The sequence below is a fragment of the Stenella coeruleoalba genome (assembly GCF_951394435.1).
Source record: "Stenella coeruleoalba genome assembly, chromosome: 15".
NCBI classification, from domain to species: Eukaryota; Metazoa; Chordata; class Mammalia; order Artiodactyla; family Delphinidae; genus Stenella; species Stenella coeruleoalba.
The window spans coordinates 81353740-81422884 of NC_137161.1; the positions used below are offsets into that span (position 1 = coordinate 81353740).

The 69145-nt window shown below is 46.0% G+C and overlaps 4 protein-coding genes across 12 annotated transcripts; 2 read left to right on the top strand and 2 right to left on the bottom strand.

The window, feature by feature from the left end:
* The first annotated feature begins 11364 nt into the window (after positions 1-11364).
* PPP1R35 (protein phosphatase 1 regulatory subunit 35) lies at positions 11365-12632 on the top strand. The gene is made up of 4 exons (XM_079945199.1): positions 11365-11680; positions 11761-12013; positions 12091-12227; positions 12339-12632. Exons 1-4 carry the CDS (start codon positions 11438-11440, stop codon positions 12510-12512), a joined length of 807 nt encoding a protein of 268 aa, XP_079801325.1. The 5' UTR covers positions 11365-11437; the 3' UTR covers positions 12513-12632.
* Positions 12633-13068: 436 nt separating this feature from the next.
* On the bottom strand, positions 13069-18059 carry MEPCE (methylphosphate capping enzyme). Of its 2 annotated transcripts, none has more exons than XM_079945429.1 (4): positions 15738-18059; positions 14079-14297; positions 13777-13903; positions 13069-13502 (listed from the first exon to the last, which is right to left on the bottom strand). In XM_079945429.1, the coding sequence occupies exons 1-4, from the start codon at positions 17424-17426 to the stop codon at positions 13426-13428; spliced, it is 2112 nt and encodes a 703-aa protein (XP_079801555.1). In that variant the 5' UTR covers positions 17427-18059; the 3' UTR covers positions 13069-13425. The 2 variants fall into 2 exon arrangements, with proteins under 2 accessions (XP_079801555.1, XP_079801556.1); XM_079945430.1 differs by having other exon boundaries at positions 13069-13658.
* A 705-nt stretch (positions 18060-18764) lies between these two features.
* On the top strand, positions 18765-44535 carry ZCWPW1 (zinc finger CW-type and PWWP domain containing 1). Of its 8 annotated transcripts, none has more exons than XM_079944894.1 (18): positions 18765-18847; positions 21708-21814; positions 25528-25584; positions 26405-26658; positions 27145-27223; positions 28311-28428; positions 28725-28882; positions 29211-29333; positions 35059-35175; positions 35909-36029; positions 36653-36728; positions 37136-37240; positions 38159-38242; positions 38845-38911; positions 39324-39421; positions 42607-42667; positions 43365-43499; positions 44038-44535. In XM_079944894.1, the coding sequence occupies exons 3-18, from the start codon at positions 25560-25562 to the stop codon at positions 44376-44378; spliced, it is 1962 nt and encodes a 653-aa protein (XP_079801020.1). In that variant the 5' UTR covers positions 18765-18847; positions 21708-21814; positions 25528-25559; the 3' UTR covers positions 44379-44535. The 8 variants fall into 8 exon arrangements, with proteins under 8 accessions (XP_079801020.1, XP_079801018.1, XP_079801021.1 ...); XM_079944892.1 differs by lacking the exon at positions 18765-18847 and adding an exon at positions 19251-19390 and having other exon boundaries at positions 21705-21814; XM_079944895.1 differs by lacking the exon at positions 18765-18847 and adding an exon at positions 19251-19390 and having other exon boundaries at positions 21705-21814; positions 44059-44535.
* A 657-nt stretch (positions 44536-45192) lies between these two features.
* On the bottom strand, positions 45193-56312 carry LOC307198202 (paired immunoglobulin-like type 2 receptor alpha). The gene is made up of 7 exons (XM_079944952.1): positions 56201-56312; positions 55497-55886; positions 49217-49411; positions 46900-46930; positions 45848-45897; positions 45606-45637; positions 45193-45433 (listed from the first exon to the last, which is right to left on the bottom strand). The coding sequence occupies exons 1-7, from the start codon at positions 56253-56255 to the stop codon at positions 45311-45313; spliced, it is 876 nt and encodes a 291-aa protein (XP_079801078.1). The 5' UTR covers positions 56256-56312; the 3' UTR covers positions 45193-45310.
* Positions 56313-69145: the final 12833 nt, after the last annotated feature.

Consider the following 69145-nt stretch of genomic DNA (forward strand, 5'->3'; position numbering starts at 1 on the left):
GGCTCACCTGGGGGTGGGGATGAGGGGCGTGAAAGACCAGAAGGGCGATTGCATTTCTCCCCAAGTTGTGCAAACAGAACTTGCCTAAAGGCCTCCTTCATGCCACCTGCCCTGCTCTCAGGTTAGGAAGCACTAGGGATTGTGGGTAAGAGCCTGGGCAGTCACACCGACCTGGGTGTAGACCAACACCTCACCCATTACCAGCTGTGGTTCTTAAAGTGTGGACCAGGGGCCAGCAGCATCAGCATCTCCTGGGAGTTTATTAGAAACACAATTTCTAGGGCCCCACTCCAGACGTACTGAATTAGAAACTCTATGGTGGAGCCCAGCACTGTGTTCAACAAGATCTCCAGGAGATTCTGATGCGTGCTGGAGTTTGAGAGCCACTGTCTTAGACTCCTCAAAAATGTGCATGATAGCACCCACAGCAAACACACAGTGATTGGTAGGATTAAACAAAGCTGTGTCCACAGAGGACTTAACTGCAGCCCTAGATTTTCAGAGTAGGTGCTCAGTACATATTTGTGGGATGAATGAAAGAGCTTTACAATGAGTAATGGAATACAAGTGGTGTGGTTTTCATTCACTCAGCAAACGTTTACTGAGTGCTAGGTCCTCCCTGGGGCAGTTTTGAAGGTGATTCACTCCAGCCCAGTACACAGCTGAGAGAAGGTAAATTGATAGTCTCAATGCGGGGTGAGAAGTGCCCCAGCTGAGGGATGGTCAGATGTGCCGATGGAGCCCAAAGATGGAAGGAAGGAAACCATTGTTGACATAGGTGCTTTCACACATGCATTATCTTTTTAGATGTACGAGGAGAGCCTTAGAGTGTAGTCCCATTTCCTGTACCTACTTGCTGTGTGACTTTGAGCAAATCACTTGGCCTCTTTGTATGCGGATGTATTTCCCCATCTGCAAAATGGGGATGATAATACCACACAGGGTTTTGTTTCAAGCAGTTAGCATAACCCCTAGCATGTAGTGGGTTCTGAAAGATGTTAAATGTCTTCTTGTAATCCTCCCAGCAATCCTGTGATGCAGGTGTTCCATTTACTTTTTAAAGTCTCAAAGGAGCTAAATGTGCTAGAAACCTAGGCCAATGTCAGTTACTGCAATCTGGCCCAACTTCAGCATTGAGCTCCCTGGCAGCCACAGAAAAGGAGGAAAAGTGATGGTTACCTGGAGAGCTGCTTAATTTACATAACAAAAGGAGACCACCTGGCTCCTTGGGGGACCCTCAGCAGGGCTACTACCCCCAGGCTGGCTGTCTCACCTGCCCTCCCTCCTGCTCCAGTTCCCAGCTAGTGTGGTGGTTGGCTTGTGGGGAGCAGAGTTGTTTCAGTGAAGGCGCATGTGAGTCAGATTCAAGGGGAGGGAATGTACACTGCGCCTCTCAATGGAAGGAATGTCAAAGAATTTTGGGCCAATTAAAAAAAAAGTCATCATATTAGTCAAATCCTAAATTGTCAGAATCAGGGATAGTGTTTAAAACCTGAAAAGAATACTTTTTTCTCATTTGGCAAATATTTATCTTCTCTCTCTGTGGTGGGCCTGTGCTGGGCTCTGGGGAACATGGCCACCCTCTTGCCTGAGCATAAATGGCGGGTGGGGAGAGGAAGGCTGGGCACCACACAGAGGAGGGTGCCTTGGGCTCAGGCCCTGGCTCTGCACCTACCAGCTGCTGGCCCTGGGTCAGTTTTCTCATAGACTCTAAAATCCCCTCTGCATTGCAGGTCCTGGGAGAGGGCTCAGTCTGGGCCTGGGCACCTCTTGGGGGCAGCTTAGGGGAGATGGGGAGAGTGTGGAGGCAGAGACACAGGTTGAGATAAAGGGGAAGAGTTTGGGGAGCTGGGTCAGACTTTGACAAGGGAGGGTGGTGGTCTGTGGAGGCTGGGACCCCCTGTCCCAGTAGTTTTTGGGGAGGAGAGTCCTATTGCCCCACCCAAGCTTCCCATAGCCTCAGCAGCGGTGGACACCAGTGGGCTCTGGGCCAGGGTTCCTTCTCCACCATCTTGGAACCTCCTGCAGCCTCAGGACCAAGGCAGGACCTCAGAGCTTCAGTTCCCTCTCAGGCCTTCTCCCTTTTACCCCCGGCCCTGGTCCCTCCTCAAGTTTCTGCACAGCTGCCCAAGCTGAGGTTATTGCTGGGGAACGTGGCCCCTGCCTCTTAGTCACTTAATGATGTCCCAGCCCCCAATACCTTGTCTCTGCCCCCCTTGACCCCCCGTCTCTCCTCTTCGCCTAGAGCACCTCTCACCCCTACCTGGAAACTTTATGTTTCCCATCCCTCCCAGCATGCCCCCTCCTCTCCTTCCCCCGCCCCCCACCCTGTCTTTTCCTGTTGGGTTGACATTTGGCAGATGGTCCTGGGACCACGGCAGAGAGTGGAGTCAGAGGGACTCTGATCCTTCTCTTCCACCAGCCAGCCTTGGGCTGTGCAAAGACCTCACACCAGCATCTGCCTGTTTGACCTAGAGGTTCCCGCGGAATCACCCTTCACCCTAGGGATCCCCCAGCATATCCTGTGTGCCCTCCCTCATTGAGTAGCAGACTGCCCCCATCCCATTTTTTTGAGGTGCCGACTCTTAGCCAGGCAGAGATCTGTTAGGACCTGTATCCTAGGTTAAGGCCAGCAGTTTACCATGTGTCCCTCTGCATAGTTAAATTTCCCCTACCCATGGCCCCATCTTCCTGGTTTATGGCCATATGTTTTGTGGCTCTAACCCCACCCACCTTGCTCATGGCCTCTATCCCCTTTCTTGTAGCTCCAGTGGTTTTTGACCAGCCTCTCCCCAGGCTCTTTTAGGCCCTAACCAACGGGCATCAACTTCTGTTCCCTATGTTGACATCAAGGACATCCCCTCCCCAGCAAGCCCAGGCTCGCAATCTAATACTCTCCCCTTTGCCAAGCCCAACTCCACTGAATTCTCCATACCTCCAACCCTGAAAATCTGTTTCTCTCTGTTTTCCTAGTGTCATCCAATTTCCCCTTCTTCATTCTCTACCCCACCCAGACTGTGGACAGCTTCTTCCGAATGAGACCTTATTCCCTACCCTCAAATCTCCATCCCAGAAGCTGGTCTCATCCCATATCCCTGGAGACTCAGACATAAGGGGTGTCATCCTGGCCCTCCTGTTCCTTTCCCTGCTTCTGGAGGGGCCAGGCCGAGGGGCTCAGAGTCAGTGCGTTGGCGGGCAGCCGGACCTGTGCCCTCGCCTCCAGGTGTCGGTCTGTTCCTTCTGGGTTGGGAGAAAGGAGTGGAGGGCTCAGGCCCTCTGCTGGGGGGTGGTTTACCCTGCCAACTCCTGAGATTAGGTAGGATGGGCAAGTACACTGGGGCTGGGAGCCTGGACGTGTGTGTGGCTGAGGGGTGGGTTACAGCTGTTGAAGTGCAAGGTCAGCCACTCCCACCCTCCAGCATCCCCTGTGTGACAGAGACACAGTGAGGAGGTGTCTCTGGGTTGACCCCTCGGCAGCAGCCAGTTTGGGAGTGGGAGACGGGAAGTGAGGGGTCCCTGCACGTGGGGTTTGCAGAGGGTGGTGGTGGAGGGCTGCTGCCTCATCTCTTTGACGTGTCTGGGCCCTATTGGAGGGCGCTTTCCTGGATGGAACCATGGCTCTTCCCCTGCCTTCTCAGCTGGGGCGGGTCTTCCTAGCTGCCTGCTGCCATGGTCCCAGTCACACCACTGTGCTGGATGCATGCTGGTACTACTCAACAGCATGGTCCCTTGAAGGACCTCTGGCCCTGTCCTGTCTGCTGTCCCACCTTAGCCCACCAGTGTCTGGCCCAGCAGAACCTCAGGAATGACCCTGAATGACCCCTTCCAGCACCTAGCCTTGTCTGTCCCAAGCCAGGATCCGTGTCTGGGATTGCCTGTCCTAGATGACTAAAGGGAGCACCACTACCTGGTGAGTGTAACCGATCAAGACAAAACCCAAGAACCCGAAGCATGACCTCTTCCTGGGGGTCTTCTTGTGCTCCTTTCCCTCTTCCTTCAGCACTGTTTCTTCTCTCCTCTCCCACCCTCCCCAGGATGGGAAGTGATGCAGAGGTGGGACCTCCCCAGCCTGGAGAGTGGAGGGAGGGGCCAGTTGATGAGGGCTCGGGCAGGGCCCCCTCACTTGGCAATCTCAGTTAACGGGGTTCGGGGAAGCTTCTCTGTTCCTCCTCCCCTTTGCTTTGAGTAGGTGGGGTGTGTGTGTCAGTTCCTGGACCACATTTACAATCTCTCTCCTCACTCCCTCCTCCTGGGTTCCCCCTTCACACTTCTGCTGCCCCTAGTCAGGGCTTGGTTTTTCTGTGGTGTGTAACTGGAATCCATCTTTGCAGAAGAGGGTACAGCTCTAGAACATGCTGCCACGAGGGGACTCTGAAGTTCAGGATAGAGAAGGAATCTTCCTTGCTTATCAGTTCCGTCTTAAATGGGGGACTTTTTTTTTTTTAGAGAGGAAGAGCAACATCAAGTTGTATTAACATAAATATGTACATGATAATTAAAAAAAAAAAAAAGAGCACAAGCAATTCCAGCCAAAAAAATCCTAGGCAGAGTGGAGGTTGGACTGAGACCCCTCATTCCCTCACCTCCACTTACCCATCCTCATATTCATATTGTTTCTTTAAAGTTGTTCGGTGAACTTTACACTTCTTGGAGGCCCATAACATAAGCTAGCAAACAGAATGGCTTGGGGTTTTTTTGGCCCGTGCTGCATAGCTTGCGGGATTTTAGTTCCCCAACTAGGGATCAAACCCAGGACCCCGGCAATGAAAGCGCCAAGTCCTAACCACTGGACCGTCAGGGAATTCCCGGGAATGGCTTGTTTTAATCTCTGTATCCAGGCCTAAGAAGAGGTAGCGGCCAGATTTCTAAAAAATGTTTTATAGTTATTCTTTTTGCTTAAAAATCAATTATTTAATTAATTATTTTTAACGAAATACAGTTGATTTACAATGTTGTGTTAGTTTCAGGTATACAGAAAAGTGATTCACTTATACGTACATTCATTCTCTTTACATCCTCTTCAATTATAGGTTATTATAAGATACTGAGTATAGTTCCCTGTGCTATATAGGCTGTACAGTAGGTCCTTATTGGTTACCTATTTTGTACAGAGTAGTGTGTATATTTTAATCGCAAACTCTTAATTTATCCACCTCCCTTTCACCTTTGGTAACCATAGTTTGTTTCCTGTGTCTGTGAGTCTATTTCTGTTTTGTAAATAAGTTTATTTGTATCATTTTTATAGATTTCACATGTAAGGGATATCATATGATATTTGTCTTTCTCTGTCTAGCTTATTTCACTTAGTATGATAATCTCTAGGTCCATCCATGTTGCTGCAGATGGCATTATTTCATTCTTTTTTATGGCTGAGTAATATTCCATTGTGTGTGTGTGTGTGTGTGTGTGTGTGTGTGTGTGTGTGTATATATATATATATATATATATATATATATACACATACCACATCTTCTTTATCCATTCATCTGTTGATGGACACTTAGGTTGTTTCCATGTCTTGGCTGTTGTAAATATTACTGCTATGAACATTGGGGTGCATGAATCTTTTCGAATTATGGTCTTCTCCAGGTACATGCCCAGGAGTGGGATTGCTGGATTATATGGTAGCTCTATTTTTATTTTTCTAAGGAACCTCCATACTGTTCTCCATAGTGGCTGTATCAATTTACATTCCCACCAACAGTGTAGGAGGGTTCCTTTTTCTCCACACCCTCTCCAGCATTTACTGTTTGTAGACTTTTTTTTTTGTGGTACGCGGGCCTCTCACTGTTGTGGCCTCTCTTGTTGCAGAGCACAGGCTCTGGGCGCGCAGGCTCAGCGGCCATGGCTCACGGGCCCAGCCGCTCCGCGGCATGTGGGATCTTCCCGGAACGGGGCACGAACCCGTGTCCCCTGCATTGGCAGGTGGACTCTCAACCACTGCGCCACCAGGGAAGCCCTATTTGTAGACCTTTTTTTTTTTTTTTTTTTTGTAGACTTTTTGATGATGGCCATTCTGATTGATGTGAGGTGAAGTGGCTGGATTTTAAGACTGAGGAATTGAGTTTACTGAATTCATGGCTAGGGTTCCTGTAGGGCATTTATATCCATCGTCACAGCCCAGGCCTGAGGGTTGGGGGATAGGGTGCAGTTTCAAGTTTCAGCTCCAACACTTCCTGGGTGCCAAAGCTATCTCAGCCTCCTTTAAAAAAAATAAACCCAAAGTTTTTTTTTTTTTTCTAAATCATAGAAATGTTCTAATATATACAAAAGTAAAGAAAAATATTATGATAAACCCCCATGTACCCATCACCCAGCTTCAACAATCACCCACATTTGGCTAATCTTGTTTCCTCTATACACCCACCCTCACACACTGCCCTTCTTCCCAGCCCCAGCATTACTTTTAATTAAAATTTTTATTGAGATCACTGTAGATTCACATGCAGTTGTAAGAAATAATACAGAAACATCCCTCGTACACTTTCCACAGTTTTCCCCCATAGTAACTGCTATAGACTGAATAGTTGTGTCCCCTGAAAGTTTCTATAATGAAACCTAATCCCCAAAGTGTTGGTATTTGGATGTAGGGTCTTTGGGAGGTGATTAGGTGATTAGTGCCCTTACAAAAGAGACCCCAGAGAGCTCCCTTACCCCTCTCGCCATGTGAGGGCACAATGAGAAGATAGCCACCTGTGAACCAAGAAGTGGTTCCTCACCAGACATGGAATCTGCCAGGACCTTGATCTTGGACTTCCCAGCCTCCAGAACTGTGAGAAATCAAGTTCTGTTGTTTATAGCCACCCAGTCTGTGGTATTCTGTTAATAGCAGCATGAACTGACTAAAGCAGTAACATTTTGCAAAACTATACTATTCTGTGACAACCAGGATGTTGCCATTCACATAATACACCAATCTCATTAACATTTCCCAGTTTTGTACTCGTGTGTATGTGTGTGTGTGTGTGTATGTATTAAGTTCTAAATAGCTTTTAAAAATTTTTTTAAATTTAATTTTTTTTATATTGGGGTATAGTTGATTTACAATGTTGTCTTAGTTTCAGGTGTACAGCAAAGTGGTTCAGTTATACATATACATATACACATTCTTTTTCAGATTCTTTTCCCATATAGGTTATTACAGAATATTGAGTAGAGTTCCCTGTGCTATACAGTAGGTCCTTGTTGGTTATCTACCTTATATATAGTAGTGTGTATATGTTAATCCCAAGCTCCTAATTTATGCCCCCTCCACCTTTCCCCTTTGATAACCATACGTTTGTTTTTGAAGTCTGTGAGTCTGTTCCTGTTTTGTAAATAAGTTCATTTGTATTATCTTTTTAGATTCCACATTATAAGTGACATCATATGCTATTTGTCTTTCTCTGTTTGACTGACTTCACTTAATGTGATAATCTCTAGGTCCATCCATGTTGCTGCCGATGGCATTATTTCATTCTTTTTTTTATGGCTGAGTAGTATCCCATTGGATATATGTGCCACCTCTTCTTTATCCATTCCTCTGTCGATGGATATTTAGGTTGCTTCCATGTCTTGGCTATTGTAAATAGTGCTGCTATGAACATTGGGGTGCATGTATATTTTCAAACTATGGTTTTCTCCAGATATATGCCCAGGGGTGGGATTGCTGGATTATATGGTAGTTCTATTTTTATTTTTTTAAGGAACCTCCATACTATTCTCCATAGTGGTTGGACCAATTTTCATTCCCATCAAGAGTGTAGGAGGGTTCCCTTTTCTCCATACCCTCTCCAGCATTTATTGTTTGTAAACTTTTTGATGATGGCCATTCTGAGTAGTGTGAGGTGATACCTCATTGTAGTTTTGGTTTGAATTTCTCTAATAATTAGTGATGTTGAGCATCTTTTCATGTGCTTTTTGGAGCACTGTATATCTTCTTTGGAGAAATGTCTATTTAGATCTTCTGCCTTTTTTTGATTGGGTTGTTTTTTTTGATATTGAGCTGCACAAGCTGTTTGTGTATTTTGGAGATTAATCCCTTGTCGGTAGCATCGTTTGCAAATATTTTCTTCCATTCTGTGCATTGTCTTTTCATTTTGTTTATGGTTTCCTTTGCTGTGCAAAAGCTTTTAAGTTTAATTAGGTCCCATTTGTTTATTTTTGTTTTTATTTTCATTACTCTAGGAGGTGGATCCAAAAAGATATTGCTGTGATTTATGTCAAAGAGTGTTCTGCCTATGTTTTCCTCTAAGCGTTTTATAGTATCTGGTCTTACATTTAGGTCTTTAATCCATTTTGAGTTTATTTTTTTGTATGGTGTTAGGTAATGTTCTAATTTCATTCTTTTACATGTAGCTGCACAGTTTTCCCAGCACCCCTTATTGAAGAAACTGTCTTTTCTCCATTGTATATTCTTGCCTCCTTTGTCGTAGATTAATTCTATCCTGTTCCATTGATCTATATTTCTGTTCTTGTGCCAGTACCATACTGTTTTGATTACTGTAGTATAGTTTATAGTATATTTTGAAGTCAGGGAGCCTGATTCCTCCAGCTCCATTTTTCTTTCTCAGGATTGCTTTGGCTATTCAGGGTCTTTTTTGTTTCTATACAAATTAAATTTTTTTTTGTTCCAGTTCTGTGAAAAATGCCATTGGTAATTTGATAGGGATTGTATTGAATCTGTGGTTGCCTTGGGTAGTATAGTCATTTTGACAATATTGATTCTTCCAATCCAAGAACATGGTATATCTTTCCATCTGTTTGTGTCATCTTTGATTTCTTTCATCAGCATCTTATAGTTTTCAGAGTACAGGTCTTTTGCCTCCTCAGGTAGGTGTATTCCTAGGTATGTTGTTCTTTTTGATGTGATGGTAAATGGGCTTGTTTCCTTAATTTCTGTTTCAGATCTTTCGTTGAAGTTCTGTGTAGTTTTATCACCTGTGTAGGTCCCTGTATCCACCACAGTAAAGGAAATGAACAGTTCCAACACCAAAGAAAAACTCTGGGGTTACACCTTTTATGACCACACCCACCTCCTTCCCACCACCTGCGTCTCTTCCACTTCATCCCAAACACTTGGCAACCACGAAATCTGTCTTCCATTCCTAAATTTTTGTCATTTCCAAAATGTCATGTAAATGGAACCATATAGCATCTAATTTTTTTGAGTTGACTTTTTTTGCTCAGCATAATAACCTGGCAATTTATCCAAGTTGTTGCATGTTATCAATAGTGTGCACCTTTTGATTGCTGATTAGTACTCTATGGCACTAAGTGAACCATAGTTTAAGTCCTTACCTGTTGGAGGACACTGAGTTGTTTTCAGTTTTTGTCTATTATGAATAAAGCTGCTATGAACATTGGCGTGTAGGTTTTGAAATGCCCAGGGATATGAAATTAGCTACCACATTCTGGAGGCCAGGGGTGCTTACTGGGTCCATCATTGCTTCTAAGGGCTTTTCAGTAGACAGAATTAGTATATGCTTTTAAATTTAAACTAAAATATTCCATGGGTTCATAAGATACTTCCTAAATTCAAGAGTATAGGGAATTTGCATAACATCATTGATTTTATATTTGTATGTCTTTTCTCCTATGCCAAAATTCCAGTTCTGATAACATCAACATAATTATGTTCTATCCTACCCATTTTCACTTATTCCCAACAATATGACTACTGAATATAATTTAAGATTTTATGGCAGTTTAAAATTTTTTTAAACAGCAGTTAATTTTGTCTTTAGGGTAGATTTTTTGGATGTATAGCTAAATTACTGTGTTTTTCAAGTCATTCAGAAGAGTTCCCATCTGTGTAGTTAGTTAGTTCCCATCTGTGTAGTAAATATACATTTAGGTTCATTTGTTTCATCTTGCTTTCAACTTTTAGGGACTGATTTTTAAAAATTAATTTGTATCATATAATCATGTAAAACATATAAGTTTCCAAAGTCAAATACACAAAACAAAGTATACAGATGGTCCCTGACCTGTGACGGTTTGATTTACGATTTTTCAACTTTATGATGGTGTGAAAGCAATAAGCATTCAGTAGAAACCGTACTTCAAATTTTGAATTTTGATCTTTTTCCCGGGCTTGCAATATATGGTACCATACTGTCTTGTGATGCTGGGCAGAGGCAGTGAGTTGCAGCTTCCAGTCAACCTCGTGGTCATGAGCGTAAGCAACGTGATACACTTAAAACCATTCTGTACCCACTTTCAGGACAGTATTCAATACATTACATGAGATATTCAACACTTTATTATAAAATAGGCTTTGTGTTACATGATTCTGTCCAACTATATGCTAAATTAAGTGTTCTGAGCACATTTAAGGTAGGCTAGGCTAAGCTATGATGGTCAGTAGGTTAGGTGTATTAAATGCATTTTCGACTTAACGATATATTTCTCTCAACATAACCCCATCATAAGTGGTGGAAGATCTGCAGTAGAGGAAATGGGCATACTTATTCCTGACTTTAGCAGGAAAGCCTCTAGTTTCACCATTGAGATTCTCGAAAACTTTTTTTGTAAAATATGGGTAATGCCATCCATTCTATCTGATCTTCCACAGCATTTCTTGGAAGATAAAGTATGTGAAAACAAACTGAAAAAGTGACACAAAAACATGCCTGTTGACTGTTAACGCATTTTGGGAGAGCCTCAAAAGTCTTGAACCCAACTTAGTACATTTTACAGAAGAAGAAACAGAGGCTTACAGAACTGAGAGGGCCTACCCCAAGGAACATTAGGGAATGAGGCGAGAGCTCCCGTTTCCTGCCCTGCAGTCCGGGATAAATCCACGGAGCCTTTTTTTAAAAAACTGTACTTATATGCAGATATTTATTTTTTATATAGATGAATATTTTAGTGGATCTTCGAAGGGGAAAAAGTCACAAAAGGCCGCAAACTGAATGAGGCTGCTGTCGCCCAGGCAACCACGGTCACCTAGGAGGGAGCCCGGGGCTGGAGTCAGCGAGCCACGCCCTCATTCAAACTGGGGAGCTCCGGTCCGAGTTTGGGGGCGACGGAACACCCGGAGATGCTGTGGAGGCACGGAGTAGGGAGATCCAGTATGGGGACGCTGGACCGTTAATAGGGAGGACTGACACACTCTGGATTCCAGCGGAGGCCAGGTGGTGGCGATTGGATAGGGCAACGACGCTGTAGCGCAAGTTTCTAGATGAAAATGGTCCTAATGAGGACCCGTAGAGCTTCCAAGGGCTTCAGCTCTAAAACCCCGGCCTGGGGGCGGGGCAAGGCTTTGTGGGCGGAAGCTTTCCGGGAGGCGGGGAGCGGGGCAACGGAAATGACGCTTAGGCGCACCAATAGGGCGGGGCGGGCGCTAACGGTTTTGGGTAGCGCTGTCTTAGAAGGGCGGGGGAGAGGAGGTGGCGAGTCTGTGTTCCCTGACCCTTGGGCCCCAGCGACCCCGCACCCCTGCAGACACCCCAAGATGATGGGCTGTGAGGAGCCAGAGCTGGAGTCGGTGGAAGGGGGAGAGGCCGTGGCTGACCCAGGGCCACTCCCAGAACCCCGAGCCCCCGTGCCCGGAGCCCCCGTGCCGGAGCCCGGCCTGGACCTGAGCCTAAGTCTGAGCCCTCTGTCCGAGAGCCCCGGGCGCGGGCGGTCCAACTGCAGCCCGGGACGGCGGAAGGGGCGGGCGGACCGGCGGGGCGGGGCCCGCAAGGGGCGGCAGGTGAGCTGGGGGAAGGCCTGGCCGCCAGCCCGCCGACGACCCAGCGCCTACTTTTTCACCGCCCCGCTCTCTGCTTCCAGGTCCGCTTCCGCCTGGCGCCGCCCTCCCCGGTACGGTCCGAGCCGCCGCCGGCCGCCACCGCACCGAGCGAGAAGCTCGCGGCGCCGCAGGACCTGGGGACGCCCGCGCAGCAGAGCAGCCTGGCCCTGAGCTTCGAGTTGCAGGCCGCGCGGGCCGCAGCCGGGGGCCAGTTCGATGCCGCGAAGGCCGTGGAAGAACAGCTGAGAAAGTCGTTCCAGACCCGCTGCAGCCTGGAAGAGAGCGTGGCCGAGGGTGAGGGGGGCAGGCGGCCGGCCGGGCGCGGGAGCGGGGGTGCGAGGCGCCGCTCACTTCCGCTCCTGCGGTCTCAGGGCTGAACGTGCCGCGCTCCAAGCGGCTCTTCCGAGACCTGGTGAGCCTGCAGGTGCCCGAGGAACAGGTTCTGAACGCCGCGCTGAGGGAGAAACTGGCGCTTCTGCCGCCGCAGGCCCGAGCCCCGCCTCCAAAGGTGAGGGACCTGGGCTTGAGTCTCCCCTACCCCGTCCCCCCTCCTCCCCAACTGCCAGGGGTTCTGTCCCCTCCCCGAGGGTAACCTTGCTTTTTGCTCCAACTCCAACAGGAGCCATCTGGGCCAGGGCCAGACATGACCATTTTGTGTGATCCAGAAACATTATTTTATGAATCTCCACACCTGACCCTGGAAGGTCTGCCCCCTCTCCGGCTTCAACTCCGGCCCCGCCCTTCAGAGGATACCTTCCTTATGCATCGGACACTGAGGCGATGGGAAGCGTAGACTTGGGAGGCTCCCTGGATTGCTAGTTCATATCTTTTTGTTTTTAAACTATGAGAATAAAGTGGTTTTGCTAACAAATGGGACTCTTCTTGGGAGCCTTGAGATGGGGTCAAGCCTCAGGTTGGAAGCTGCCAGAAAGTCAAGGTTTTGGCCCTCCTTTAAAGGAACTTGGTAGTGATAAGAAATAGAGCAGGCAGGTGGTCTGGTCCTAAAAGTGCCTTTTTCTAGTTCCACTTCGACTTCACGGTTAACTTCCAAAGTTAGCTTTGTGCCCAAAGCTTACGTAAAAAAGTTTTGTCAGTGTTTCTTTGGGGGAGGATAGATTCTTCAGGTTTCACATCAAAGTTCACATACCCCTTTTTCCTGGCCTAGGGTTCTGTACACTTGGGTGTGGGTCTCGTTAGCATTCAACAGCCTTCCCAACCATTGAAAAACCTGCCCTCTTCCTTAAGACTATAGTTTGGGCAGAGAGGAAGCACAGGTTCTACCAGGAGGCACCGTGTCCCCCCCCCACCCCCCGCCCCCAACTAGAATGTGCTAGACAGGTGTGTGGGCCACTGCCCTAAACATCAAGTTTATTGTGCTGTTCTCACATTCCAAACCCAACCCCCTCTCCCAGTGAGGGACAGCAGAGGGAAGGATTTTCACAGTACCTGCATGCCTCCCCAGCAACGCCCCCCTTTTAACCCTCAGTCCATCTATCCGTGGTCCACTGAAACGCAGCTAGGGACAAGGGCCGAGGAGAAATGGGAACCTCTCCTTGGGAGAACAGGAGGAAGAGGCTAGAGAACTTGATACCCCCCAGCTCCCATGCCCTCGGAGAACAGAGGGCAGCAAACAGTCCATGCCATCCAGCCCAGTGGGCTAGGGGAGAGGAAGATGATGGTGACTCCAGCACAGCTGGGCTTGCTGCTTAGGTGCCAGAGGTGTAGGGAAGAGGCTGGGGCAGCAACACAGGAAAAGCTTTCTCTGCAGATCCAGGAGAGGAAACTATTTTTGGAGGCAGAAAGAAAAGACCTTGGGATACTTTCCTCTCCCCCCCCAGGTCCTCTGGAGCAGCGGGCAGCTTCACACTTTCTGTTCAGGGGGCCACTTAGTGGCTGGGGGAATGGGCCTTGTGGAACAGGTACACAGGACGCTGGAAGCCTGAGGGAAGAGTGTGCAATCAGGAGGGGTTTTGGCAGGACCTTAAGACTCCACAGGGTCTGCACCCTGCACCAGGACTGGCCTCCCTTCCTCCCCCAACAAAATAAGCCAGCCTTACCTCTGGAGGTGTTGTGGGGTGTGGCCACAAGCTCATAGCTGGAGAAGCCCACCTCTGGGGATGTCAGGTAGGAACTGAACTGCTCTGGCTTCAGCTGAATTCGATAGTAGTTCTTGTAGATTGCTTCCTAGGGAGGACGACAAGGGATCACTTTAGCTCGTTGCCTTCTCTGCTGGTGGAGGATGATGCCCACCCAGGGGGCCTTTTCACCTTGTTCAGAAAGTCCTCTTTCTGCTTCTTTGAGGCCTTCCTTGCCTCAACTAAAGGAAGGATAGGCCCAACTTCCAGAAACCCCAACTCACCGTGAGAGTCTTTCTCCTGCCGTAGGATGACCAAGGCTGGGGCTCCAGGACCAGGATGCCCCCAGGATGTAGGTGCCGGTAGATTCGACGAAACATGCGCTTCAGCCCCTCGTCTCCCCAGTTGAGATGCACCCACTTGGTGAGGCTGAGGCAGAGCACCACATCATACTCAGGTTTTTGGGCCTCCACCAGCTCATCTCGATCCAGCACATAGTTACCCTGAGAGCAAGAATTGGGGGTGAGGTCAACAGAGACATAAAAGAACCACTGCCCCCTCACAACCCACTCTGCAGCCTCACTTTAGTCCTTGGCCACAATCTGCTTTGACACTTCTCAAAATAACTCCCAAATGGTACCCTGTTTGAGTCTCATTTTCTTGCTTTCTATTGGTGGTAAGCCAATCAAACATAAAAAGGGAGCTTGGGTAACTTTATTTTTTTGCGGTACACGGGCCTCTCACTGTTGTGGCCTCTCCCGTTGCGGAGCACAGGCTCCGGACGCGCAGGCTCAGCGGCCATGGCTCACGGGCTCAGCCGCTCCGTGGCATGTGGGATCTTCCTGGACTGGGGCACAAACCCGTGTCCCCTGCATCGGCAGGCGGACTCTCAACCACTGCGCCACCAGGGAAGCCTGGTAACTTTAAATTGAGCAAATTATCCACGAGATCACCAAAGCTGGGGTCAAATTGCAGAGAAAGAATGGTGGGGTTCTCCCAAGACCCTGTCCACTACTTATTCCCACCCCACAGTCATTAAGCTGAGAGATTCAACGTTATGCAAAGGGCCCCAACCCAGGTTTGAAAGGGAGACCTGTGGGTTCCTTCCCTGTAGTTGGGACTGGCAAAGTTTCAGGCCTATTCTTTTTCTCCCAGAGAAATGAAGAACCCCATCCCACAGGAAACCTTTTCTAGATGATAAGCTCATTACCACCCTCTGCAAAGTCCATTCTTCTAGGTTGTAACCCAACACACTGCCAACTATTCCTGTAGCTGGCCTAACTGGAGCATTTTACGGGAATCCACCTGCAGTCAGGGGACAGACACTGAAGACATGGTACTCTCTCCTGCTTCCCCAAGGTACTCTTTCTGACACTTCCCCATCCCACCATCTTGGGTCAGTGTGGAGATGACCTTAGGCCAAGCCGCTTAGGTTCCTGGCCACTGACAATCAATTCTGCATCTAATGCAAACAAGGTCCCCATCAAAGGACAGAAACTGTAATTAGTCAGCCACTACCCTAATCCTCTCCCCCATCCCAAGACATTGCATGTCTGAAACCCACCCCTTCATGCACCTTCAGTAGGTTGGAGGACAAGTTTTCATCTGGACCACATCCTCTAACGGGGAAGGTGGACAAGTCTGGATTACAGTACTGGCCAAGAGCAGGGCAAGAGGAGTCTGCCCCAATTCTGGGGCTTGCAGTCATGAGAAAGGACTCCAAGTAGAGCCACCGCCACCGCCCCCCCGACCCAGGTTATAGGGGGGGAGACACACCCAGTGGAATCAATCGCAGATTCAGACCCTTCTCTGGAGGATTTGGTTTTCCTAGGGAGGGGTGCATGCACAGATACCCTCTGGGTTATAACCTTTCCCTGCCATGTTCCCATTTAACCTCATCTTCACTCCTGGTCCCTATCCCAAGAGCCTGTGAACCCTCTTACCGTGACGAAGACAACATTGTTGGGGAAGACGGATGTGTCTGCTCCATCCAAGGGCACTTGGGGTGCAGCAATGGGACCCCGGCTGGCCGTCAGTGAGGCCGGGAAGTAGCTTCTCTTTCGGACGGTTGTGGTCCCTTCCTCACTCTCTGCTCCTGGGGCCCCGTCAGAAGTCTGGGGTGGCAGACGCAGCTCTTCGGACAGGTAGTGTCGGATGTTTTGGCGGGCCGAATGGATGAGCTGGGCATCAATATCCAGGCCCACCATGCGGGACGGGCCCCACTTACAGGCAATGCTCAGGGTCAAATGGCCCACATTGCAGCCCAGATCTAGGACGTCCCGACCCCGAAACCACTCAGGCTTCAACACCCGAAGGCGCCCGTCCTCACAGGAAGGATTGCGGTACCCATAGTACTTGCAAAAATTCCCATACTGGAACTTGCACTGTTGCTTTTTGAAGCCCGCAGCAGGTAGTGGGTGGAGGTGGTGGCGGCCTCCCCCACTCCCTCGGCCCTTTTCCTTGGGACCCTGGCCTCCACCCCTAGCCCCTGCCTCTGACTTGCTGGAAGTCCTGCGACGTTTGCGATGTCGTGAGGAGGAAGACGAGGATGCAGAGGTAACTGAGGCAGCTGGAGGGGCTGAAAGGGAGCCTGAGGGACCCTGTAGGGCAGATGGAAGGGGAGACACGACCTCATCCCTGCAGTTGATGGCTGTGTTGAGTTCATAGGGTTCGGGGGCGTCCCGGTTCTGGCCTCTATGCTGCTGCTGCTGCTGCTGCTGCGGGGTGCCCTCCCCATGGAGTGAGGAAGTGAGGGGGACTGTGGGCAGCACGGAGTGGCTATCATTCCCTCCAGCTGCCTGCTGCTGCTGCTGCTGCTGCTGCTGGTGGTGCTGTCCCCGGTGTCTATGCCGCTTCCGACCAGTCTTGAGTGGCGAAGCAAGGACTACTTGGGCCTCATCAGTGCAAGTATTGAGACTGAGAGGGTCTGTAATATCTTTGGGGATGAGGATCTCCACTGGATCTCGCCCCTTGGCCGGAAGTGGGGATGACTTAGGGGTCTCCGCATTGAGTGCGCGGCTCACTTCCTCATCCAGGAGACTATTCAGGTTCAATGGATCAAAGATATTGCCCCCCAGGAGGAAGTTGGAGGGTAAGACAGAGTCACAGTCCGAATTGACCCGCCTGCGCCTCTTGAAGGCCGGATGTTTGAAGCCTCCACCACCTCCCCCTACATTACAGCTATTTCTCCTCTTGCCCCCACCTCCCCCAGGGGGCCGGTGGGGCTGATAGCCATTACGGGGTCGAGGAGGAGCAGGGGGGCCCAGTTCTGTTCCGCCCCCTCCCCGTCGCTCCTCCCCCACGTCCGGGGGAGCGGCTCTCCCGGGGGGATCCGACAAGCAGGCCTCCCCGTGCGACTGCGCCTGGGGGCCGCCCCCTCGTTGCTGCTGCGACTGACCGCCCCGAGGGGTGGGTGCAGCCCCGGGGCTTTCCTTGCCGGCCTCAGAAGCCGGGGATCCCGCCGAGTGTGCGCGCGGGCCCGGCCCACGCTGTGTTCCGCCGCGGAGCTCCCCGGAGGCTGCCTCTCGGTGCGGTTGCACAGTGGGGCCGCCCCCTCCGCCCGACTCATCTTTAAGCGGCGGCGGCGGGGCCGGCACCAGAAACGGCTCCTTCTCCGCCGCCATCTCGATCATTTCCTCCCCTTATTCCGTCCCAGTCGAGGGCAACCGGGGGGACAGGGGGCTTAACCCCCCTTCCTAAACCCCGCTCGCTTCCCCCCCTTTCGCGAGTGCGCGCGCAGTTCTGCTCTTCTCCCCTAGTCTCGCGCCCAAGCGCCTCCCCCGAAGCGCGCCCTACTCGCCCGCGAGACCAAAACAAGATGCCCGCGAGACCCGAACAACTCGAGGAATCAACCGCGCGTGCGCCGACCCCTTTCTCCACTACCACTACCGCTTCGCCGCGAGCGCGCACTGCTGGGGCGCGTTCCTCTCTCCCTGGAATCACGCATGCGCACTCCGACACCACCCTGGTTGCGCGCGCATCGGAGTACGAACCAACTTAACGGCTCCGGGAGTTTAAATATAGCCCCCTCAGCCCCCCCAAAAGCCCACCACCCCAAACTGACACCCTACTTCCCTTCGCAGCTATGTCCGTCCCTACTGATATCCTTTGTCTCTGCCGCGCGATCCCACCCACCGTAGGCGGGGGACGGGGAGCTGGTGTGAAAAGGTCTCCTTGACACCCGACCCTTGTTCCTGAGGAATGAGTCTCAGCGGTCTCCGCCCGGCTCTAAACCCAGCAACCTCCCTACCCCGCCTCCTTCCTCCCCCTAGTGGGCAGCGCCTGCGCACACCCTTTTGGGCTTGCGCGGGTAGATGCAGCACGTGCTGGAGATGACGCCCCGCCCTCCGTCCTAGGGGCGGGAACTGTTACGTTGCTTCCTCAGGTTTGGTACACGCATCATGCGTCAGCACGACTCGGAGGGGTGTGGCTAAGGAACGGGGCGGCCCTCATGAATTATTCATGACCTGGTTGCCCCCTGTGTCCACCTATTTAGAAGGGCTTCCGAGGGAGTGGAGGGGGTGAACCTAGAAGTAGGGGAGGGGAAGGAGCGGAGCGTACTGCCCGTCTTCCTACTAACTGTTCTCAGTATAATACGACAGGTCATTTTAACTCACCCCCTTGAAAATATTCTCTGCTGAACAGGAAAAAAAAAACTAAAACAGGCAATGTTGTCCAACTTCCTCTTCCCTCGAAATGGCCGAGTAGTTCTCTCGCTCCTCCGCCTTCCCCCAATCGCAATCACCTGGGGACACTACGCCCTCCTCTCCGCCTCCCCATCCACCGCCCGGACACCAACGCCTCCGCCCACCACCCGACGTCTGCGCACGAGCCCCCCAGCCCGCGGAGAGCGACCCCGACGCCCACCACAGCCACCAATAGCAGTACACCCACCACCACCGCCCCCTCGTACGCAGGCCTTCCCAAGCACACGTTGTGGCTTCGCGCCGCCTTATATAAAAACGAATGTGGGCGGAGAAGAGGCTTTGGCCTGCTTTGGGGACCCCCTGCCTCAGTCAATGGGGAAGAAGCTACTCGACGGCCTTTCCAGAGGGTGCTTTGTGGCTCGTTCTCTTTGCCAACAGCGCTTGGGGTGCGGGTCCTGTGGCTGAGAAGAGGGAGGAAGAGGGGAGAATGGGGTTAAGGATAGTCTCAAAATAAAATATCAAAATAAGGGCATGAAGGAGACTAAGAGGAAGAATGGGAATCAGGGCACGATTCCCAGAGGAAGGAAAAGGCAGTCTCGGGCACAGAGTAAAGTTAGTAAAAGGAATATGTGCATCTTGAACGATCAGGCGCTATTGCTGCCACCTAAAAAAAGTGAGGCCACCGAGGATTATGGGATTTGTAGTTTTACAGGGCGTTTTGTTGGAAGATGGCGGCAATAACTCAGCTGCGCAGACGCAGAAGCCGATTCCAGTTGCGCATGCGCCTTACCTCTGCGAGCAGGCCTCCGGTGGGGGTGGAGGTGGAGCTTGTGCGCGGCCTCGCGCCTTTCCCTGGTGGCGGGAAAACTGGCTCGAGGTTTGAGGGGCTTGGAGAATCTCTGCATTACCCAACTCTGCTCCTCGCCCTTAGGTTCTCATCTCTCCAGAAGGTAGTTCCGCTTGCAGCTGAAGGTGCTAGGCGTGGCCAATCCTGACACCTGTCGCCTGAGAAGTTTTCTCTTCAGGGTGCCGTCCAACTCTTAACCCCTGTCCTCAGAATCTCTAACCGCAAACTTACTCCCAACAAACAAACAAAAGTAACTCAATATCACGGCGGGCGACGACGGACCTGAGGGAGAATGCGGATCCTGGTGCTTCCGCGGGTTGCGGGTGGGAGCTGAGGGGAAATTCTCTCATGGCGGGGGAGTTGTTGATGGGGAAGAGACGCTAGAAAGCCACTCTTTTACCCTTTGAGGGGAGTCAAGGACTTTTGGCTCTGTGGTACCTCCGGTCTTAAATGTTGTGCTTAAGACGGAATTGGTGAGGGAAGAGAGAGGGAAAAATGTGGGTCCGTCAGAGTTCTTCCCTCTGGTTTATAAGGTGGAATCAGGCCTTTTATTGTTCCAAACGTCACCTTGGTGCTCTGTGAGTCAAAATGCTGCCGGAGTCTGGGAGTCCATGGGCATGACCCCTTTAAGCGAAAACAACACAAAAAGGCTAGTTTGAGGTCGGCAATAGTTTGGGGCCAGTATGCAAGCTTTCCGGGAGTTAGATAGCAAGGGTCTGAACCAGGATCAGGGTCCTAAAGAAAGAGTCTGCTTGGGTGATAAGTCCCCGTATCTCTGTGCTTCCTTGCACTCTCTGAACCGAGAAGCTTTAGTCACCATTAATTTATTTATAAGATTATGTAAAAGGTTTAGTTCAGGTAGTTATGACAGTAAATGTCTTGTTAGGTAGTCTGTTATGGGCAGTAAGCGTAGCGGGGATCATTTTTTCCTTCTGTCTTGTTAAAAGTTTTAAATCATGCTTGCTGAGTGCACATGAGAGAAAGAAGAAAGAGACAGGAAGGAAGGAAGAGAGAAAGAGAAAAAGAACTCTTACTGACGGAGGAATGATAATGAGCAGGGATCTACATACCGTTAGACATTAAGACAAAAATCAAACTCCAGCTTAAAGGATATTTAAAATATAGTCTTTATTTATTTATTTAAGAGTTATGTTTTATCTGGTGGCCATATGGAGGACTTCAAGCCTGGGAGGCAGCATCTCAAGTAACCCTGAGAAAACTGCTCCCAAAATATAGTCTTTATTTATTTAGTTTACAATATATATTTACTTATTTTTGTATGTGTCTATCTACTCCCACTAGAATGTCAGCTCAGTGAGAACAGAAACTCGATCTTTCTTGTTCTCTGCTCAAAATATAGTCTTTTTTTTTCTTCAAAATATAGTCTTTAAATACAGTTTTTTGAGGCTCACGGAGTCTGTGTTAGAGGACAATTCTAAAGGGTTTCTTTTGTTCTTTTAGACCAAGGATTCCAGGGACAATATAAAGAGGGAATAATTGGATACTTAAGAGGGGAGAAATTTGTGAACATATTCTAAATGGGGGAAAGGGAGAGGAGGATTAATGCTTTTTGAAAAATATTGACAAGACTGAATTTATTTAGCTAGATCAATTCTCAAACATTTTGGTCTCAGAATCCTTTTATACTCTTAAAAATTATGAAGGATTCCAAACATTGGTTTATATCTATTTATGGATCTATTGATACTAGTATATTAGAAATTAAACTGAGAAAAAAATTAAACATTTATTTATTAATTTTAAAATAACAATAATAAACCCATTACATAATGTTAACGTAGATAATATTTTAATGAAAATATATTTTCCTAAATGAAAGAAAATTTAGTATGAAGAATGGTGTTTTACATTTTTGCAAATCTCTTTCATGTCTGGCTGGATTTTCATCTGTTTCTGAATTCAATCTGTTATGATATCTTGTTTTGGTTGAAGAGTATGAGAAAACCCAGCCTAACACAGATAAGTAGTTGAAAAAGGGAGGGGGCCCTCAGGGGTCTTTAGATCGCACTTTGAGATCTGCTGAGCTAGGTGATTTCATTCTATAATCAGTGTCATGATTTTTAGTGTTCTAAATGAAAGAAAACTATTTTTTGGAATAGCTCATTCACCTTCCCTTGGTTCCCTTTATTATTTCTAAGTTATTTTCCCCTCCTTATTCACCCTTCTTTCTTATGTCAGTTCAATAGTTAGGATCTGGTTATGGAACTTTCACACTTAAAGCTTTATTGGATTTTTTTGTCTCTCTTTTTTCATCTAAGGTCAGAAAAAAGAAATTAAAACCTCAAATGTTATTCCTGGGTCTAGAGCCCCCAGTCATTTCCTAGCTGGCCAGGTGAAAGTTGGTGGTATTTTGTATATTTATTAACTTCCTTAAAATTGTTTTTCTCTCTCTGAAGTAGATTTCAACATTTGTTATTGTGGAAGAAAATACTTCGCCTGAAACAGAGGAGCAGAGACTTGACTTGTCAGACGGTGACTTCCAGATTTTCCCTTCTCTATTGATCAGGTTAGAGATTTTATTTAAAAGTAATGTTCTTCATCACACCCTCACTGTAGGTTAAGGAAAACCAGTATTCATTGCTGCTTGTATATTTACTACATCTTATTAACTCAACGATGATCCACAATGTTATCTAGTTGCTTGGGGCTCCAGTAACACACTTTTGCCTAGAGAGGTCAGTATAGGTTTAGATAATGATTTGAACCTAAATATTGGAAAAATTTTGCCTTTTTAGGTTGATTAAAATACTCTTTTTATTTTAAAAAATCACTTTGAAATGGTGGTATATGTATAAAATGCTAGAGTTACACAAGAGGGTACAGTAGAGAACTCATTTCCACCCCCAGCCACCCGTTTCCAGTCTGCTGAGACACTTTTGTCAGTTTCTTGTGTATTCTTCCAGAGATAGTTTACGGATACACAAGGATCTTATATAGAGGAACATTTAAAAAAATCAAATTTTGTCATCTCAGGTACACTAATTTTCATTTTGTTTTTCTCATTTAGTATAGTTTTATAATTCTGATTGTCTTCATAGGGACTTCTCAGGATCATTTTTGGAATTCTAGAGTCTGGGAGAAGATATGTTTGTCATTTATTATTATTATTCCTTTTGCAGCCTAATTTTATCCAGTTTCTAGCTTCTATTTAGGATTATCGTAAAGAAGGGACCAGTTTGCTGCAGTGATTCTCCCCCAATGTCCCACTTGCTTTTTTTCCAGTGTCAAATAAGTTTGGGAGTTGGTGGTGAAAAGTTAAGATGGAAACAATGATAAAATGTGCTCCTTAATATATAGGAAAAGTAGTTACTGCAGAATAGCACATATCAATTATTCGCATTTATGGAATGAAGAAAAGGAACAGAAAAATACCAAAAAAAAATTAAAAATACTTTATATTCAGCCATGCTGTGGCCACACTAAGTCAAGTCTCCAGTACCTTTTGAATTCATCTTGGGATCTGGAGGGAGGAATTCTACACCCTGAACAACTGAGTGTTTAGCTTGGACATTTGAGGGTTGTAAAATTTTCAGCCCCTTTAGAGGGAAGACTGTATGAACCCAAAGATCCATTTTATGCTGCTTTTGGATCTCTTTATAGTGGGAGATGGCAGAGTAGGAAGATTGAGTTTCAGGTCCAGGGCCTTCAAAGCACTCAAAACCAACAGCCAGAAATAAGATCACTGAGAAGAACAGACATGTTATTAGAATTCGGAAGCCAAAACCTGGGTTCATCTTGACTCTACCATGTATTAACACTGAGGTTTTGGGCAAACCACAGCTGGGTAGAAATAATATTAATGGTGGAAAGTGAAAACTGGAAAAATGTACAAGTTCTTGGAACATCACAAGATGAGTCTTGGCACTGTGCTGGGTCACAAATGACTTATAGCTGTGTAGAGATGTTAACCTCTTCAGCCTTTAGTGTGGCTGGAGGCCCCCCACTCCCATCCCTCAGTTGTATATGGATGTGGGCAGCCTGGTCCTTTTACCCTAGAGTACCTAGAAATATTTTCTGTGTTTCAATGTGTACTTTTAATGTATGCTTTACATGTGTGCTGTGATATTAAGGTTATTGTGAAGCACTGAACTACTGAACTAGACGATTGGGATGTAGTGTAGCACAATTCATAACGCAAACTTATAAATCAGACAGATTCTAATCCTGATTTTTACCACTTTATCGATTACTTAATGTCTCTAAATCCCTCTAAGCCTCAATTTCCCCAAATGTAAAATGGTATCAATCTCACAGATTTATTGGGAGAATTAAATGAGATGACATATTCAAAGATTATAGTGAGTGCTCAATAAGTGTTACTCATTATTATTAGTCACAACTTTGGTAGAAATAATGAAGCATGCTGATATAGAACATCTGTGTTCTACATCTGTAGAACATCTGTGAGTAGATAGCTACAGATAAACTATGGATATAGAGTGAATATGCTAGATTCTTTTTACTAGCTTCTCTGGGGACCTCTGCTGATTACTAAATATTTCTGAGCCATGAATAGAAATTGCGAGAATCCAGCACATTCGGAAATTTATTAGACTAGAAGATTTAGGTAAAGGGAAGATATACATTATAGTGATGTTAATAAAGGGGGTTCTCTATGCATAGGGATGTCTGAATTAGGTAGGAGAATTTATAGGTTATTTGTCTTTTAAGTATTCAGGAGAACCTTGTGAAATGAGGTTATCCCTCTGAAGAAAACTCTCACTGTTTAACTCCCAGGACTGTCCACACCCTACTACCACTACTCTGCTACTATTTATACTTCTGGCTGTTAAAAACGTGTCTTGCTTTAATAAGAGGCACCAAATGGGGTTGCTTATGCTAAGCCCCAAGTCACTAAACCAAGACAACTTAATTACAATGTTAGGTCTCCCAGAAATGGAATCTTAAACCAGTCAGTCAGGAATTGCCTGATCATCACTAGTTGGGTAATCTGCCTGATAGACTCCAGTAGTCCCTTAAAGGAAAGTAACCTTGTATGACCAACCTGCTTTTTTTTTTTTTTTTTTTTTTTTGCCTAGTATTACTTCCTTCTTCCTGCTCCCTTCTGCCTGTAAAAGTCTTTAATTTTGCATAGCTCCTTGGAGCTCCTGTCTATCTGGTAGATTGGATGCTGCCCAATTCGTGAATTGTTGAATAAAGCCAATAAGATCCTCAAAATTTACTCAGTTGAATTTTTTTTAATTTATTTTTTTTTTGGTTGCGTTGGGTCTTTATCACTGCACGCGGGCTTTCTCTAGTTGTGGTGAGCGGGGGCTACTCTTTGTTGCGGTGTGCGGGCTTCTCACTGCAGTGGCTTCTCTTGTTGCCAAGCACGGGCTCTAGGTGGGCGGACTCAGTAGTTGTGGCATGCAGGCTCTAGAGCACAGGCTCAGTAGTTGTGGTTCACGGGCTTAGTTGCTCCGCAGCATGTGGGATCTTCCCTCACCAGGGCTTGAACCCGTTTCCCCTGCATTAGCAGGCAGGTTCTTAACCACTGTACCACCAGGGAAGCCCCTGAATTTTGTTTTTTAACACATCACTGCCACTATCATTTCTACCTACTTACAAGTGCCTGCCTCATGTTGCACATGGTTCTAGGCACTTAAAACACTAAGGATTGTTGCTGATCTTTAAAACAGCAACTTTTATTATCCTCCAGCATGTAATTGGCACTGCTGAGGAGTAGAATTGTAATCAAGAAGGTAGAAAATGTAGTTCAAGTGTCCCAGGCAAAGAGACCCTGAACCCAAGAAGACAGGTAGAGGAGAAAGTTTAAAATCATGTTCGATCAGGGCTTCCCTGGTGGCGCAGTGGTTGAGAGTCCGCCTGCCGATGCAGGGGACATGGGTTCGTGCCCCGGTCTGGGGGGATCCCACATGCGGCAGAGCGGCTGGGCCTGTGAGCCATGGCCGCTGAGCCTGCGCGTCTGGAGCCTGTGCTCCGCAACGGGAGAGGCCACAATGGTGAGAGGCCCACGTACCGCAAAAAAAAAAAAAAAAAAAAAATCATGTTCGATCAGCACTGTATAGCACAGGGAACTATATTCAGTATCCTGTGATAAACCATAATGATGAAGAATATGAAAAAGAATATATATAAGTTTAACTGAATCACTTTGCTGTGCAGCAGAAATTAACAACATTGTAAATCAACTAGGCTTCAATAAAATTTGAAAAATCATGTTCAGAGTAATAGCAGTTCATTTCTTTTTTCTAACAGAGGCATAAAGAAAAGTGTAGCTTCTGAGCTGAATGATGACAACCTTGCAGAGTAAAGGTGAGTCAAGAGTCACTTTCCTCTTCTTTCTCAGCCGTTGGTCATCTGGACATCTTTCCCCCCAAAGGGAAGCTCAATTCACATGTATTTCCTGTCCACTTTGTTAAAGTTACTACTTTTCTAGACACTTTGAGTGAAATACATTTGACTTAGAAACAGTCTTATTCAAGAAATGTATGAACTCGTAGGGAGAGAAGAGACATTTAGATATTTAAAACATAAATTTGAATGTGGTAAATGCCACAGGACAGGTACAAAGTATTATGGAAGCTCAGAAGAAAGATACATTACTTATACCTGGGAGGATCAGTACAATTTTCATTGCATCGTTTGTAGATTTTGACTAGGTTTTTAAAAATTTCTCTAATTTCCCCTAAAATTTTGTGAAAAGTTAAAACAAGCAAATTAAAAAAAAAAATTCACATTTGAATAATTCAGCTTCCTGCATACTTATATTTATCACCTTTGACTTACTCAGTGGTTCTTAAACCTGGTAGTGCATCAGAATCATCTAGATAGCCTCAGAAAATTACAGATTCTTGGGCCTCACTTCAAACTACTTCATCAGAATCTTAGGGCAGGGATGAGAGGGTGGGGGGCTGGGAGGGTTGGGGAAGGAAGGCCTAGGAATCTGTTAAATAATAATTTATTTTTTTTCATATTATAATATTTCATTATAATATTAATATTTCATATTATAATATTATTAATATTTCATATCCAGATAATTCTGATATGGTCAATCAATGGTAGTGTTTGGCAATTTCTGTGTTAGATTCTATATTTCATAAATTCCATTTGATGATCAAATTTCTTTCAGAATGCGGGAAGGGACCAAAGAAAACCTTTGCCCCACCTGCACAAAAACTGCATAGCCTGATGCCCTATAACCTTAACTCATCGAAGGAGGAGATCCTGGGAATCAGTTCCCCAGAGGCAGAGACCAGGCCAAGCCTGCTAAAGGCCAGGTTAGAGAAGAAGAAGGAGAAAACAACCAAAGAGAATGGTACAAGCAGTGGCCAGGAGATAAAAGGAAAGGCTCAAGACAGCAAGAAAGCAGAGAAGAAAGAAAAGGTAAAAATCACAATGATGGGCTCTAGTGGGACAGTTTCTCCTAGTCACCCAGCCTGGGCAAACAGGATCTTTTCATTTCAGAAGACATTTAAATATTTATAACATAAATTTGAATGTAGTAAATCCCACAGGGAAAATTCATCCTGTAGTTTCCATTTTTGATTTCTTTTTGGGGCTTCTATTTTCTTCTCTAAGAGGTAAAAAGTGTTTTGATGAAAGCGTTTAGCAGGGCATACTGGGCAGGGAGGGGCTGAGGTGGGATGGAGGTGAGAGTAGAAGTAGACAGAAATTTTATAAACTTTTTCCTTTTCTTTGACTCCTTTACTCCCAGGAGATCTGGGATAGAATTTATGGAATCCTTAGGTTGACTTTATGCTCTCAGTCTTGTGAACTTACTGCCTTATCTAAAGGAGGCTTCCTTGACTAGTCACAGAGGAGGACTGGGGAAAGATGAGCAGTTTTTCTCCCCTACCCTTCTCTCTGCAGGGAAAATCAACTCTTACAAATGCAGAATTTGAGGAGATTGTCCAGATTGTGCTACAGAAGTCCCTCCAGGAGTGCTTGGGTATGGCTTATAGTGAGAGTAAAAGAGTTTCAGTTTGGCAAAGAAATTGTTATCTGAGGGGTAGAATAAGTCGATAGCTTCTCTCCTTCCCTCCATCTTTCTAAGTAAAGAAATATTAGATGAGACTTTGAAATATTTTTAAATACTTCATCTTCTATCAACAGGACTATAGCTAAACCACCTTAGACAGAGGGTACAGACTTTTAGAAAAATAGATTACATTGACTTCAGAATATAAAAATAGTCTCATCTAGATTTTTAAAATGTAATTTAAATTTATTTCTATATGTTTACAATATTCATAGAAAAGATAACTTATTTTTCCCAGATTTGAAGAACTTAGTCTCCATCTCCATCTACCATTGTATATTTCTGTTTCTAATACTGCTTTAACATGTGCTCAGGAATTTGATTTTAGAATAAGGAACTCTATAGCATAGGTCGTGAGGCCTTCTCCATAAGGTCATGAGGCTAAGGACAGTGGTTTGACATTTTCAGCTATTCTTAGGTATACTTCCATTCCTAGAGAAAGTTTGAGGAGCAAATGATATAAAACATGGTACATAAAATTTCTGTTATGTACACAAAATAAAGTTAACATTACCTGGCTATCCTAGAATAGGCAAATCAATCTGGAAAGGCTTGCAGAAGGATATAGATTTGTAGTTTTTCCTGAGAATTAAAAAACTTGAAAGTTGGAACTTCCCTGGTAGCACAGTGGTTGAGACTCCACGCTCCCAATGCAGGGGGCCCGGGTTCAATCCCTGGTTGGGGAACTAAATCCCACATGCATGCCGCAACTAAGAGTTTGCATGCCACAACTAAGGAGCCGGTAAGCTGCAACTAAGTAGACTGTGAGCCACAGCTGAGGACCCCGCCTGCTGCAACTAAGACCTGGCACAACTAAATAAATAAATATTAAAAAAAAAACAAAAAACTTGTAAGTTCTATGGTGTGGCAAAAGTCCAAAGGTAAGCTCTTCCAGGAAACTGATGGGAGATATTTTAATGAAAGTTTACAGTTTGGAAATAATGGAGTAGCTGTTTTCTTTAATTGCTTCTCTGCTTATAGTATTTTGTTTTGGGAGGGATGGAATCTAGCCTCGATTTTGCAGAGACTTCCTGTGCCCAGCCTACAAGATGTACCCAGTTAGACAAGGAACCAGGAATTGCTTCTTCTACTACTGATAATAATAGTGCTGATGGGTAAGTTTATCCCAGTGAGGCGAGTTGATCACAGGGTAGACTTAATATTGATAAATGGTTATCCATCTATCTATCTATGTAGTCATTTTTCATATCTCTATAGCTTTCTCTCATCTCAGGAAAGATACTTGAGTTGAGTTGGGAAAAATAGGCCAGTAGATGGATAAAATGACCTCAGGAGGCCATAGAGAGCTTACAATTCTTCTGTCCTCCTAACTTTTATCCTTGGGTTTTTTCAAAAGAGGGGTACTACAAATTGCCCCTTTATACCTTTTAATTAAAAATCTTATTTGCAGAGAGAGGGTAGTGGTACCGCATATTCTAGAGATTTCAGCCTCTCAGGAAGGTGGAGTAATCCCTGAGATAAAGACATCTAAGCCAGGCCAGCCAGATCCTGCACCCTCTGAGAAGAAATTCAATAAACTCTCCTTAAGCAAAAGAAAGAAGGCCGCTCGTAAGTATAGTCAGATACATTTTGACACCTGGCTCAAGTACTTACTCCATGAAATTAGGGAATTGGACAGTGGGCATACTGAGAATTTTCAGCCCAAGACTTGAAACTATTGAGCTATGATTCTTCTTCCTTCTTTAACTGGCCTCTACTATCTACAGAGATTCTCTTCTTCATCTCCCTACCCTACAATGTTTTCTTATTTTTTTTCTTTTTTTTTTTTTTGCGGTACGCGGGCCTCTCTCTGTTGTGGCCTCTCCTGTTGCGGAGCACAGGCTCCGGACGCGCAGGCTTAGCGGCATGGCTCATGTGTTTTCTTGTATCTTCCCAGAAAATGAGAAAATGGAGAAAGCCCAAAGTGGACATGAGCACAGGCAGAAAGATCAACTGAAGAAAACAGTTCAGGATCATTCTCAGATCAGGGACCAACAAAAAGGAGAGGGAAGTGGTTTTGGTGAGTTCAGCCATGGTTTGAAAAACCTACCTTGGGCTTGAAAATTGGAGGTGGAGGAGAGAGGTAAGGGTTAGGATGTTAGAGGAAATTCTGCAAAGACTATAATTTATCCCTCACAGCTGCTTGTTAGAGGATATGGTGCTGAGGAAGAGAGAGAACTATTTCATTCATTCAGTTATTAAGTCATATAATCCACAGGTGTTTGGTGCTTGCTAAATTCTAGGCATTTTAGGAGGTACTGAGTAAATGCAGAGGAAACAAATAAAAGCCTGTCGCGCGTGAGAGAAGCTTGTGAGGAAGGCCAACAAGAAAGCTACAAATTGGGAGTAGTCCTGGGAAAGTTTCCAAGAAAAAGATATCACTTGAGCCAGATCTTGAAGTATAATTTAGTCAGAGGAACTAAGGTGGGAATGGGGGTCAGAGTGATAATTATTGGCAGAGTAATGGAGGAGGGCTAATGTTTGTAGCTTTTGGGTATTTTGGGGAGTAGGAGGTTGTAGGGGTGGGGGAGATAAGGTTAGAGGCAAGTAAGCCCCAGATCTTAAAGGACCTTACAAGTCAGGCTAAGGAAGTTGGATTTTATTTTTAAAGTAAAGAGGAACGATTGACATTAAGTAGGCAAAACTTGATAAGATTTGCATTTTAGAAAGCTTGCTCTGACACTAGCATGGAAGATGGATTGGCAGGAGAAAGACTAGACCCATAGAAATAATTATCCAGGCAAGGAAGACAGACAATAGCAGTGAAGAGGAAGAGATAAAATTGAGATCTTTAGGACGCAAGATCAATATGATACGATTGCTGCTGGGTATGAGAGCTGAAGAAGAGTGAGGCCTCTAGGATGGTCCTGTTTTCCGGCATGAGTGACTGAGTGGATGAAGAATCATGATCTGAAGTGGAAAATATAGAAGAAAGAGCAAGTTGAAGATGATGGATTGAGCTTTGCCTGAGTTAGGGGGTCTGTGATGAGATTTAGAGCTCAAGAAAGGGGTCTGGGCTCTCGGAGATACAGATTCGGGAGTCATCTGCATCAATAGGAATAGATGAAATTTTCCAAGAAGAGGGTGTAGAGTGAAAAGGGAATATTGGATAAAAACCCTGGGGGAGCATAATGTTTAGGGTTGAGCAGAGGAAGAGGTACCCAGGGAGAAAGCTAAGAAGAACTAAGAGAAAGCTCAGAAAGGTAGGAGGAAAACTAGGAGAGTGTGGTATCACAGATTCCAGGGGAGGAGAGAATGTCAGGAAAGAGGGAGTGTTTAGCCATGTTAAATGCTACTACAGAGATAACAAAAAGAATAAAGATTTGAAAATCAACAGATATCACAATTAGGAAATCATTAGGGTTGATTAGAGCAACCATAGGGGTTGGTGAGGGTGAATGGCAGGTTATTGTTGGTTGAAGAATAGATACTTTTTTCAATTAGTTTAGATGTGAAAACTAGGAGGGAAAAAATAGTAAATAAAGGGGAGTGGGTATAAAGTAGATGGAAGATTTTTCTTTCTTTTTTTTTTTAGCTTTCTTTTAAAAGAAAGACACTTGACCTCTTTATTGTCAGCATATTTATATGCTGAGAGAAAATTGTTTATAGAGAGGGAGAGATTAAAGAAGAGAATGAGAAGAGAATCAGAGGGTTTATTTTGAGTCAGAAAGGACCCAGCCTTTCAGATTGGATGGAGGGAAATAAGGATGCATATAGATTTATTTATTCTTTTAACAATAGTTTTTAATGCCTTATATTATATGCCAGGCATTGTGCTGGGTACTAGAAATATATTAGTGAACAAAATAGATAATCCTTGCTGTCATAGAATTTACAGTTTTAGTGTGCTAGATAGATAACAAACAAATACATTGTGTGAAATAACCTTGGTAATATTGGGAAATTTTAGTATGATAAATAAAATAGATCATACAATATATTAGTATGTTTAAAATTTTGAAAATAAGTAGACTTAATCTGGGGGAAAACAGGCTTGCACCAAAAAAGAAAAAAACCAAAAACGCTAAGATTAAGGAACAGTGGACTAAACAATTAGCTGGTGTCTAATACGCATGCGTATATATATATATATATATATATATATAAAATTTGGATTATAGAAGAATAATATGGTTTGTACATACTGGAAAGAAAACTCTAGGAAGACTATGCAGGTACGAAACAAGGTAGTCTAGGGCAGTAAACCACTCCTCGTGTTGTAATGAGATGGCAATCAGTATAAAGAGCTGGAGGTATAAGTCTAATTTGGGTAGTCGGGTGGTCTGGGTAGTAGTGTTCCATCTGTAACTCTCAGTATTAAGACGAGGGATAGATTTTAGACTGGGAGATGGAAATTCACTCCTTTGGCAGTGCTCGTGAGTTGAATTGTGGTTGTAGTGACTGTGTAAGCCTCTTCCTATTAATGAACCACTCTTCCTGTTTTTCACAGTTGCCAAGGAGAGGTGGGTGCTCCTGGAGCAGGAAGTAGAAAGGGAGTATCCAGTAAATAAAATTTGCATTAAGTTCTGTGAAGGGAAGGAAAAGAATGTCATGAGAGGAAATGGTGGAGACCTAATTAAGATTGGGTCAGCTAGAGAAAGCATTTGTAAGGAAATAACATTTAAGCTGAAACCTGGAGCAAGACTAGAAGTTAGCAAAGTGAAGCGTAGGAGACAGTTTTAGGTAAAGTGGAGATTGTCTTACTCCAGATACTAAAAGAAAGCTGGTATAATTGGGATTCAGAGAGCAAGGGAAGCAAGGCTGGAAAGTGACTCTGGATAAATGTAAGGAGGTAGGCAGTGGCTAGATCAAAGACCATGTTACAAAGTGAGAATTTTATCTTAAGTGTAGTGGGAAGCCCCTGGTGGGTTTTAACCAGGGAAGTGACATCATCAAATTGATGTTTTAAAAGTACCCCTTTGGTGATTAATTGGAGAATGGAGTATGGGGAGACAAGAGTAGACCAGCTAGGAAGTTAGCGCTAGGATTAGATATTTTGGTGGCTTGGATTAGGATGATGAAGGAGACAAGAAGTGAATGGTTTTAAGATATATTTTAGAGGTAAAATTTTCAGAACTTGGTAATGAGCTGGATATTGGGAGGTGAGAGAGAGGAGAGGGTTTGTCAAAGATGATTGGCTTCTGGCTTGAGCAGTTATGTGAAAGGAGGTGGGAAAAGACAGTTCTGTAGGATAAGATCAAGCATTTGGGTTTGGGCCCATTAGGTTTGAGATCGTTGTGAGACATCCAGATAGAGATACCAAAGAGCAAGATGGCTATAGGAACCGGGAGCTCAGAACGGAGGCTGTTAACGTACTTCTGTGTGTTGTCAGGTGTGAAAGTGGATTTCAAAGCTGAGGGAATGGATGAGCCGGCCTCAGGAGAAAGTGCAGCGTGGGGAGTGAAGACCCATGATTAGGCTTTGGAACTCCAACTCAGGGATTTAGAGATTGGACAGAGAGCGAGGAGAATTCAGTAAAAGAGACTGAGGAGGGAGTTACCAGAAAGATGGGATGGGGAAACGGGAGAATGAGGGATCACAGAACCCAAGAAAGCTAGTGTTTCAAGAATGAGCAGTCAACTGAAATGCTCTTGACCTGTGTCTATGACATCAGCCTTCATTATCACGGAGGCACATCGTGAGCCTCAAACACTGTTTTCAAACACCTCTTCTTTCTAAGTTGCTTAAGAGGAAACTTTAAGGAACTGTATGTCTTTAAAAACTGTCATTGGAAAGTTCATCCTAAACCATAAATACCTAGTTTTATAGCATTAGGATGATTTTCCCCCACTCATTTCCTCTTTAATATTCATTATTTTTACAACCACCGTTTATTTGATTGATCTCTGTTCACTTTTATGGTCCCTGGCCCTTTCCCCCACTCTTTTCTTCTAGTCTTTCCAGGTCACCTCTGTAAACATCCAAAACTATCATTGGAAACTGTCTCTTCAGACTAATATATCATTCTCAACCAGTACTTTATTCTTCAAAATAAAGTAATTGAGAAGGTGATCCATAATATGAGATATTGTGAAGGGACCCAAATGTAAGCCAACTGCTTTTCTGAGGGATGATTTTGGTGGGATGGAGGGCACCCTTATGTTTCGGCATTCAAGGTAAAATTTGACAGTGGGAGAGTGAACTAACTAGAGAAACATATTGGTTGATATTGTTAGCTGTGAATATATAGTATACCTAGGTGGCTGGTCAGTGATTTTTCTCTAGCAATGCTCAGTCAAATGAGTATAGGCACAGAAAAAGGAGAGTGGGTTCATTCAGAATTGCGTTTGCTAGCTGGGCGGGAGGAAGGACAGAGGGAAAGGGAGTTGTTGATGTCTGCAAGAGAATCTAAGGAAATCAAACCTGCATAAGTACAGAGTGAAGAAAAACAATTAATCTTAATTGCTACTAGATTGAGAGAAAGGTAGGGACCAGTGGATTGGAGATCTAGATAAACTGAAAGTTGCCACAGGGGTCTTGGAGCAAGTAAGGTGGAAGAATGGGGCATTTTTATCAGAGAGGGGTTTAGATAAGTGGTTCAGGGGAGTGTGCGGTCCCTGCAGATGGCTGGGTGTGGCATGCAGGGTGGGAGTGGGTTCCTGAGGTGAGGGGGTGACCGAGGTGTCATGGAGGAGAACATACGGGGTGCCTTGTGAGTTTACTCCTGTGGCTGTAGTGGTCATCTACGAGGGCAGGAGGTGGAGAGAAGACTGAACCAGATGCCAGCATCGTGACAAGGGTGATGAGAGGGCAGTGTAGTCCCATGGCATAGACCTCGAGGGAGGAAGGGTTTTATAGGAGGGAGGATAGTAATGGTCTGCAAGTGTCAATGGGGAGCAAGGATGATGCTGACCCCACTTTCTGGCGTGGGGTGTGTGAGAAGGACAGGCTCTTCTTAAAGGGCTTCAGCGGTGGGGTGGGGTCGGGTTGGGGCAGTGTCATTAGCGCATCACCAGATTTCAGAAAGGAGGCAGAATTTCAGAGAAGAGATTGAAGACATGTGGACTTTTGTTGCTTTTGTTTGGAATCCCAAAGACTATAGTGGAAGAGTTTGGGAGGGAGAGAGGAGAGGCTGTGTGGGACATTGGGTCAACTTAGAAGATGTGGGGGTAGAGAAAGGTGGGGATGAGAGTTTGGAAGGTAGTAGATAAAAGGAGTGTTTGGCCATTGAGCACAGCCTGAAGTAAACAGTTTGAGAAACGATAGGCTTAAACCTGTCTTTTGGAGAGGGGTGAACTCAGGACTGTTGGTCCCAAAGGCTGCAACTTGGTGATTTGGTGTCAGGTTAATTTGTTGAGGTTGAAACAGGAACTCCAGATGCTGTGCACAAAAGAAGTGCTGGTTAGTCCTTCAGAAGAACTTTTTAGTAGTGACATGCCCTCAGAGAAATGAGGCACTAGCCAGAAATATGCCAGACAACCTTTTTAAGAACTGTCAATACGGGAAACACTCCTTTCTGCCTTGGGGGAGGAGAGATGATAGCATGGTATAGGAGAAAGATTGAGATGTGAGACCTGGGCTCTAAGTTCAGCTTTGCCACCAATTTAGACTGATCTTTAGCAGTCAGTTATCTCCTCTGAGCTTTTGGTTTTACCATTTATAAATTAGGGATTGGATGAGTTGATCTCTAAGGCTTTGTGATTCTGGCAGAGGTGGTGGTGGCAGGGAGTATATTGATTTTAATTAAATTGAAGAAGGAAGAACATATTTTTGAGTCTCTTATATCAGGCTTTTTCCTGTGACAGGTCAATGTCTAGTCTGGGTCCAGTGTTCCTCTCCAAACTGTGAGAAATGGAGGCGGCTACGTGGGAACATTGACCCCTCAGTCCTCCCAGATAATTGGTCCTGTGACCAGAATACAGGTAGAATGGAGTGGAAATTTTTTTTTCAGTTTTTATTGTTCGTCCCTTTCTTTCCCTGCTTCCATCCTTTAGATTAAATATGACAAAAGTATATTTAGGACTCCAGGGGTCCTTGTAGTTAGTGTTTGGGGAGAGGGAGGGATCTTGCTGTCATGACAAGATGAATCTGGCATAAAGGGCTAGAGGAAGACACCCTGAAGAGCTATGTTGTGAGGAGAGTCCTGGAATCTAAACATATGTTCTGAGTGAATTCCATCTTCTTCAGCATTGGTTTGAGCCTGTCAATCTGATTAGATTGTTGGTATTGGGTTGGCAAATAGGAAGGGATATGGGATGTATGGGGAAAAGCCAGTGAGAGAGATTCAGTGTCTTAGAATTCTAGAATGTTTGAAACTACTTGAAAGAGATTAGGAAGCTCTAGTCTAGCCCAACTATTTTACAGATGAGAAAACAGAATATCAGAGAAATTACCTTCATGATGTTACACTGATGGAAGCAGGGTCAGACTCGTGGGATGTAGGTAGAAGTTTGGAGTCTCTTTCTACAGAGCATAACGAGGCAACTCTCCTACTTCTCCAGGCTCTGGCTGCATTTCCTTCATGGGTCTCCCAGGTGTCCTTTTGGTCCTACCTGCTGCATATACCAATTTCTTCTTGTCCTCTCCTCTGCCCTCATCCAGATTTTCACCTTATGAGGCTCTTTCCGTCCCTTCATTCCTCCTCTCCTTTGGCAGATTTGGAGTATAATCACTGTGATATCCCTGAGGAGACCTGGACAGGGCATGAGAATGAAGTGGCCTATGCCTCCTACATCCCAGGATCCATCATCTGGGCCAAGCAATACGGTTACCCCTGGTAGGGCGCTATGGCAGAGTCAGAGCATCCTTCATGAACTTGGGAGTGGTAGATTCAAGCAGGGAGGGAGGAAATGGAAGGGATTTATAATGGAAATGGTACCTGCCTTAGAAAGAGCATGGGTGAGGGAGAATATAAAGTGCTAAGCTTGGAGGCTTTGAAAGAACCTGTTTTCTAGAGGTTTCACGATGGAGGTGGTATCTCCCTGGAAAAAAGGGTTGGACAGTTCTACCCTGGATGGGTAGAAAGAGAAGAGTGGCTCTAAGATATTTTTTTAGACATTGGAAAATGAGAGATATACAAAGTAAAGAGAACAAGGAAGGGTGGAATAGCTTCTTTTTTGGAGATGTCCCTAGTCAAAAGATTTTTTTCTCAGGGTTGCCAGAAGGCCTAGAAGGATAAGGTATTTTTACTAGAAAGATTCTGAGCTTCTTTGTACATTGATGAAAGTCACTTCAATCATTTGGTAGTGACCACTGTGGAGGGTTGACAGAGGGGTCTATTTTGGGGGTCCTTTATTTGCGAAACATATTGCCCTTTTATGTACATGTATATTGATGAGTTTGTGTTCTGTTCACCTAACCCCTTCTCTTCCATCCCCTACACCCATCTGTCTTCTCCAGGTGGCCAGGCATGGTAGAATCTGATCCTGACCTGGGGGAATATTTTCTTTTTGCATCTCATCTTGATTCCCTGCCGGTGAGTTCTCCTGATTCAGGGTGGGTAGGTGCTCAGGCCAAAGTAATGAACAAATCCATCCTAACAGATGTAAATAGTTAGAAATATAGACATAGCCAGCAGACACAAGCAGAAACAGATTCTTAGCTAGAGTGACAAAAAGATATAGAAACAAATTTGTATCTAATTAAAATTTATTCATTACTAGGACATTCATGTTTTGATAAATATGCTTTGGTTAGGACTCCTGAGGTCAGGATGGAAGAACAATGGAATGAGGTGGGATATGTGGGTCAGGTTTAAAGGAACAGAGAAGGCCCAGCCCCTCCTTCCTTGTAAATCCTCAGTTCTTCTCCTGCCTTTTCTGGCTAGAGGGCCAAAGCAAGAAGAAGGACAAGAGTCTATAACAGAACCATCTTTTATTACAGTCCAAGTACCATGTGACATTTTTTGGAGAAACAGTCTCTCGTGCTTGGATCCCAGTCAACATGCTAAAGAACTTCCAGGAGCTATCCCTGGAGTTAGCTGCAGTGGTGAGCAACCCTCAGGGGTCAGTTGTGATATAGGGAACTTGAAAAACTAAATCTTCTCTTTATTAAACCTGATTTCTCCCAGGGGAAGCTGTGTGAGGAGAAAGTACATATCTGACCAAGTATGCAAGGGTGAGGTTATTCATGAGGTACACTTCTTTCTACCAGGATTGCAGCAGGATAATGATTTTTCCTAGTCTCTTTCCCTGTCTGCAGATAGAGGGCCTTCCTAAAGACCATGGTTTTCTACAGTTTAGCCAAAGCAGGTGTGATAGAAATGAAGGCACAGATTAACTTGGGGTTTCTCAGTCTTGACACTTGACATTTTGGGCCAGATAATTTTTTGTTGTGAGGGGATTCCTAGGCATTGTAGGAGGTTTAGCAGCATCCTACTGGCATCTAGCCAGTAGGACCCCTAACCCTAGCTGTGACAACCAAAAAATTGTCTCTAGACATTGCCAAATCTATTATGGGGGGGGAATCTCCCCTGGTTGAGAACCACTGAATTAACTAAATAATATTTCTTCCCTATAATCAGTTTGGGCTTGATGAGCCTTGCAAATGAGCAGAGGTTTAGGAGCTCAGGGACCTTAGAAAATCAGGCAGTGAGTACTAAATCAAGCAGCTGGATCTAAAGAAACTTGTGAGAAGCTTAGAAGTACAGTCATCCGAACTCCTTTAATTTTGCCTTTACAAATTTCCATGGGCTTTACTTTGGAGAGGACACCAAAATGTTGGTTGAAAATTTTGCTAGGAATTGATGAAAGGTTTGTTTGGGTATAAGACGGGATTGTGTCTCTGAGCTCAAAAGATTAAGAATAGGAGTATCATATCAATACCAGAAACTGGAAATAAATGTAAAGGTAATGTCTGGTGAGTAGCAGTTTGTTGGAGTTACTTTTCTGAAATCTTTCATTTCAGAAAAAGTGCAAGAATAAGGACTTCAGCCAGAAACTGGGGGCAGCCCTGATGATGGCTCAAGAGGCAGAGCAGATCAGTATTCAGGTGGGAAAGTTTAGATCACATACCTGCTTCTCTTTGGAACTTGGGACACAAAGCAAGTTATGCATTTCCTACTGTGGAAAACCGGCTGTCCTTCCCCATTACACAGTCTTAGTCCTAGAACTAGTCTTTTCTTCCCAGGCCAGCTTCCCTTGATGCCTTAAATCATCCATTCTTTTCCCTACCCTTGGACAAATGGGATCTTTTCTCAGTCCAAACAGGGACTGTTAGTAGGGGGAATCCCACCAACCTATTTAACTTCGAGTCTCAGGTGTATGTACCTTATCTTCTCTCTTATGTGGAGTCAGTTTTTACCCTCAGATTCTGCTTTTGGGTGTGGTAGAGAATGACAGTGAATTTCCCCTTCCCAGTTATTAACTGAATTATAAACAAACTGGAAAAAGAAGTTATAATAATATTGTATATTATAATATTATAACATTATAATAGTTAAGCTCTACAAAATCTAGATAGAAAGTATGAAATTTCAAGTGAAAATGGTATGGAATATTAATACAAATTCTATAACTAAAAACCTTGAAGACAGGACAAAAATAGCCCCTGGGAGAGTAGTAGATGATGCTTTTGTTTCTTGGTTCCCTCAGGAGCGGGTTAACCTGTTTGGTTTCTGGAGCCGATACAGTGGATCTGACTACAGTGGGGAAGGAAAAGGTAGGATAAGTAGGAGGTTAAAGACTAGAGAGAGAGGGAAGGGATTCCTTCATGAGGGCAGCAACTGAAGCTTTTATTTTATATCCAATATCATCAACCTAGTTCTGGATTCTACAATAGGAGGCTCTTCATGAATGCCATTGACCAAGTGTCCAGGATGGATGGATGCACAGATGGGTAGAGAGAGGAATGGAGAAAAAAAGGGAGTAGGGAGGGAGGGTGCATGTTGAATAGTGACAGGACTTTGAAAAGGGTGGAACCATGATAATCTAGGATCAGATTTCGTGGAGAAAATGTGACTTGGACCTGAAAGGCAGAATTAGAAGACTGATTCTCTGGGATCAGCTCCACTAACTCATCACCTATTTTATCGGATAAATTATTTAGCCTTTCCTTCCTATTCCTGTTCTAGATGTAATGCTCTCTGGGGCTAACAGCTTAGATTCCTGCTTGGAGAAAGAAGAGGAAGAGTCAGAGTTGGAGGAAGAGGAGGAAGAGCAACAAAAAAAAGTAAGATTGATCTTGGGGATTCCTTTTAGGAGATTGCTGTAGGCCATCTGGTTAGCATGGATTTATATTTTCTAAGGAACAGTCCTGTCCCTGCATCAGAGTAGCCCTGACTGGCTGACTGGTTTTATCTCTTAGGGGGTCTTCAGGGAAGGAGAGTCTCCTCTTTCCTCAGTTATTCTCTCTAATATCTCATATCTATAGGAACTTATCTTTTTTTTTTTTTTTTTTTTGTGGTACATGGGCCTCTCACTGTTGTGGCCTCTCCCGTTGCGGAGCACAGGCTCCGGACGCGCAGGCTCAGTGGTCATGGCTCACGGGCCTAGCCACTTCGCGGCATGTGGGATCTTCCCAGACCGGGGCATGAACCCATGTCCCCTGCATCGGCAGGCGGACTCTCAACCACTGGGCCACCAGGGAAGCCCACTCCTGCTTTCTTTTGATTAGTGTTAGCGTGGTATATTTTTCTGCATCCATTTACTTTTACAATCTATATGTGTCTTTATATTTAAAGTGGGGTTCTTGTAGGCAATATATAGTTGGGTCTTGTTTTTTGATCCATTCAGACAATCTGTGTCTTTTAATTGGTCATTTTAGACAGTCATTTAGACTGTTGATGTTCAAAGTAATTATTAATACAGTTGTATTATTATCTACAATATTTGTTACTGTTTTCTATTTGTTGCCCTTGTTCTTTCTTCCTACTTTTGTCTTCCATTCTTTTTCTGCCTTTTGTGGTTTTGATTGAGCTTTTATATGATTCCATTTTCTCCCCTTCCTTAGCATATCAGGTAAGATTTTTTTTTTCCTTTGGCTTCTTTCAGGACTTTAATTTTCTGTAGTTTGAAAATAATATGCCTTGGTGTGACTGTTTGGCATTTATCCTTCTCGGTGTTCTCTGAGCTTCCTGGATCTGTGGTTTGGTGTCTGACATTAATTTGGGAAATTCTCAGTCATTATTGTTTTCAATATTTCTCTTTTTCTTATTCTTCTGGTATTCCCATTACACATATCTATACATTCTGTAGTCATCCTACAATCTTTGGATATTGCATTCTTTTTTCCAGTCTTTGTTCTCTTTGATTTTCAGTTTTGAAGGTTTCTTTTGAGATATCCTCAAGTTCAGAGATTCTTTCCTCAGCTGTGACCAGTCTACCAATAAGCTCATCAAAAGCATTCTTCATTTTAGTTACAGTGTTTTTGATCCTCAGCATTTCTTTTTGATTCTTTCTTAGGATTTCCATTTCTTTGCTGACATTGCTCATCTGTTCTTGAATGCTGTCTACTTTAGCCTTCAGAGCCCTGTGCATATTAATCATATTTGCTTTAAATTTCCAAAATGATAATTCTCTAGCATGTTTGGTTTTGATACTTTTTTTAAATTAATTTATTTATTTTTGGCTGCGTTGAGTCTTCATTGCTGCACGCGGGCTTTCTCTAGTTGCAGGGAGCGGGGGCTACTCTTTGTTGCAGTGCGCAGGCTTCTCATTGCAGTGGCTTCTCTTGTTGTGGAGCATGGGCTTCAGTAGTTGTGGCACGTGGGCTCAGTAGTTGTGGCTTATGGGCTGTAGAGCGGAGGCTCAGTAGTTGTGGCTCACGGGCTTAGTTGCTCCGTAGCATGTGGGATCTTCCCGGACCAGGGCTCGAACCCGTGTCCCCTGCATTGACAGGCGGATTCTTAACCACTGTGCCACCAAGGAAGTCCCTGGTTTTGATACTTGCTCTGTCTCTTCAGGTTGTGTTTTTGCCATTTGATATGCCTTGTAGTTTTTTTCTTGATTGCCAAACATGATGTGCTGTAAGTATATCTTTAGTAATGTGGTGGTAAGGTGTCAGGGGAGGGGAAGTGTTCTATATCCTGTGATTGGGTCTAAGTCTATTAATGAACTTATGCCTCTGGACTGTAAACTTCACAGTGTTTCTTAGTTTTTTCCCACCCCCTTAGGTGGGGCAGGGTGATTAGAGTGGGCTGAAGTTGGGTGTTTCCCTATCCCCAGGACAGTTAGGCTCTGTTAACACCCTAGTAGGTTAGGCTCTGGTTAACTGGTTTCTCCTGAGGGTAGGTTTTGTTAAGAAGAACAGAATGCTCTGGTATATTTCAAAATGGTTCTTTCCCCCTCTCCCTGCTGGAAGCATGAAGGAGTTTTTCTCTGATATTTTCTGTGAGAATCTGGTTGAGCTCCTGGAAGGAAAACTCACAAAAAGTCTGGAAGTTCCCCATGACTGGGTATCCCTGGAGTTTTTAACTCTCAGACTTGTCCACACTGAGCAATTCCTTTATTACTGTTGAGGTTTTCCTATCCTGACACTAGTTCTCTTGGTGGTTTCTCTTTGTGAGTGTATGTTCTGATACGCATGACTCCCTGTATTTGCCTGTGTATCTTCAGTTTTGAGGGCAGAGGTTTTCCCTGTGTCCTCACTGTTCTTATGGATCTAAGAAGAGTTATTGGTATTTCAGTCTGTTCAGCTTTTTAGTTGTTGTTAGAACACAGTTACAGCTTCCAAGCTCCTTGTGTGTAGATCTGGAAACTAGAAGCTCTGAAGTGTATATTTTTCACTTTCTCTTTTAATTTTTAATTTACCAGTTTTTATCATGTTTGTGGCCTAACTTTATTTCCTTCTGTTGTGCATAAAGCCTTGCATTGACTAATAACAAATAGAATGGGAAGGATGAACATTTTTATCTTTGTTGTCATTTACTTATTTATTTTTAAACATTAAAAAAATTATTTATATATTTTTGGCTGCGTTGGGTCTTTGTTGCTGTGTGGGGGCTTCTCTAGTTGCAGTGAGGGGGGCTACTCTTCATTGCGGTGCATGGGCTTCTCATTGCAGTGGCTTCTCTTGTTTCGGAGCACAGGCTCTAGGCGCATGGGCTTCAGTAGTTGTGGCATGTGGGTTTTAGAGCACAGGCTCAGTAGTTGTGGCACACGGGCTTAGCTGCTCCGCAGCATGTGGGATCTTCTTGGACCAGGGCTTGAACCTGTGACCCCTGTATTGGCAGGTGGATTCTTAACCACTGCACCACCAGGGAAGTGCTGTCATTGATTTAAATTGTATCAGACTCACAGAACCTAATTTGAGCTCCCTTAAGTGCACTCATCATTTCTGTAGCGTCCCACTCTATTAAATCACAATTATGTGACTTCATTTATATTTTCTTATTTTTCTCTCCTTATTTTTCTCAGGATCCAACTTTGCCTGGTCCCAAGCCAGCCAAAATTCAGACAAAAAAACCCAAGGCAAGAGGTAAGCAAGTCAGCTGGAAATCAGACATGTGCTACAGTTAAGGCAAGGCAGAAGCAGAGAGTGGGAGGGTCTGCATGTGGCTGGGCCTTACTGATGTCTCAGCTCCAGAACCTGAGAAAATGAGCAAGACTCATGCTAGGGGCTTCCCTGGTGGCGCAGTGGTTGAGAGTCCACCTGCCGATGCAGGGGACACGGGTTTGTGCCCCGGTCCGGGAAGATCCCACATGCTGTGGAGCGGCTGGGCCTGTGAGCCATGGCCGCTGAGCCTGCGTGTCCGGAGCCTGTGCCCCGCAACGGGAGAGGTCACAACAGTGAGAGGCCCGCGTACCGAGAAAAAAAAAAAAAGAAAAAAAGACTCATGCTAATGTTGTCAGGGAAGCTGTAGCCTTCTCACTTCTGTGAGTTGAATTACAAAATCTTAGGTTAAAGGTGGAATGAATGTTTTAAATTCTTAGCCAAGAAGGATGACTTCTTGGAGGAGGCGGGTTCTGAGGTGAACTATAAAGAGAAGACCCGGGGGGAAGAAAAAGGAAATATTTGGGGAAAAGAAAGGAACCACGAGGACTCACTAGATTGAAAATGAGCAGAAGATGCAAGGCGGAGGACAAATGTGGGGAGTCTATGGACCCTAGGCATGCTGTCACTCAGTGAGAAATAAACCAATGTCCTTCACGGTTGGGGGTTGGGGGTGATGCAGGTGGAGCACATGGACGAGATGGAACCCCGCAAAGGAAGACAATGAAGAGATCTCTGGGAAATGAATCTGCAGCTCCATCTTTACCCATCATGGGAAGGAAAAAAGGGCATGGGAATTCAGAACCTGAGCAGCCAGGTAAGGCTCAAGACTTGGGGAGAACTGTGGGGAAATGAGGTTCATGTCTGCATTTTCCCTCCTTTGATCATTTTTTAATAATTTCACAGCTTTTCATTACTTAAAAAAAAAAAGTTTGGCCAAAAGGGTGTCATCCAAATTGTAGAACACAGCACACACTGTAGAAACATTTAGTGGTTATTATTCGATTTGATTCAAGAACATTCAGGGATAGGAGAATGGTAAGGAGGTGGGAATTAACATTTATGGATATTTCCATGGGCTGGCTAGATAGATACTTCTATACTTGTTCCCTTTAATTCTTTCAGTATCTCTATGGCTGGATATTTGCCATTTTACAGATAAGGAGACTGAGGTTTAAAGGGTTTAAAGTTTGCTCAAGACCCATGTCTAGCCTGTGGATCCAAGTCTTTCTGACTCCAAACCCCATTTTCTTTCTTTTAAGAAAGGTCATCTTTTCCAGAGATTGTTTTGGTAATAGAAATTTAGGAGTTTGACTTGTATAAGGTGAGGACAGATGACCCAATAAGTCTCTCAGTTTTATCACTTTTTCATTTAGGCCCTAAGAAAAAATTTAAAGCTCCCCAAAGCAAGGCCCCAGTAAGCAGCTCATCTGAGGAAAAAGAAGCTAGAATAGTGCCAGAGGTCCTGACCCCACCAGCTCCTCCCGGGGCCTGTCCCGTGCTGGGGAAAAAAGGGCCTGCACCCCAGGAGCCATGGCCTCAGGAAGCTGGAAGTGTCCTCTCTGATGATGGAGCCTCCAGTGACCTGGACCTGGACCAACTCATGGAGGATGTTGGAGAAGAGCTGGAGCAGAGGGAGGAGCCACAGCACAGAGACGACGCAGGGGAGCTCGCCGTGACCTTCTGTGAGGAATAGCTGTGGGCTCGCACCTCCTGCCTGCTCTCTCATCCCTTCTGTGGGAGCAGGAGGCAGAGCCTCTCAGAGGATCCCTGAGAAGCTGATAAATGTTGGGGTTGTTCATTGGCTGTGAGGTTGGTTGGCTAAGGTCAGAGTTGTGCAGTTTATGTTAATAAACCAGGTTACTGGTTTAGTTGGTTTGGTTCGTCTCAACCACTTGCTTTCTTTTGGCTTCTCTCCCTCCTCCTCCGTGTCACTGTGGCACGTCATGCTTTCTGGTGGGAGGCCTGTCAGTATAGGGATCTGGGAAGGCGATGACACCCGAGTCCTAGGAGAAGGACACTGAGAAGGGCAGGTCTGGGTTCAAATCCTGCCTCAGCCACTTACTAGCTACATGGCCTTAGGAAAAACACTGTACCATTCTGGGTCTTGTTATCCTGCCTCAGATGGTACATCCAGTGCCATATAGGGTTGTTGATGATGCTGAAATGAAGTAAACCACTAACACAATGCATGCTAATTATTATCATGAGGGAAGTAGAATGGTTAAATTAGGAGACAGACCTTGGGTTCCAGACTGACTACCAGTGTTTGGGGATTTACTGGTCCCTGGCCTGAGGCAGTCACTGAACAAAAGTACTAGGGGAGGGATCTTGGGTGTGAGCTATCTATTATGGTTCCTTTATGGCAAGAAGGACAGAAGTTGAAGGTGATGTCAGCTTTCTCCTTAGATGCATTCAGGCAGATTGTACAGGGACTTTTATTTTTGTGGTCAAGGGCTAGGAAGTTGAAGAGGGAACTGGAGCAGGTGGCTGTGTGTCTCTCAGGTCCTTGGTGGCCTTCAACACCTGCTGGCTTCTGAGTTGTCTGTGTCTGTCCAGGGTGATTATGAGAAACTGAGATCCCTGTGTGCAGCTGACTCTGAGCAGGTCCTCACTCAGTCTCACTCCTCAGGCCTTTATGACAGAGTATAGGGTCTCTTCCTGGGGGCCCTCTTGGGGAGGCGGGTGGGGAGGCGCTGCTGGTGAGGTCAAGCTGGAGAGGGTGAGGGAGGCATACCAGATGCCGTCATCCTGGGGGAGAATGGAAAGGGGAAGGGGTTAGGCAGCAGAGGGGGAGCTGTCCCATCTTAGAGCCGCAATCCCACAGCTGATGCCCTGCCAAAACCACAGTCCCTCTGTTCTTCCACCCCACCTTCTCCAAACGTTCCTTTAATTCTTTCAGGCCCTAATCTGAGCTGCTTACCTTGGTGTCCAGCTTGGGGCCTGTATGTTGTCCTAGAAAAAATCAAGATGTGCCAGGGTTAGGTGGCCTGGCAGCAAGGGGGCTCCAGTGGTGAGGTCATCTTTAGGTCAGGAACAGGGTCTGGGAGAGGGTGGGTGAGGCGGGGGAGAGAGGAGGATGCTGAGGGCACGTGTGTAGGGAGGGGGTGTGCGGGGGGAAGGACGGCCCAGGTGGAGAGCGGGGATGATGGCGGCAGGACCTACCTTTATTCCCAATGTTCTCATATTTCTCCTCTGGGTTTTGGAAGGATCCCCTGTGTGGGAACAGGAAGGGGGCGATGTGTCAGGGGCTGGGCAGAAAAGAGTTACCACCTGCATCGGGCTGGTTCTCTTGGTGAGGGCTCTGTGACCTGCCTGGACACACTCGGAAGATGAAGGCAGAGGTCTGAGGCTCTCAGAAGGAGGCCGCCTGGACGGGGTTGAGGGGTCATTTGCGGTGTAGCCCTGTCCCTGAGTGCTGACTGAGGTGGATTGTTCTGGAGAAGCGGCTTTACTGCAGGGGCACAGGGAGGAGAAGCAGGAGGGGGAACTTCTGTTCTCTCTGCCGCAGCGCCTCAGTTAAAACTGGAGCCTCAGTTAAAACCAGGAAGCTAATCTCAGGTTCCCTGGCCATCGCCATGGGGAGGGGTCTGAGGAGGGCAGCTATCAAGAGTCAGGAGGGAGAGAAAAGAGGGAGGGGCTGAGAGAAGGAAAAGCCTGGAAGTGGAAGGAAAGATGGAGAAAGGAAAGAGGTGGGCCATGAGGAGGGTAAGAGCTCAGGAAAGGAAGAGGAGCTGGGGCCCGAGGAGAGGGAGCCAGGCTGGAAGCCAGGAGGGAAGTTGATCTGAGTAAAGACAGAGGGCAGAGCAGCTGGAGGTCCCGCGTCACAGGGGAAAAGGACAGATCGGATGAGGGGCAAGAAAGAGGACAGAACGTGGAGGTGGTAGGTGTGTTCAGGAAGGATGAGGTGGAGAGAAACCAGGATGAACGGAGGAAAAGGCTGAGAACTGGGGATGGAGGAAAGGGGCAGCCAGAGAAAGACAAAGGGAGATGTTCTGGGAAAGAATCAGAGAAAGTGCTGGTCCACTGTTCTCGATTTTTTAAAGAGCTGGAGCCTCCGGAAGTGAAGAGTCTGGCCTGTTAGGGGACTTGGGAGGGTGTGGATGGAGAGTCCAGGAGGGGAGGGGCTGTGAAAGGCTCCCTAGTGCTGTTCTCAGAAAGAAACTTCCTGCTTCACAAAACAGCACCCCCTCCCGCCTTGGAGGAGAAGCGCTCACCTGGCTGGGGTTCTGGCTTTAGTCTGCAGACCTGTAGGGGGACCAACAGTGTGTCAATGTGTCATTCATGGAGGCCTGTCTCCTGCCTGCCTTCTCTGCCCCGCCCCACTCTGAGCTAATCCTTGGAGAGACCAGAGCAGCGAAGCGGCTCGGCTGAAACCTGCCTGGGAGGGCCTGGGACTCTGAGCCTGCACCCAGCAGGCACCCTGAGGCTGCCCACACCGATCCTGCCTTGTCCTCAACACCCATCAGGAGAGCAGCTCTTCCCTGCACCCTGCGCCCCTTCACCTTCTGAACACATTGGACTTGCCCACTTCCCCCAACTCCAGTGACCTCTGCTCCACTCAGCCACACCCTGGGCCTTTTTTTTTTTTTAAATCACTCGAGCTGAGACCCCTGACCTAGTAAATGCTAGTATCATAGTTATGCTACTGTCTTTCCTTCCAGCTCTCTTTTGTCATTATCCCTCTGTACCTGTGCTTAACCTCACTAACTCTTGTCTCTTGATGATCCACTTTCTTTCAGGTTATCCAGGCTCCCTGCTGAGTCCTCTACTCTCCATCTGTGCCCTCTTACTCGCTCCTTGACCTCCTGTGTTCCCCTGTCCTTCTGCCACACTTGCTGACACATCTTCAATCCTGGATGTGTCCTAAAGCAGGGAATGCTATTTGCTTATCCCAATATCCATTTGATTCTTCTTATTCAGTTACAGAATCTTGATTTTATTTGGAGTGTGCCCCCCTACAGATAGATGTGGGACCTATGACTAAGGGGAAGTTGTAGGTAGGACTTTCAGGAAAGCTCTTTAAAGGGAGGACAGAAAGCTGGGTCATAGTCTTTTTGTCCTTTCCTCCTACATCCTGTTTCCTGTTTAGATTCACAAATCATGCCTGGAGTCCTAGCAGCCATCTTGCACCATAAAGCACCCTTCAGGATAGAAGTCAGTATCCAGGACAGTGAGCAGGAAGTTAGGAGCCTGAGTGCTTAAGGACGGTGTTGTCTGCTTTCTGGCTCCAGATCCTTTTAGATGAGGAAAAAAGAAACCCTCTGTGTTACTTAACCCACTGTTACTTCTGTTCTCTGTTGCTAGCAGCTGAACACAACTTTTTTTCTTTGGCTGTGGCACGGCTTGTGGGATCTTAGTTCCCCAACCAGGGATCGAGCCCAGGCCCTCGGCAGTGAAAGTACAGGGTCCAACCACTGGACCGCCAGGGAATTCCCTGAACACAACTTTTAATCAGCAATTCCTAAAGATTTCTAAACCTGCATGGTTGAATACTGCTGAAAAAAAACAGTCATGTGCAATGATGCTTTATGGCTTCTCATCTGAGTTGATCCTCAAATACCATCTTGCATTTCCTCAGTGACTATGTCACATTTTCTCTACATCTTGAACGTTCATCCTCACTCTCAGGACACAACCACTGTGGTTTTTGCTCTGCAGAGCTAAAATAACAATTTTAGACTGACCCCAGCCTGGCCCACCTCTGGCCCTTCCACTGCAGACACTGTATCTGCAAGGCCAAGCTGAGGTTGCCACTTTGCTTTATCACATTGCTGCTGGGATTAGAGGCTCTGGGGTGTGATTTCCAAGGTCTTCTTCTCTCATCTCCTGCCTCCTCCACAGCTGTGAGCTACTTAGAGTTCCCAGCATGGTTTCCTTCCCCTGGAAGGACAGTGACCTCTACAGCACCCTCACCACCTGGCTAATTCTTTTTCATTCTTTGAGACTTTTTGCAGGTGTCACTTCCTCTGGGAAGTCCTCCTTGATTACCCCTCCTTCCTCCCAACCTACCATAGCTATTTGCAAATGAGGCCATTAGCCCTTGAGGCATATCCCCCAGTTATATCCCCATATCCTCCTATCCCCCAGTTCCTTGAAAGCAGGGCCTGTGCTTTATTTACTTTTGCATCTCCAGTTATAACCCAGACCCTGAAAAATGGGTGTCCAACCAGTGCTTGCTGAGTGGAGCCACCTTCCTGTCCCTTCTGTTCTCTCCTTACATTTCCCAGGGCAGATCCTCCCTACCCTTGCACTAAAAGGTGAGGACAAATGAGAAATGATTAAGTCAAATGAAAAGAACTGGAAACGATCAGATTTGTGGAGAGGGATTGGTCTTGAGCGGTGGTTCCCAAACTTGATACACAAATACCACCTGAGGAGACCATTAAAAATGCAGATTCCCAAGCTCAGATCTCAAGCCCAGCAGGGATCTGCATTTTTAATGGGCATCTATGGTCATTCAGATGCAGGAGTGTTCTGAGGAACACCCAGTTGGGAATCTTGGGGAGAGATTGGGGGTCCCAGACCACTTACCTTTGCTTCTCTTCCACCTGAGGTACACAGTCAGTCCCACAATTGCAGTTATGAGCACAGCGCTGGCCAGTGCCAACCCGACTGTAGCTTCAGTACTCAAGGGCCAAGACCATGAACTCCTTTTGCCCTCTGGGACCCTGAGGCCAGCTGTGGTGGTGATGGTGGTGGTGGGACCTTGAGTGGTTGTCTTGGTGGCTGGGAAGACATGAGAAATATGCAAATTCTTCACTAAAGGGCTGGAGGTATCTGGGTGAAGCTGTCACATCTTGTTCCCTAGTTTGGGGAATGTGGGGGTGTGGGGAGCAAGTCTCTGAAGCTCTCCCACAGGGAGGGGAGTAACAAGGGCAGATACTGGAAGCCCTGAATCCTCATCACTCTGTTTAAATCCTGACCCTACCACTGATCAGTGCTGTGATCTCAGAACCTCATTTCATCACCTACAAATAGGGACAACTAAGTCACAGGATCAAAAAAATTAATGTGGTAAAATATATGTAACACAGATTTACCATTTTAACCATATTTAAGTGTATAGTTCAGTGACATCAAGTGTATTCACATTATCGTGCAACCATCACCACCATCCATCTTCCGAAATTTTTCATCTTTCCAAACTGAAACTCTGTCCCTATTAAACACCAACTCCCCATTCCCCCTTTCCCCAGCCCCTGGCACTCACCATTCTACTTTCTGACCCTAAGCATTTGACTACTCTAGGTACCTCATAGAAGTGGATTCAAACAGTATTTGTCATTTTACATGATTGTCTTAATAAGTGAGAAAACATCTGTAAAGCACCTAGTGTATCGTGGAAATATATTATTATGGTTAAATTAATATGTATTGAACTTTAGTTCCTACACACAGATTGTATCTTTGTAGATGTTTAAGGCACCATTAAAAAATTGACATAGGGCTTCCCTGGTGGCACAGTGGTTGAGAGTCCGCCTGCCGATGCAGGGGACACAGGTTCGTGCCCCAGTCCGGGAGGATCCTGCAGGCCACGGAGCGGCTGGGCCCGTGAGCCACGGCCGCTGAGCTTGCACGTCCAGAGACTGCTCCGCAACGGGAGAGGCCACAACAGTGAGGGGCCGCATACCGCAAAAAAAAAAAAAAAAAAAAAAAAAATTGACATAATACTAAGCCACATACAGAAAATCCAACTCCAATAAAATCTTCAGGTTAGTGTGGACTGAATTTTCTGTCCACTTGTAGAAATTAATAATAAAAGTGTGAATCCCATCACTCAGTTGAGATAAAAAATTTTAAGTTCTTAGTCAAATAAATATATATAATGACATGCTATTTAGAAAATAAAAACGAGCAAGATGGTATTTTTTAAAAACTCCTGGAATATGACTAAACCACACTCTAAGCTAAATTCATAGTATTAAATGCTGTAATTATTTAAAATGGGAAGAAATTTTTAAAGTGAATGAAAATTTCCAAAGAAAAAAATTACCAAACAGAGAGGAGCCAGCTCTAAGGAAACTCATAGTTTGAAAGTAATGAAAACCTATGTTGGAATAAATGTTTTTATGAAACAGAACAGCAGAAGGAATAACAAATACAGGAAGTGGTTAGAGAAAAAACAAACAAGAAGACAGATAAGACTCCTGCAGATTTAACAACCACAAAGAGTCTGTTGAAATCATGAGTGAGTGTGTGCTCAATCATAGGTTGATAATTCTAAAAAATTTCTGTGAAATTGATGATTTTCTGAGACAAGTAATAATTTTTTTTTTTTTGTCTTAACTCCTTTATCCCAGTGCCCAGATTAGGACCTGGCATATAATAGTCACTCAGTCAGTGCTTGTTATTTCATTTGTTAAATGAATAAATGAAATAATTTTCCGTTGGAATTTCACAACATTCAACCACTGTCTTCCAGCTTCCTCTATTGCTATTGAGAGAGTCAAGCCACTCTGATTCCTGAATCTCTTTATGTGGCCAGTTGATTTCCTCCTTGGAAATGTGTTGGATCTTCCTTTATCCCTGGTGTTTTGAAATTTCATGTTGCAGTGCCCCAGGGTTGGTCTCTTTATTTTTATCCATTTTGCTGGGTTCTTTCATTCTGGAAAATTTCTAGAGTAATTTTGTTGATAATTTCTTCCCCCATGGGCTTCTTTTTTCTGTTTTTAAAACTATTATTCAGGGGTTGGAACTCTTGGACCAATTCTCAATTTTTCTTATCTTTCCTTATAATTCCTATATTACATTTCTATGGCTGCTATGACAAATTGCCACAAGCTGGGTGAGTCTAAACAACAGAAGTTTACTCACAGATCTGGAGGCCAGAAGTCAGAAATCGAGGTGTCAGCCACGCTGCGCTCACTCAGGAGGCTCTGAAGCGGAATCTGTTCCTTGCTTCTTCCAGCTTCTGGTGGCTGCTTCATTACAGTCTCTGCCTCTGTGGTCACACTGCCTTCTCTTCCATCTGTGTCAAATCTCCCACTGCCCCTCTCTTATAAGGACACTTTTATTACTATTTAGAGCCCACTCAGATAATCCCAGATAATCTCATCTCAAATTCCTCAACTGAATCACATCTCCAACAGTATAAGGCAGTATTCACATTATTCAGTATAAAGTTCTGGGGATTAGGATGTAGACATGACCTTTGGGGGGCTGCTGTTCACCCACTACAATATCCAAATCTTTGAATTTTTTTCTACCTTCTGAGATATTTCCACAAACTTCATCTTTCAATCATTTATTGAGTTTTCCATCTTTGCTAGTATACCTATAATTTCCAAGACCTTTTTTTGTTTCAGAAGCTCCTTTGTAAAGCACCCTTTTGTGTTATATACATGAAATTCCTTAACTCTCTGAGGATGATAGTTATTAGAAAATTTTAATCTCCTTTCATAATTTTGGATTCTTCCAGATGCCCTTTTCCCCCAGATTGTTCTGTTCTCTGCATTTCATGGGAAAAGCATTCTTTAAATGTTTAGTTCAGTCATTTTTAAAACAGCTTCTGTAGCCTCAAGCAACCTGGGCACAGCTGAGGTGAGGGTACAATCCTTAGTGCAGGGGATTTGGTGCAAGGCCGAGACCCCGATCACCTTACCCCCTTGGCTCCCAGCATACAGGAAGCTGTGTGTGTTATAGCAGAAAAGGCATGTCAGTTAGTGGGCTGTAGAGTGATCTGTTATATTTCTAGATCTTTTCAGGCCCATCAGATAGATATCCCAGAGAAGAGTCTCCTAATATTCTGCCCTTGGTGGGTGGGTTGTGGGTACCAGCCTGGCTACCTGCATCCTGGGAGGCTCCCACAGGGGTCAAGTTGTTTAAGGTCTCATCAGTTCACCAAATCTCCAGATTTAAGAACTAAATCCTTGTCGCCAGTTAGGCCCCAGGGTACTCCCCCCAGGCTCCTTGTGGGTTATCGTTTCTAGAAAGCAAATATCCACTCTTTGGCCGGGGTTGTGGGTGGGGGTATGGAGGTGTCTCTGCTTCTTAAATACATTTCAACTAGTCCTCTAGTTTTCAGGCCCCCTTCCACCCCCAGTTTCACGAGTACTAGGAGCTGCCATTCCTGACCCTTTAAAGGGTTTTGCAGTGTAAATCGCCTTCCTTCTGGGTGTCCCTGCTGGTGGCTTAGGGTTTAACTCCTCTGGTCTCCTGAGCCAGTTACATTAGTCTATCTGTTTCCAGCATCCCCAATTTTGTTTCTGTTCACCTGGATTGCAAATACTTTGTCCTTGTGGGGTTTTGTCTTAAAAAATTCCCTTTGCTGTCATTTTAGTAGATTTTGGGAGGGAGTGGAGGTAAACATGTGCATATAACCCAGCGTCTTGGCCAGAATTTATGCATTACTTTTAAAATGAAAATTATAACAAGTATACATTTTTAAATGTTGCACATTAATAATAAAAGTAGAGAATAGGAAGAAGTCTTGTGAGGCATTTGCATGATCTTTGGAAGAACATTACAAGGGTTTACTGAGGGATACAAAATAGGACCCTTTCCTCAGTGAGAAGATTGCACATCATACTGATTTCAGTTTCTGTCAATTGCTTTATAGGTTTAATGCAATTCTTATTTAAAAAATCAACATAAGCATTTTTCTAGGTACTTGGCAAACTTATTCTAACATTTATGTGGAAGAATAGGCAGGCAACAAATAAAGTTTTTGAGGAAGGAATATGTGGTTGTGATGGCAAAAGTCTTAACAGTCACTGAAACATGATAAAGTTTTAATAACTAAAACAGTGTCGTACTAATATAAGAAAACACAGACTAGTGAAACAGAATAGACAGACCAGAAATGGATGCTATTCTACAAAAGAACTTAAAAGCTAGGCCTATGAATCAATGGAAAAAAGAAAAAATATTCAATAAATGAAGTAAGGACAACTGATTTGTTTCTTGGTATAAAGATCAACTTAGTTCTTTATCTCACACTATATACCAAAATAAATTCTCACTATGTTGAAGAATTTTATTATGAAAAGTAATCAAATCTTACAAAAATTAGGAAAAAATATTTTCACCCCTAGTGGGATGTGGGGTTTTCAGCTTAGAAATAAAAGAGAAAAACTACAAATGAGAATATAATTAGATTTGGCTACAAAAGTAAACCGTTTGTAAAAAAAAATTAATAAGCCAATCTCAAACTTATGAGATATGTTTGCTACAGATATTCCTTTGGTGTGATGTTTTTGCATGGTGGTACTTCACTGGGATTAAAAACATTTCTTTTTATTACTTTCTTGTATCTTTTAAAAAGTAATGAGCATGACCATCCAATTAATTGAATTAATTGAAAAAAATTAACTTATTGATGAAAAAACTCACAGTAAGTGTGACTGAAACACAGAAATGAGAAAAAGAAGGAAGAATTAGGAAAGGAAGAAGAGGGATTTAAGGAGAGACGAAGTCCCTCAAAAAAGGCCATTTAAGGAAATATGGAGGAGGTGCAGGAAATACTAATCCAAGGCTGTCTTGCTTAATTCAGGTTGTGAGTCACTATCTATTTGCTTTAAAACCAGCATAGTGGTCAAGAAGGGGCAATGGTTTTCCGAGGGGGAGACACGGGGAGTGTCCATCCCAGCCGGGAGCAGAAATTCATCACTGATACTGCTTAGAATTGCCAGCACAAGTGATTATAAAAAGCAAACAAACGTAGACGATTTTCAAAAAAATAATCTACAGACAACACACTCCTTTATTGCCTGTACCTGGGAGAGAACCCCTCACCTCTGCCCTGGAGTCAGATACACTGAGGTTCAAGTTCAACGCCCCACTGAATGACAGAGGGAGATCCGTTGATGCTACACGGCCATTATTAGGTGAAAAATAGTCAAAACAAGATGATCAGGTCAGTACCCGAGGCCAAGCGGCTCATGGTTAAGAGAAGAGGCTCTGGGGTTAAACTGGGGTCAAACCCCACCTGCACCAGGAGTGACTTCGGGCAGGTGTTTGCTGTGTGAGCCTCGGTCTCCCTTCCTGTAACAGGAGGATGGCAGAAGGGCCGACTGTTACCGGGGTCGTGGGGAAGGTTAGCTGGGGTTTAGCTGGGATGATGCTGCCAAGGTGTCCAGCCGGGAGGCAGGGCACAGTCAGCGGGAGCTGCCTTTACCGCTGCTGCTGCCTCGTCATGACCAGGACAGAGGAGCAAAATCAGGGTGGACAACGGGGACAGTGTGACTAGAACCACACAGGGAGAGGTGCGGGGGAGGCAAGGAGGTAAAGAGGGTGGAAGCGGGGGAAGAGGAGATGGGAAAGAGGTGGGATGGGGGTGGGAGCGTTGAGGGCCATGTTCTGGGGAGCAGAGCAGCAGAAGGAAGGGGGAGATGGGAAACAGGTGATGGGGACACGGGATGCCTCGGGCCACCATTGGTGGCCACCACACACCTACTGTGTGTGTGGGCTGAGCTCATGGCCGTGGGGAGACAGACATGGGGTAGCTGAGTCCCCACACATGGACACATGACAAAGGGGAGGCAGCCACATCCCAAAGATGTCAAGTCACCTGGAGGACATGGGGTGAGGGCAGGGGAGGGGTAGCCCCAGCTTGGAGCAAGAGAGGAGAATAGCCGGGAGCCCAGAGGGCGGAGGCCTGAGGATGAGGGAGGGGGCAGAGAGGAGGATGGGCAAGGGAGGTAGTGCAGGGCTGGGGAAGATTAAGGTGAAAAGGGGTTGATAGAGGCCTGGGGAGGAGTATAGGGGGCAGGGAGAGGAGTTTGAGAGAAGAGAGGAAGAGGGGGCCTGGCCAGGCCTGGGAGACAAGACCCCAGTGGCCTCCAAGAGCCTCAGGCAGGACAGCTGGACTCACGGGGGGTGATGGTGAGTGTGGTTCCGTCGATGGACTGCCACATCTGCTTGCCGTTTTCCCGTGTGTCCATCTCCACCCGGCAGAAGTAGCTAGCCGCATCCTCCCTCCGCAGTTTCGAGATCTGGAGGGAGCCGTTCTTCCCACCCTTTGTCCAATTCAGGAGGAGCCGGTCCTTGAAATCATTATGGATGAACTTCGGGGTCGTGTTGTAGATGAACTCCCCATGGAAGTGTTTCCATCTCCAGGATATATTCACGTTGGAAACGCTGTATAATATCCAGGAGTGATAGAAGAAGAAGGGGATGTCGATGGAGCCACCCTCGGGGGCTGAGATTTCCTTTGGTTGGTTCATCCCAAAGTCAGTGTTTGGATTGGGTTCTGCCCCGTGACCTAGAGGAGGGAGGGAAAGGGAGAGACATTGAAGGTGACCCCAGACCGTCAGCCACCCTCACCTACAGTGGGATGTGTGACAGGTGGTAGGACTGGCCCTCTGGCCTGGGTGAGCCCCTCTCCAGGCTTGGGGCGGGGAGGAGGGTGCGGGGTTGGGGGGACCCGGCACTGTGGGACCAGCTCTTTGTTTGTTGGGGGTGGGAGGCCTGGCCGGCTACCCCAGGGGACACTTCTACAGACACCCAGCCATAGCCCCTCCCCGGGGGGGTGGTCCCTGTGGCCCTAGGCAGAGCAGGACAGTCCCGGCCTCTCACCTGCCTGCAGAGATGCCAGGGGCAGCAGCAGGGTCAGCAGCAGGGGCAGACCCATGGCCTTGCCCTCCTCCCGGGATGAGAAGACAAGCAGAGCCTTCAAGGCCAGAGGGGAGGCCTGTGGAGGGGCCGCCTGCGGGGAGTCTCAGCACCAGGAGAGCGAGGACCAGGCTCCTTCCGAGGACTGAGGAGGGTAGGGGCCTTCCCCAAACCCGCCCACCCCTGCCATGACTGACACTTCCTTTATCAATCTGGCTTCTTTTCCTATATTGCAAAAGGGCCTCTCTGTGGTCAGTGCAAAGGGAACCATGATCTAGGGCTCCCTGCCCCGCTCTGCACACTGAGGGGCTGGTCCTGACCTGGGCCAGCTGGGGCCTCTCTTCTCTCCCTCAGCTCCCTGCCTCTGCCACCCCCTTGGCATCTCCTTAGGAGTCAGCCTCTGTGTCTCTGTGTGTCTCTCTCTCCTTTTCTCTGCTTCTCTGAGTGTCTCTCTCCTCCCAGGGAAAGGGGTGACAGCAGGACCAGTTCAGGCTCCTTCAGGGAGAGGTCCACGGCCCTGAGTCCCTGCCCAGCTACAGCCCCTTAGAGACGAGGAGGAGGGAGCTGCTGGTGGTCAAGCCTCAGCCCCCAGCCCAGGCACCAGGGGTACCCAGCATGCTGGTGGTCTCTCTCTCTGCAGGTAGGGGACACTGCAGTGCCCCCCTTCATCCCCAGGCAGAACCAAGGCCCACCAGGCCCCTCCCGCCCTGCTCTGCTCCCTGTGTGCAGTCTCACACCCTCCCTGAGGTGAGGTGAGGGTGGGCGCAGGTTCCCACCTACCCAGAAGGTGGGCCTTCTGGAGGCCACGCCTCCACCCAGAGATGCAGGACTGGATCTGCAGGGCCCTCTGTCCTCACACTCTACAAGGAGGACACCGGGGCTCAGACACGCCCTGCCCCACGTCCAGGACTCTGAGGTGGCGGGTCTAGGACTTGAACTCCAGTCTTGCTGAGCCCACAGAGCCTTCTGCTCCTTCTGGATGCTTCCTCCTGGCTGCACCACAGAATCTCTGGGCCTCACCCTGTGACTGCAGAGCTCTGGGGGGTGAGCCCGGAGGCTGTATTTAATAACGCTTCTCAGGGGGTTCCATCTGCAGCTGTGTGACCCTGGCTCATCCAGAGCCTTCCCTGGACAGAGGGGATGAAGGTCAGAGCAGTCATGAGCCATCCAGCTGACAGTCCCTGGGACCCCCTCTGATGGACGCCCTGCCCGCCTGTGACTGGTGGTGGGCGGGGTGAGAGATTGGGGGCTGGGAACTTTGGTGGCCCCCCAGGGCTGGCTGGGATGGAGGCTCTGCTCACCCGCTCTCCAGGATGACGTTGGCATTGGTTCACAGAATGGACCATGGGGGTGGGAGGACATGATTTGAACTTCCTTTTTCCTTTTCTCAGTTTCTTTCCCAATCCTAATAGATGTTTTCCACAGTTCTCTCATGACCAGCCAGGTAGTCCTGGCTTTCTCTACGTGCCTGCACTTATAGGCCTCAGAGGACAGATTCTGCACTTTCATGGAACCCTCTTATCTGAGTCAAGCCCTAAACCTGCGTTTTCTCATTTTCAGCTTTACAACATTCTGTGGTGATGTATCCTTATGTTCATTTTACCCAGGGAGAAACTGAGGCCCAGAGCCTTAATGGCATGGAGAGTCCCAAACTCTCCCATTCCTGTTGGGGGAAGGGAGGATGATCTCCTGTCACCAATTCAGCCCAAGCATCTTTCAAAGTCCACAGGGAGGTGACCTCACTTACTCTGGTTCCCTCCAGGTCTGGATTTGGACCGCACTCAGGTCTGTCTGCCTCGTGAGCTTGGTGCTTACCCAAGATTGCCCCTCCCCCACCAGCCACCCCGTTAACCTCCCTCACTTCCCCTTCCTTCCACAGCCCATCCTGGGGGGTCATTCATTGTGCTTCATTCAGCCGGCCCCTTCTCAGGGTCTGGGGAAACAAAGGCAGGAGGGATGTGAGTGTGGCCCCTGAGGTGAGGCAGGACACATGAGGCAAAGAAAGAGCACAGGGAAGGGGGAGGTACGAAGGGCAAGGTCTTGGTCTCTGCTCTTTCCCGTGGGCTGTCCACGGGCCTCTGCTGACATCAGCACTCTGTGTACTTCCTCTTGTTTTGCAGGCAGGGAGGGGCCCAGAGAAGGCTTCTCCTGCCCTGGTTGGGTGCAGGCGTGCAGTGAGCCCTCCAGGAACTAGAGTCCAGCTGGGAAGGGAAGACTCTCAGCTTGCTTCACTATGTGAGGCAAGTAGAGGGAGACCCAGGCCCCACAAAGTTGCAACAGGCAGGGATGACATCTCCCACTTCCTGTGTGTCGGGTGCTTTGCACTCGTGTTGGCCATGTTTTCTTATTTGCTGTATTCTTGATGCTCTGACATCTGGGGCCTCACTGACCAGGGAGAGACTGTCCCTCCCAGGGCTGCCAGTTCTTAGAAGGGCAATGGACGTGCCCAGGAGCTCACCTGTCATATGCAAACCAACCAGTCCAGAGCCCACACTCCCCACCACTTCCTCCATCTGGCTCTTATGCTCCAGGAGGCCCATGTTCTTCTGCCGTATTCATCCCAGGGCCAGGTACCAGGCAACTAGGGACAGCCCCTAATCCCCAGAGCCCGCAGACATTATTCATACCAGCTGATCCTAAACCTGCCTGCTCTCCTTTGCCTTGTCTTTCTCACAGAACCTACAACAAAGGCTCCTGCCCATGTTTCCCCCTCCCTCCTTCTGCCTCCTGACCCTAGTGCCTCCCTGCATGGCCCTGCGTGGAGTGCTGGGCATCTTGTTTTTATGGTTTTGTGAATATAAACTGCTTCCTTCATAACAGTCATTTGCATGTGTGTCTTACCATACCTGATTAAAACACATCCAGGTTATGTTTTAAAATAGCTCTTAACTCTCCCAGCAGCCCCAGGAGGTAAGCAGGGTGTATTTTGATCCTCATTTTTATGCAGGAAGAAACTCAGGTCCCGAGTGAGATGATGAGATTTAACTGAGGTCACATCACATTTAAATGTCTGCTGTGGCGTTGGGTCTGAGCCCAGAGCCCGTGCTCCCTACCACTTCTCCACGCAGTGATGAAGGTCAACAGCCCTCTGGCCCCGTTAACAGCCAACGCTTCCCTTTTCTGTGTTGTCTTCCTTCTGCACAGGGAGAAGCTTGAGGACTGATTGGGACACTGGCTCAGGGGGTCCTTGTCACGTGGCACAGTGAGTGGGGCAGTCAGTGCTGACTGAATGTTTATGGAAGAAGGAGAGATCTTTAAAGGATAGGTATCTGTGTGATGATCCATGTAGCTTTCCAGGCCATGTGCAGGGCCCTCTGTGTTACCTCATCCTGTCCTCACTGGGACCCTCCAAGGGAGGTACTGTTACTACCCCCACTTTACAGATGAGAAACCCGAGGCTCAGGGAAGGGAAGTCATCCGTCCCACAGTCAACTCCAGAGGCTGCGTCTGTAGTTCCTGCTTCTGTCATATTCACAAGTTTCATCTCTGTGGGACCGAGACTTCCTCTCTTGTCAGCCTCCTTTTCATGCCACAAGGATGCATTTCAGCTCCTGGTCAATCTGACAAATGCTGATTGGGCTTCTGGGAGATGAGAGCAGAGGGCTGAGAACTGGGGATCGAAGGCTGACCCCCGACCTTGCTGAGCTCCCAGGCTGGGAAAAGTGCAGGATACTCAGAAGAATGGGACCAAGAGATCATTGTCTGCACTTCCCCTCAGAGCAGTGTGCTGGTAAGTGTTCACCAAACAATCTCTAGAAAAGGAGTCCTGATTTGTAGGCTTTTCCAATTTCCATGTGTCAAGTTAACTATTGCACGGACTGACTGTTTGTGTGCCCCCCTCACTCCAAATCCATATGTTGAAGCCCTAACCCCCAGTGTGGCTGTATTTGGAGATGCGTCCCTAAGGAAATGCTTAAGGTTGAATGAGGTCATGAGGAGGGGGCCCTGGCCCAATAGGAGTAATGTCCTCATGAGAAGTGACCCCAGAGTGCCCCCTCTGCCTCCTCCATGAGTCTACACTCAGAGGCCATTGTGAACACAGGGCAGGAAGGCGGCCACCTACAAGCCAAGGGAAAGAGGCCTTAGAGTAAAACCTACCTTGTCAGCACCTGGATCTTGGGCTTCCCACCCTCCAGAACTGAGAAATACATTTCTGTTTTTTAGCCACCCTGTCTGTGCTATTTTGGTCTGACAGCCTGAGCAGATAATACGACTACCAATGTGAAATCACTGAATGTGAGTCAGGAGGAAATGTATAGCATGTGTCATTGTACAGCCTTCCCACCGTGAGGATACAATAGCACAGTAACCTCGAGAGCATACGTAGTAGTGAACTATGGTTAAAGAAGTAGGAAATGATGAGCTTCCCTCATTTTTAATATAATTTAATTGTAAGTTTATATTATTTTATTTTTTCTTGATTAATATTTTTTTGTTGTGTAAAATATACATAACATAAAATTTACCATTTTAACCATTTAAGTGTACAGTTCACTGGCATTAAGTATACTCACACTGTTGTACACATATTATTTAATTTTTAATAATGACTGTGTTTAACAACTGGCTTGCAACATGCCCCCAAATTTAACAGTCAGCTCCAGCACATCCCTGTCTGTGGGGTCTCCCCAGCGATCCTCAGGTTACTTGGCAAATTTAGGATAAAAAGCCACAAAATTATCTTATTTATGTGTATTTCACAGAATTCAAATTTATGATGAATTATGATTGATATATAAATCCTCCTTTTTCTTTCTTTCCCCTCACTCCCTCCCCTTCCTCCCTTCCTCCCTCCCTCTCTCTCTCTCTCTCTTTGTAATATCTTTTTAGTAATCTCTCACTCTGAAAGGCTGATAATGTGCTTGCAAGTCCTGAATTGGCAAATAGATCTCAGTTAAGGTCCTGAACACTGGATGCAGTTCATCACAGCCCACAAAACTTCACGTCATTGCATGTCACTGGTCCCTGGTATTTATCTGGTTTTGGTTTAAGACAACAGAAATTTATTGTCACAATTCTGGAGGCCAGAATCCACCATCACAATGTCATCAGGGTCATATGCCCTCTGACGCCTCTCAGAGAGGACGCTGCCCTGCCTCTTCCAGCTGCGGTGCTCCTGGCAATCCTCAGCATCCCTTGGCTTGTAGACACATTGCTTCAATCTCTACCTCCCCTGTCTATTTTTTAGTGTTACTATTGGGCTTCATTACATTCCTGATTCACAAAACTGGACCAATGGCTCTAGAGTGATCCACTGAAGGACAAAGCAAAATTGTGATGAAAAGAGTTAACGCTGAAATGAACACAAGCATATGAGGGCAAATGAGACCCCAGGGGAGCAGGGAGGGAGTTTGTATCTGCAGAGATGAGTGAGTGAGGGTGGCGACACCAAGGACCGAAGGAGAGAAAGGCATCTCCAAAATCCGGGGATGATATCTGAAAACTGGGAGTGGCCCACACCCCCAGTGCTTGCCCCCGGGACACAATCTGTCATGGGACTTTATTAAACTGTGATCTCTGTAGAAAATTAATTAGGTACAAACAAAAAGCAATGTTCCTCAGTACAAATTGGTGAATTTTGTTTCTAAAAGTGAAGAAGGTGGGACTTCCCTGGTGGCACAGTGGTTAAGAATCCGCCTGCCAATGCAGGGGACACGGGTTTGATCCCTGGTCCGGGAAGATCCCACATGTCACGGAGCAACTAAGCCCATGTGCCACAACTACTGAGCCCACATGCTGCAACTACTGAAGCCCACACACCTAGAGCCGGTGCTCCGCAACAAGAGAAGCCACCGCAATGAGAAACCTGTGCACTTCAAGGAAGAGTAGCCCCCGCTCGCTGCAACTAGAGGAAAGCTTGCGCGCAGCAACGGAAGACCCAATGCGGCCAAAAAAAAAAAGGTGGAGAAGGTACCAAACCTCGAGGCATTACTCAGCTGTGCTTCCTGTAGCCTAACAGGATAAAGTCCTCCTGTTGGGCCTCTGATGATAGGGCTGCCACAATGTGCCGGACGTCTCTCCTTTTCCCTCCTGCGCCTACCCTGTGTGCTTGTCACCCCTGCCCTTACTCGGGGGTTGATGGACTATTGCCCCGTTCTGCTCAGACAATGGGAGCAGCAGAAGGGTCCTGATCGAGGGGGTGTCTCCTGGCCCCTCCTGGGTGTGGCCCCCAGGGTGTGGTCAGGTTCACTGCGGGCTGGTCACCTTCCTTGTGGACCATAGGTTTGTCCCCTACCAGTCATGGGTCCCTGGCCCAAGCACAACCAGAGGCCCACATGCTTTAGGTCAAAATATTTGAGTCTGCTCATAATCTGCTTAGTGAGAGATGTGCTGTATCTCTGCCTTTCGAAGTAGACCATCTTAATACAAAACTGAGAAATATGTCTTTGTACCAGTGAAAGTTAGCAAAACAGAAACAACTGTATTTAATTATTATTGCATGAGCCTGCAGTTTCTGTTAATGCGTTGGTGATATTTGCAAGAGTTTTAAATTAAAGACATACGGAATTCTTAAATTATTACATTTTTATTTTGTGAAATTTATTTTTTTCCTTCTCCCAGTAAAATCACTAAGTATGTTGTTACAATCAATACTTCACATAATTTGTTTTCCATTGACAGTAATGCCAAATTAGACAACATTTCTTGAATCATTGTAGTTCGGAGGTGGTTTTGTTTTATTCATTTCCGTTTGGAGAAACTTCTCTCTGTTGTGGCAGCCCCAACTAGGATCATCAATACTTTTCTTAAAGGAACACTTAGATTGGGAAATGTCACACATTTTATGCGACATGTTCACATGGTGCGGTGTGCTCACATATCAGAAGTTATTATTGCAGAAAATATTACAAAATGTTTTTATTTCATGATCTAAATTATCAGTTATGCCATGATTTTAATCACTTTTAAAAGCAACATTGGTAGCTTGCTTTATGCATATGTCAAACCCATATATATTATATATTTTATATATGCATATATATACTGTATATATATATTCACACCCAGGCATGTATATAGATATATAATAGGACTTGTTTTAAGTTCTTCCGTGCCATGCACAACTGTTATGCACAGCATGTTAATTCGTGAGCATCTCTGGAACCAGGAATTGGAACATGGAAAGAAGAAGGTAGGTAGTGGGTGTTTGGCACAGTTGAGAGGCAGTTACTTGTTTTGCAAAAATTGATTGCCTTCAAGTTATCTGAGGGAAAGACTTCACAAGTTAATTTGTCTTTTCTGTCAGTTTGTACTCCTCTGCTGTTTCCTTCACACAGGCCCATGCACTGACAGTCCTCAATGTCAACAAGGGCATGACCCCCAGATCCTTACGGCATTTGGGTCCTGTCCCATTTGCGTCGGGACATGGGGTGAGCTGTGGGGAGAAGTACTTCTCTGGGCCCAGAAGGGTGTTAGTCATGAGTTCCCTCTTCACAGCTCCCAGGTTGCCCTGGGCCAGCAGTGGGGGCTGGATTCCAGTGACCCAGGTGTTCATGTGTCTTCTATGAATTCACTTGTGTGTTTGTTTGTTTATTTATTAAAAAATATTTATTGGGACTTCCCTGGTGGCGCAGTGGTTAAGAATCCGCCTGCCCATGCAGGGGACATGGGTTCGAGCTCTGGTCCAGGAAGATCCCGCATGCCACGGAACAACTAAGCCCGTGCACCACAACTACTGAGCCTGTGCTCTAGAGCCCGCGAGCCACAACTACTGAGCCCATGTGCCACAACTACTGAAGCCCACATGCCTAGAGCCCGTGTTCCGCAACAATGAGAAGCCCGCACAATGCAACTAAGAGTAGCCCCTGCTTGCCGCAACTAGAGAAAGCCTGTGCACAGCAACGAAGACCCAACATAGCCAAAAAATAAATTAATTAATTAAAATATTTATTTATTTATTTGGCGGCACCAGGTCTTAGTTGTGGCATGCGGGATCTAGTTCCCTGACCAGGGATCGAACCCTGGTCCCCTGCACTGGGAGCTCGGAGTCTTAACTACTGGACCACCAGGGAAGTCCCTCACTTGTGTGTTTATGCTCAAGGCTTTCCAGAGCCTGGGGCCAGGGTAGGATCCCTCTTGCCTGAATGAAGCAGCCTTCTCCCTACAGCACACACTCTCCCCCTCCCCCTCCCCCTCCCCAGGACTGCAGGTATAAAAGCAGACTTGCTGGACTGGCCTGAGGCCACCACCCTGTCTCTTAGCGTGCTTCTATACCCTGCCCACCCCTTCCTATCTAAGCATCCCTTTCTTCAGCTCTCTTCCAACTGCCTTCATCTGAGAGAGCCACCTGTTTCCAGCCAAGACCCACCCGCTTCATATCCGAGTCTGAATTCACTGTTGGCAAATGTGTGGTAGATAGGGAGACATGATCAGCAGATTTTTTAAAAAAATATATTTATTTATTTATTTTTATTTTTGGCTGTGTTGGGTCTTCGTTGCTGCACATGGGCCTTCTCCAGTTGCAGCGAGCAGGGGCTACTCTTCATTGTGGTGCGTGGGCTTCTCATTGTGGTGGCTTCTCCTGTTGCAGAGCATGGGCTCTAGGTGCGTGGGCTTCAGCAGTTGTGGCTCGTGGGCTCTAGAGCGCAGGCTCAGTAGTTGTGGCACACGGGCTTCGTTGCTCCACGGCATGTGGGATCTTCCCGGACCAGGGCTCGAACCTTTGTCTTCTGCATTGGCAGGCGGATTCTTAACCACTGCACCACCGGGGAGGCCCTGATCAGCAGATTTTTGTCCTAATTTTTGCTGAAAAACGCCCGCTGCACGATAGCAGAGCCGCAATGTAGACTGGAAAATGTAGACAGGAAGGAAAGGGGTCTACAGCCAACCAAAGAAATGGCAACTGTATTTCTTTTTTTTTTTTTTTTTTTTTTTGCGGTACGCTGGCCTCTCACTGCTGCGGCACCTCCCGCCGCGGAGCACAGGCTCCGGACGCGCAGGCTCAGCAGCCATGGCTCACGGGCCCAGCCGCTCCGCGGCATTGTGGGATCTTCCCGGACCGGGACATGAACCCCTGTCCTCTGCATCGGCAGGCGGACTCCCAACCACTGCGCCACCAGGTAAGCCCTGTATTTCTTTTTTTTTTTCTTTTTGCGGTACGCGGGCCTCTCACTGTCGTGGCCTCTCCCGTTGCGGAGCACAGGCTCCGAACGCGCAGGCTCAGCGGCCATGGCTCACGGGCCCAGCCGCTCCGCGGCATGTGGGATCTTCCCGGAACGGGGCGCGAACCCGTGTGCCCTGCATCGGCAGGCGGCCTTTCAACCACTGCGCGACCAGGAAAGCCTGCAACTGTATTTCTTCATTCTTGGATCTGAAGTGTACCGGGTAAAGTAAATCCTTAACGACTGTGTAACAAACAGCCCAAAATGCCAGTGGTTGAGCACAATGAAAGTTCCGTCCTGGATCCTATAACATTCCAGTGTGGATGTTCCTGGTCAAAGGCTGCCTGGGCATCTCTCGTCCATCAGTGATTCTGGGACCCAGGCTCCTTCTGTCTCCCAGCTTCACCTCCTCTGGTTCCTTAGGGTCCTCTCCATTCACCTGGCAGATGGGAGACAGAGCTTGGAGGATTGCACAAGAGGGTTTTACAGCACTTCTTGTGGAAGTTACATACTTCACTTCCTTTTACACTCCATCGGCCAGAAATCAATTGTCTGACCCACCCCCGTCTGTATGAGAGGCTAGGATATGTGTTTAGATGTGGGAACAGGATTAGGGTGAGGCAAGCGAGGCGCTCATCTCAGACTGAAGGTTTCAGGGGATGCCAAAAAACTCAGTAGGTTTTGAGTGTCTTGTTGATGTTTGCGTCCATTAAAGCCAGGAAGGTAAAATTATAATAAATTCTGGTTTGGGTGTAAATAAAGTCTTTAAACTTAAAATAGTGTTGTGAGTTTTAATAGACCTCCTTTTCAATTTTTCAATATTTTTTCCAACTCTTTAGTATTCTGTTAAAAATTATCCATTAAAAATACATGAAAGCGTGTACCTAGGGGCCCACACTTCTGTGTGTCTGGTAGGAAAGGTATCTAGATCTTGAGGAACACATAAGAGTCTCTGCCAAATCCCCACACTTTATTCTCATCCTTTACGTATTTTATTCTTCATCTTTGTTCTTTAATAATGAATGCCTTTAAGCAGGACACTTTCCTCTGCATACATGCTCATTGTGTCCAAGGTTTTGGTGATGTGTTTTCCTTCTTATCGCTTCCTAAGGGGTTTGTTATTTCTCTTTTAATTTCTTTTTGATCCAAGAGTTATTTAAGAGTGCATCTTTTCATTTCCCAGTATATGTAGTTAAGCTTTTTGGGTCCCATTAAAAGAAATCAGCCTTATTGAGCTATGAGTTACATACCATACGGTTCACTCATTTGTTTTTTATTTATTTCAACAAATTTTTTGTCATTCAACGAGTGTGCCTGCTGTCTTTATTTTTCTTAATTAATTTTTATTGGAGTGTAGTTGATTTACAATGTTGTGTTAGTTTCAGGTGTACAGCAAAGTGAATCAGTTATACATATACATATATCCACTCTTTTTTAGAATCTATTCCCCTGTAGGTCATTACAGAGTTTTGAGTAGAGTTCCCTGTGTAGTAGGTCTTTATTAGTTAGCTATTTTATATATAGTAGTGTCAGTTCACTCACTTCAAGTGTATAATTCTATGGTTTTGGTATACATTATTAATTTTTAAAACTTGTGGTAAAATATACATAACATTTTCTATTTTAGCCTTTTTTTAGTGACATTACCTACACTCACAGTGTTGCACAACCATCACCACTGTCTATCTGCAAAACTTTTCCATCACCCCAGACAAAAACTTCTTTCTTTTGCATGTAGATATCCAATTCTCCCAGCACCATTTACTGAAGGAAACTTGTGTCGTTTTTTAGTGGTTGCTCTAGGGATTATAATATATGTGCTTAATTTTTCAGTTCAGTTAAAATTAATATTTTACCACTTCAAGTGACATGAAGAAAACTTACAACCATAGAGCTCTCTTTACTCTTCACTTTGTGTGGTAATTATCATATGTATTAAACTTATAATCATGGAAAATCTCACCAGTAATGTTATAATTTTTGCTTTTGATAGTCATATATATTTTAAAGAATTTAAGAGGAGAAAATAACCTCTTCTATTCACCTAGATAATTACCACTTCTGTTGCTCATCCTGCATCCCTGGAGTTCCAAGTTTCCCTGTGGTGTCATTTCTCTTCCCTGTGAAGAACTTCCTTTAGAATCTCTTTTAGAGCAGGTTTGCTGGCCGTGAGTCCCTTCAGTTTTCCTTCATTTGAGAATATCTATTTCGTCTTCATAACTGAAGGATGTTTTTGCTGGATGTAGAATCTGGGTTGACAGCGCTTTTCGTTCAGCACTTTAAACATGTAGTTCTGCTGTCTTCTTGTCCTCCAGGCTTTCTGATGAGAAATCTGCATTTGTTTGAATTATTGTCCCCTGTGTATAATGCTTTGTGATTCTCCGGCAGCTCTCAAGATTTCTCTCTTTATCTTTAGCTTTCAGTGGTTTGATTATGCTAAGTCTGGAGATGGTTTTGAGTTTATCCTGTCTGGAGTTCACTGAGCTTCTTAAATCTTTAAATTGATCTCTTTCAAGTATTTGAGAAGTTTGCAGCCATTGTTTGTTCAAATATTGTTTTCTGCATTGATCTCTATCTCCTCTTCTTCCGGAATTCCGACGACACATACGTTAGACCTTTTTATTTTGTCCCCTGGGTCTCTAAGGCTCTGTTCATTTTCATAAATCTGATTTTTCCTGGCTGTTCAAGTTGGATAGTTTCTTTTGATCTGTTTTTATGTTTACTGACTCTTTCCTCTGTCATCTCAATTCTGAACTCTTCCAATTAGCTTTTTGTTTCAGCAAGATCATGTCTGTCAGCTTTGAAGTTTTCATTTGGCCCTTTCTTATGGGTTATATTTCCTGCTAAGATGTTTGTCTTTCCATCCACTTCAAGACTGTTCACCTTTATTTCGTGGAGCAAGGTTGTCATCGCCGTGTCAAAGTCTTTGTCTAACAATTCCTACATTTGTGTCATCTCGAGGTGTGCGTCTTTTGCCTTGCGGGTTGTTGAGATTTTTCTGTCTCCTTCTATCTCAAGTAATTTTGGATTACATCCTGGACATTTTAACTGTTGCTCTGTGAGATGCTGGGTCCTATTACAATCTTCGGAGGGTGTTGATTTCTCTGTTTTGGCAGCAAGTTGGGCTGACTAACTTCAGCCCAAAGTCCCAACATGCCTTCTGTGGGCTGTGATTCCAAAGCCATTTCCATTTTCAAAAATTTGGCTGTGGAGTTTGGATCTGTCCTGTGTGTGCATCCCACCCGCTTCCTCTCCTTCTCCCCCTGCCCCTCCACTGCCCATGGGCCACCCTGGAACCGAGTGGGGATCTACAGCACAGTTTAGTTCTCGAAGCCTTTAGTATGTTTTTAGGATCAGTTCCATGTGTGTGTATCTTGGACATGGGCTTCATATGCAGCTGATGGAATTCCTCTTTCAAGCTTCCTCCTCTTAAAGATAGAAAGCCGAGGTTTTAGCTTCCTCATCACTTCTTGCACACACTTTTGGTAACTGCATCTGCCTTTAGGGGAAGCAGTGAGAGGGAGGGGAGAGAAAAAAGCAAGAGGGGTGCCTCCCAGGCTCTTTCAACAACAAGGGCTCTCTTTCCTAGTTTCTGTGGTCAGGGAGAAGGATTTTTTTCTCTCTCCTAGTTTCTGTCCGGGTGAGCATGATTGCCGCTAGAGCTGGGTTGCCACTACTGACATGAGAGTGCATCTTTGGGTCTTACCTCAGGGCAGAGCTGGGTAGGATTACAAAATAAAACCAGGGTTCTCCTTCTACTCTCTCTGTAGTCGTCCTCTGATCGGAGAAGGAGGGTTTTTGTTGGAGC

Bases quoted from the DNA above. Each gene is read 5' to 3' on its own strand.
- PPP1R35 (XM_079945199.1), top strand. From the start codon at position 11,438: ATGATGGGCTGTGAGGAGCCAGAGCTGGAGTCGGTGGAAGGGGGAGAG. The intron at 11,681-11,760 runs GTGAGCTGGGGG...CTCTGCTTCCAG, and splicing joins GGGCCCGCAAGGGGCGGCAG to GTCCGCTTCCGCCTGGCGCC. The intron at 12,228-12,338 runs GTGAGGGACCTG...CAACTCCAACAG, and splicing joins CCCGAGCCCCGCCTCCAAAG to GAGCCATCTGGGCCAGGGCC.
- MEPCE (XM_079945429.1), bottom strand. From the start codon at position 17,426: ATGATCGAGATGGCGGCGGAGAAGGAGCCGTTTCTGGTGCCGGCCCCG. The intron at 13,904-14,078 runs GTGAGTTGGGGT...CGTCCTCCCTAG, and splicing joins GCAGGAGAAAGACTCTCACG to GAAGCAATCTACAAGAACTA. The intron at 13,503-13,776 runs GTAAGGCTGGCT...CTCCAAAAATAG, and splicing joins ACCCCACAACACCTCCAGAG to TTTCCTCTCCTGGATCTGCA.
- ZCWPW1 (XM_079944894.1), top strand. From the start codon at position 25,560: ATGATGACAACCTTGCAGAGTAAAG. The intron at 25,585-26,404 runs GTGAGTCAAGAG...AATTTCTTTCAG, and splicing joins GACAACCTTGCAGAGTAAAG to AATGCGGGAAGGGACCAAAG. The intron at 37,241-38,158 runs GTGAGCAACCCT...CTTTCATTTCAG, and splicing joins CCCTGGAGTTAGCTGCAGTG to AAAAAGTGCAAGAATAAGGA.
- LOC307198202 (XM_079944952.1), bottom strand. From the start codon at position 56,255: ATGGGTCTGCCCCTGCTGCTGACCCTGCTGCTGCCCCTGGCATCTCTG. The intron at 45,638-45,847 runs GTAGGTCCTGCC...GATTTTTTCTAG, and splicing joins TGAGAACATTGGGAATAAAG to GACAACATACAGGCCCCAAG. The intron at 45,434-45,605 runs GTAAGCAGCTCA...ATTCTCCCCCAG, and splicing joins GCCCCAAGCTGGACACCAAG to GATGACGGCATCTGGTATGC.